General features: G+C 37.4%; 2 protein-coding genes across 5 annotated transcripts; one reads left to right on the forward strand and one right to left on the reverse strand.

Annotated features, from left to right (window-relative positions):
- LOC109819460 (plant intracellular Ras-group-related LRR protein 7) lies at positions 15188-33803 on the forward strand. Of its 4 annotated transcripts, none has more exons than XM_020385197.1 (9): positions 15188-15502; positions 19139-19208; positions 24528-24574; positions 24726-24834; positions 25080-25165; positions 32493-32583; positions 33053-33138; positions 33319-33405; positions 33525-33803. In XM_020385197.1, the coding sequence occupies exons 1-9, from the start codon at positions 15404-15406 to the stop codon at positions 33633-33635; spliced, it is 786 nt and encodes a 261-aa protein (XP_020240786.1). In that variant the 5' UTR covers positions 15188-15403; the 3' UTR covers positions 33636-33803. The 4 variants fall into 4 exon arrangements, with proteins under 4 accessions (XP_020240786.1, XP_020240788.1, XP_020240789.1 ...); XM_020385199.1 differs by having other exon boundaries at positions 25083-25165; XM_020385200.1 differs by lacking the exon at positions 24528-24574 and having other exon boundaries at positions 19139-19162.
- Positions 27296-28222, reverse strand: LOC109819461. Its single transcript, XM_020385202.1, has 2 exons — positions 27836-28222; positions 27296-27726 (listed from the first exon to the last, which is right to left on the reverse strand). Exons 1-2 carry the CDS (start codon positions 27905-27907, stop codon positions 27442-27444), a joined length of 357 nt encoding a protein of 118 aa, XP_020240791.1. The 5' UTR covers positions 27908-28222; the 3' UTR covers positions 27296-27441.

The raw sequence follows: 72089 nt of genomic DNA on the forward strand, positions 1-72089 counted from the left end.
TGATTCCTGATTAGGCAGTAAATCCGCTTCTGAGTTCGAGTCTGAAACTGATCTTGATTCGATCGTGATTCGTCCGAGTCCGCTCTTGTTTGAATGACTCGTTGATTTCCCGAACCGTTGGCTTGATTCTACGCTTGAATGGATGTATTCCGTTGCTTGCGTGCGATTCGTCGATCTCGTCGCCTCGTTGGTTCGTCTGTTTGTGCCGAGCTGTGTTCAGGGACCTATAGGCAGTTTTATACGCCTACAGATACCCCCTCCAAAGTATTTCAGCCTCGTTCTTTTATAGAAGAGTCTGGAATACTTTGGATATGATTGTCCCCACCTTCAGTGGGTGTAACGGGACCTCGGAATGACTTCTGTTCTGGATTCCTTCAATTCCTTCAGGCTATTCGGTGCTTTGTCGAATATCTGTAAGAGTTCCGGTGCTGCATTTATTGTCTGACCGTTGTTGGAATTTTAAACTTGAAGTCGATTCCTGATTTTCTAATCTTTAGCTGACCATCGATTGTTGGCGTTGAGTTTTTATTTGCGACGCGTTGTCCGGCGTTTGAGCTTCATTGTGACGCGTTGTCCGGCGTCCAAGCTTCATTGCGATGCATTATCCGGCGTCTGACACAGTTTATACTCATATGTTTATTGGAGTCTTAAGAAGCAGTTTATACTCGTATACTTTTCGGAGTATTGATTCTTTCATTGCAACGCATTGATCGGCGTTGACCTAGGGTTACGCGTTGACCGGCGTTGACCTAGGGTTTCGAACGTCGTACGTTTTAAGTTTGGTCGCAACGCATTGATTGGCCCGGTGTTGACCCTAGGGTTTCGAATGTCGTTGGATGCTCCGGTCACGAGACCAACTAATGAAGCTGATGCGTCAGTGACTCTCGTATTTATAGGATTTTTGGCAAATCCTCAGCCATCAACGGGTTTGATGAGCCTTTACCGACTACCGTTTGAGTCGGGCTAGCATGCAGATTGTTCAAGTCCGTTCCGCATGTGACGTTAAGCTAAAAGAGTTAACCCTTTTAGTGCTACGATATTGAATACGTAGACTTCGTCTTTCTCACGGGAATAGACTACCCGGCGACGCGTGTTAGGCGTTGACTTTAGGATTTTTGGCTAACCCCAAGCCTTTAACGGATTTGATTAGCCTTTACCGATTACCGTTTGAATCGGGCTAGCATGCGGATTGTCTAAATCCGTTCCGCATGTAACGTTGTGCTAAAGGAATGAACTCCCTTAGACTTGATGCTACGACTTCGAATACGTAGACTTCGCCATTGTTATGGGAATAGGCTGCCCAGCAATGTGTATTAGACGCTGACTTATCCCTACTTAGGCTTCGGGATAAAATACCCCAGACTGGTATTCTGGTGTCTTTTTCAATCGGTAAAAGACTAAACCGGCGACGCGTGTTAGGCGTCGGCATATCCTTTCTTAGGATTCAGGATGAAATTCCCCATGCGTGTAAGGCATGGATTTTGGTGTTATTAATAACAACCTGCCACAATGTTGAATATGTGGACGGATGTTCTTTTCAACGGTTAAGAACTAACCGGCAGCGCGGGTTAGGCGCAGACTTATCCTTGCTTAGGTTTCAGGATAGAATACCCCAGAATCGAACTCTGGTGTCTTTTTGTGCGGAAAAAGACTAAACCGGCAGCGCGTGTTAGGCGCAGACTTATCCCTGCTTAGGATTCGGGATAAACTTCCTAGTACCTGTGAGGCACAAATTTTGGGATTTGAAAAAGGTGGTGTCTTCTCTTGGGGCAAAGACGAACCCGAAATGGGGGAAGAATTTTTATATTCTATCTCCCGACAATGAAGAAGAAGAATTTTATATTCCATCTTCAACTGGAAAGGAGACTCGAGGTGGGATCTCCACCTCCAGAATCCGGAAAGGTGAAACTGAGAGTGGGATCTCCACTCCGAGAATCGAAAAGATTCGGATAACCCTAACTGTCGGAAGGTTTGATTACCGAACTAAAGATGAATTTCTCGTTTATCGAGAGTGAATTGCGGTTTTGGTCCTAACTGTAGGAAGGTTTGACCAAGCAGGAGTTTGAGATGACCCTAACTGTAGGAAGGTTTGATCACTCGATTTGAAAGTGGACCTCTCGTTCATTGGAGGAATCGAGAGGGGATTTTGACTGTGGTCCTAACTGTAAGAAGGTTTGACCAAGTGGGTGTTTTGAGACAATCCTAACTGTAGGAAGGTTTGATCGCTCAATTTGTGGACCTCTCGTTCATTGGGGGAATCGAGAGGGGATTTTGACTGTGGTCCTAACTGTAAGAAGGTTTGACCAAGTGGGTGTTTTGAGACAATCCTAACTGTAGGAAGGTTTGATCGCTCAATTTGTGGACCTCTCGTTCATTGGGGGAATCGAGAGGGGGTTTTGGTTTTGGTCCTAACTGTAGAAAGGTTTGACCAATTCTGAATATTATGTCCAGACTCTAGCAATGAGAGTGGTGAGAATTTGAATGAAAGTTTCTTATTCATTACCTTGCTGTGGTGACCGGGTTATCCCTAAGAATACACTATATGGATTTCTTTTGGGAACTTCCCGGACCAATTGGGAACTTTACGTCCAGACTCTAACAGAGAGAGTGTTGAGTGCATAGACATGGTGAGAATGGGAGTTCTTATTCATTACATTGCTGTGGTTTTGGGAACTTCCCGTTACATAAATCGTCCACCCCCAGTTTCCTCTGCGGAACTGGTTCGGACATTATTATCAGTTACCTAACCGGGTTATCCTTAAGAATATTAGCTTAATATTCTCCAGGAACTTCCCGTTAAAAGTGGGAAACAGTTTAGACTCATATACCTATTGGAGTATCAGGGAGTAGTTTAACCTCTTATACCGGTCGGAGGATTGAGAAACAGTTTATACTCGTATACTCTTTGGAGTCTTGCCGTTCTTATTTGGCTTATCTGAGCGATATGACGCCGGCTTCAACCAAGGTCTGAATGCTATTCTTGAGAGCAAAGCAATCCTTGGTGGGATGAACGACCCTCCTGTGGTATGCACAGTACTTTGGGTCCGTAGTGTTGTCAGCTTCCTCCTGATTTGTGATAGGTGGTAGCTTGATCCTGTTGCTTCCAAGGAGGGATTCGAAGATGGCTGCAACGTCTTCGTCTTTAAAAGAGTACTCTTTTTAGAGTCTCGGACCCGAAGCCTTTTGCTGCCTTCGGGATTGCTGTTGTGACGTTTGATTAGCATCATCAGCAGCTGCAGGTGCCTTGCCCTTACCACGAGAGGCGAAGTTTGAGTTGAGCGGATTAACTATCGGTCGGTTCCTCTCGGCCTTCTTCCTTCGGAGGAAGCGTTCGGCTTGTTCACCGCGCACCTTCAAGTCTTTCCAAGTGTCAGACGGTGCTGTTCCCATTGCTTCCAACACGTCCAGTGCAAGGTTGTTGTGGCAAGTCTGGAGAATGAACTCCTCAGTGATCGGGTCCCGACAGTTCATCGCCTTGTTCCGGAACCTTTTGACGAAAGTGTCGACTAACTCCCTGTCCTTCTGCTTCTCATCAAGCAATGATCCGATAGATACCTCGGTGTCGTCGTCGAAGAAATTGGTGAGGAACATGGTCTCCATATCGTCCCAGCTGTTCACGCTACCTGGCTTGAGGCGGCGATACCAATCGAAGGCGGCTCCGCGAAGAGTGCCGACGAATGACCGTACCATCAGAGGCTCATTGCCAGAGATTACCCCCAGGTGTGATTTGAAATAAATCACATGCTGAGTGGGCGAACCCTTCCCATCAAATGGCGTGAAGTTGATTAAGTTGAACTTCGCCGGATACGGGATTGATTCCTATTCTCTTGGGTAGGGACAAGGAATGCCAGTCTTCTTTATCTCTTGAGTGGAAATCAACGTATTGATTTTTCTCTCGAGATTTTTGATTTTCAGACTTTCACCCGAGTTTTTGTCAGCACGATTCTGAGGTGGAAGCGTGGTGTTGTGACTAGCATCCTCATTACCACCCCCTGCATTAACGGGAGGGTTATTGGCGTTGTGAGCTTCATTCATATCCTCGTCTTCCTGATGAACTTGGTTGCGACGACTTGGTTCGCCTTGCTGGTTCGTCAGTGCTTGAATTTGTTGCTCATGCATTTCTCTCATATTCTGCATAGCATTTCGAACCTGAAGCTCTCCTGTTGTTTAGCCATGGCTTCTTCGAGCATCTTGGCCACTTGTTCCGCGCTTATCATGAATGACTCGCGGGGTTGTCCATTGCTGGATACCGTGTTATCTGATGCGACGGCAGAGCAGGAATCCGATTCTTCATCTTCCGACGGTAACCTTGTCCGAACCCTACCATAAGTTCCTCGTATGATAGCTCTAGACTTCAGACGAGTTAGATACCGGGGTATTGGCGGAATTGACTCGGGATTATCCCGTGTCGATGCCCTTTTGCTGGTCATATTGGCGGTGACCTTCAGAAATTCTCCATCTTCAACCACCGTTCTTCTTTGCCGAAAATGCCTATGCCTTGGTTTTGGCGTTTCAGTATTAAGCCTTTCGAACACTGAAACTCTCTCAGGGACTGCCTTGATGCAGTTACACTCAGACAGTACCGCCCGAATGAGCTTTGAACAAGGGGCACTGATTTTAGCCTTCGAGGCACTCTCTTCTGCTTTGCTGCGACCCCATACATCGTACAGGCATCAGTCCTGTGTGCGCGGGGGCAGCGGCCGGCTGAGAGAGTTTGAAAGTCAAGCAAACATCGATGTTTGATGATTTCTCAGTATAACGCAATCACATCAACGACTAACCTTCTTCCTTCTAGGTGAACGTCCTTCTTTGGGCTCTCCGAGTCACGCCGCCTCCAACATGCTTTTTGGGCGTGTAATTCTTAAGGGCTCTTGACTTGCGACTGCGCAAATTAGTGGTGCATTGCCTTGATCTTCCTTCTTACGTGAAGGTGTACAGCGACCCCGCAGCGTGTGATGTTCGTTCATATGGTTGCTACTTCATCGGGCCCAAACGCTCTGTCACCCTGATTGCTCGCTCCTCGAAAATGGACCGAGACGCTCCAAACTGACGCTTTTCTGGGATTCTGTGAGATCTTCCCGAACAGTCTGTGGAAAATCATTCAGCGTTGGATTGATCGCCCGGAAGTTGAACTTCGACCGGCTTAGTTAAAACAACAACCACACCACACCCATAGCCCTTGGGGATCTGAACGCCGGCTTCAACTTGACTCTCAAACTTTGCTTTGATGCGCTTTCTTGTCACCACTCTTTGCCAACGCTACGCGCTTTTCACTTGTACCGTGCCGTTGCGCTGATAGTGGGCGGCATTCTTTCGAATGCGCTCCTCCAGCGTTGTCGCTTTGTTTGAATCGGAGCCATTCCATTGTGGCGCTTTAGAGAACCACATCTCATTGATTTGAGCCAGCGTGCCTCTTTTGTTCTTTCAGGATCCGCTTGTACGATCCCGTCAACGACTCATGGCTTGCAATGTGTTTGAGGCGTTGACATATTGGCATTGGCGGGCTCTCGAGAGACACCAGCGCCTCTGCGCAAGAAAGTTGGCCAGAGCACCTCGCCTGGGTTGGATTTGGGAGATCCTCGGCGCCGATCGCTTTGGCATCCAGCGGGCGAGATCCTTCGTGTATTTTCAACCGTCCTTCCTACACTGAGTTTCTCATCTGGAGGATAGCTCTGGACTTGCGGGGAGTTTGATCACGAGGACGACAGATGCTCTTCAACTTTGTTGGTCACAGCATACTCTTACCTGCCTCCTCGATGTCCGGGATCGAGAATCCGCCGCTGCGACTCAACGATCTCGGCACGAGATGGTGGCGTCCCAACTTGGTCGCCAGATTGTTCGCGGAAAAACGTGTCTTCTTCACTTATTGATCCATTGCTATTTTAAATAACAAACTTTTGAGTTACAAAGATCGGCTCATTTTAAAGACCGGTTACAATGACGAAAATAAAAAAAATAAAGAAAAGAGATTACAACTTTTTATCCTTGTTATCGAACAAGATCGCCGACTTCCCTGTTTGCGTCACTCGCACTTTGTGTTCTTCGCCTCGCGCGCGGGTTTCTTTACCTGGAACCACTCGCGCGAATCTAGATCCCGCGTCCGATCTACGCAATAACGACGATATTATTCACCAAGAAAAATCCGAGGTACTTTTCGCCAAGGAAAGAGCCTTTAATCTCGGGATTCAAGAGCCAAAGCTTTTGATCCGGAGTATCCTGCGTAACATCAGAGATCCGGTCCCCTCGAACTCATTGGCCTTATTTGGCGTTACCCGATCGCCGACACAACAGATCTGGATGAAGCAAGGTCCGGAAGTCGCTAAAGTTGAATCTTTTTTAGAGATCTGAGCTCAACCAGCGGCTCGCCTCCAAAAAATCGCAACCTTTACAAAATGAACACTCAAATGGCCGACTGTATAGGCCTCTCAGATTTGTGCCAGGAGCGACCAGATCTGGGCGGCCAGTCCATGGGTTGGCTTCGCTCTTTTGGGCGAGCCCACCTATGGGTGGCTCGGCCACCGAGCCACCTAGAGGTGGCTCGGTTTTGGCCGAGTTCCCTAGGTGTTGGGTTTTCTGTCTTTTCCCGTTTTCAGTTCAGTCCGTGATTCGGTTATGTGGTTGATTTATCCGGACTTGAATCGTTGACCTGATTTGGCAGTAAATCCATTTCTAAGTTCGAGTCCGAAACCGACCTTGATTCGATCGTGATTCGTCCGAGTCCGCTCTTGTTTGAATGACTCATTGATTCCCCGAACCGTTGGCATGATTCCACGCTCGAATGGATGTATTCCGTTGCTTGCGTGCGATTCGTCAACCCCGTCGCCTCGTTGGTTCGTCGGTTTGTGCCGAGCTATGCTAAGGGACTTATAAGCAATTTTATATGCCTACAACCTTGTATCTCAGATTGTAAATCCCTAAATACCAAACCCAAATTCTAATACAAGAACATTAATAAAAGAAGGCAAACTCATCTCAGACTTAATTACGGTGTCGTGTCATAACTCAAATAAGTGTCATGTCCAGTCTATACAAGTATAAGTGTCAACTCAAGGTCTAAACTGATGTCCAACACATGGACAAATAGGTAAATGTCCAACACGAGAACTGAAATGGATTATAGTCCAACACGAGGACTTCAATGGATTATAGTCCAACGCGAAGACTGAACAAACTGTACAAGTATCGATGAGATAGGTGGAAAGATATACCAATACGAAATTCCCATGTGCCTCGGTGTGTAAACTTTAACTCGTGTCCGCATGTCATCTCATATGTAAAGATACATATTAAATAATAATTTCTAATACCCATTATTCGAGGTGACTCCTCGTTCATATTAAAGCACGCAACAACATAAACAGTTTCAGTTAAACTGAAACAACCCAAACAGATCCAAAATCGAGGAAAAACTAGAAAATTCCTCATCAGTCGACTCATGAGTCAACTAGGATTGGTCGACTCATTGGTCGACAAGACAAAACACAGAACTGAAAATTTTTCCATCAGTTGACTCATTGGTCGACTCATCAGTCGACTCATGAGTCGACTCATTGGTCGACTAAGCAGAAAATTCCTAGTTTTTCTGCATACGATGATTATCTGCAAAAACGATGCAGAAAAACGTTAAACTAAAGTTCTTTTTCGTCATGAAAAGCAGCATATTTCTGATTCTAACACATGTGTATCAACATAAACGAGAGATTTGCATGTAATATCTTACATTAAAACCCTAAACATATTTATACATGTTTAAAAACGTATTGAAAACATTAAATCACATGAAACCCATGTTTAAGACTAATTCCAGATCTGGATCTATATTACAATAACGTTGGTGAGCTTTTTACTAACTGAAAAATATAGATCTTGCAGCTTAGAATGTAAAGCATCTATTTTTATGCATAAAAATACGTTTTAGGCTCAAAAATCCGAAATAAAAATTCAAAGAAACTATACGAACAGTGGGTGAAGGCTAGGCGAGATGTTACTCGCCTCTGATATGCTAGAACAACCCCTAAATCCGAGAGAGAAAGATCCCCTTCGCTGCACCTCGCCAAAACCCGCTGAAATCCTCCGAAAAATTCCCTAAAAATCACCAAAAACGAGCTAGGGTTTGAGAGGAGAGAGGGGCTAGGGTTTCTCTGATAACTGGTGGGTTTTCGGGTTGGTTTCGGGTAGGAGAGATTTTATATAAGCGGTCAAACACGAAACAAAACCAAACCAACCCGCAAATAAAAAGAAAAGCTGGAAATCAGCCCGTCAGTCGACTCATAGGTCGAATCATCAGTCGACTCATTGGTCGACTCATGAGTCGACTCATAAGTCGACTGAGCAGACATTATTCCAGATTTGTGTATGTTTTGTTATTCAGCCAAAACTAATGCACAAAACTCTATGAAACCACACTCATACATATCTAATAATTTGTTATCAAGTATATCCATGACCTCAAGTCATTTACCACAAATAGAATTAGTTATCACTAATAATTCACATATACTTCTGACAAAATACGAGGTTTTACAATTAGTCTGGAAATAAATGAGAATCTTGACATGCGTTTAATGGATGCTATTACAACCTACTTATATGGTCACTTGATAATGTTATCTATATAACAACTGATGCCAGAAGCATATAATTCAAATTCCCAAAAAATCTATTCAATTAAATTACACAGGTCTTTATATGGTTAAAACAATCTGCACATATATTGTATAACCATCTAAGAGAATATTTGTTGATAGAAGTTTATAAAAATGATCTTATATGTCCATGTGCTTTTATAAAGAAATCTAGATCGAATTGCATTATATGTAGATGACTCGAATATAAATGGAGCTCCTGAAGAGCTTCTAAAGGGAATATAATATTTGAAGAAAGAATTTGAGATGAAAAACCTTGGAAAAAAATTAAGTTTTTTCTTCACCTGCAGATCGAGCATTTAGTTAATAAAAATCTTGTTTCAATCAAGTTATACCCAAAAGGTCTCAAAATAATTATATGGATAGAGCACATACATTGAGTACTCTAATGGTTGTTTCAACACTTGATATGAATAAGGATTCTTTCCAACCTCGGAAGAGTAATAAAGAACTTCTTGATCCTGAAGTATCATATCATAGTACAATATCTTGTTAAGAACATGTGATTTAATTCATTGTAAAATTATTAACAAGATACGGTTTTTCTCCAATACGAAGACACTAAAACAGAGTTAAGCATATATTTTAGTATCTCCGAGAAACAATTGATATGGAATTATTTTATTCAAAAGAATCAATATAATAATTAATTGGTTTGGTAGATGCAGATTATTTATTAGATCCACACAAAACTCAATCCCAAAAGGGCTATCTATTTACGCATGGTGATACAACTATATCATGATGATCTAAAAAATAAGCTATATCTACTACTTCTTCAAATCATGTAGAGATAATTGAAATTCATCCCTAATAGTGAATTGTTATTACACAGAATCCGAGATGCTAGATGGTTTAGCAAATTTGATGCAAAATCTAAATTTTTGCAAATTAAAATTAAGGATGAAGAAAACAAAAGGCTAACGTCATTCAGCTGTCCTAATTGTGGGCATTATGAATGGAACGTTATGCCATTTGGTCTTAAAAATGATCCACAAATATTTTATAAATAGATGAATATCATTTTTGAGCATTTACTCTTTGTTGTTGTTTATATTGATGATATTCTTGTATTTTTAAAAACTAAAGAAGAGCATAAAGAACACTTGATAGCAGTAGTAAAACTATTGCTCAATCATGGTGTACTTTTATCCCCCAAAAAGATAACTCTAATGAAAGAGGATATCGAATTTTTGGGAAAAATAATTAACAGTGGTCATATTGTATTACAAGACCACATCATTACAAACATCAAAGAGTTCATAGATCACTTTGAAACTCTAAAGGATCTACAAAGCTTTCTTGGCTTATTAAATTATGGGAGAATGTATATACCCAATCTCTGAAAAAGTTTCCTCACTTAAGAACAAATTAACTGAAGAACAGAGGAAATACAAAAAATTAAATAATAAAGGTGTAACCCGTTGGGATGCGGAAAAAATTAAAATTACATTAAATGATGAGCAATTACAAGAAATTGCCAACATCAAAAAAGAAATAAAAGAATAAAAATCCCTTAAAAATATATTTATTATCATTCGAGTTCATCATTAAAACAGATAATCAAGTTGTTGCACAGTTTCTCAAGAAAAAGACAAATTATCTAATACAGAAAAATGTGCACAAAATTAGATGGTCCATGGAATTAGAAAACTATACTTATACGGTTCATTATATTCCTGGATTTACTAATATATGTGATGATTATCTCTCCAGCATGGCTTGTTCATCCAAGCAGCCGCCGAATAAAGATAAGGGCAAAATGCATGCACCTACTCCCCCTCAAATAGAGGTAAAGAAGAAAGGTAATGAAACTAAACTCTCACTACATCTAGAAATAGCTGAAGCCCTAAATGAAAATTTAGGACCAGAAATAAAAAGAAGGGATATTCTAATAATATCTCGATTTCTTACTAATCCTGGTAGCTTTGGAATTAAAGGATATGATGAAGCTATGAAATCTCTTTGCTCCATCATGAACTTTGACGAAGCTGCTAGTGGAAAAAGATACACTCATGAATTAGCTGAATTTATAAAGATGCTGAAAAATGCCACTCTCCCACTTTGAAAATCAACTTTTTAAAAGCCACTTTGAAAAAATAAAGTCGGCCTTTTTATAATATTACTTTGTAAGAAGAAAGTTGGCTACTTTATAAAGTTATGTAGAGTTACTTTGTAAAAATTGAGTCGGTTGTGAGTCTATAAGTAAGGAGGTCCAGAGTCATGTAAGATGATCGAAAATTAGAAAGCATTGGAAGTGTTCCTCTTGAAAATTAGTGTCTAGGTTGAAGTAGTATCAGAGCCAAGTGAGAGCCAAGTGCCCCCGATCGTCGTAAAGTCCTGTAATATATATTCTGTAAGTGTTTATCTTAAATAATATGAAGTTCCAATTTATTTCATTCTCCAATTTCTTTCTCAATTATGTAGTTCAAATTTTGTTATTCTGTTTTATGTTTATTCTACTTATCAAGCTACGCCTAGAGGTAGGAAACGAAACTAGGTTGTGCTCTCTCTCTCTCTCTCTCTCTCTCTCTCTCTCTCTCTCTCTCTCTCTCTCTCTGAAGCATCATGCTAGGATTGTGTCATAAGGTTGTGGTAGAAACAACACCTAGGTTGCTAGGTTCGAGTCCTTACTCTAGAGAGAAAGCCACCTCCAGGGGGTATGTGTTGAGCTGGAGAGAAAAGGGTCAAAACCTTGATAAGTAAAATAAATAATAAACATATATAATAGAAGGAGAATCCCATAATAGGAGATAGAAAAAGGAGAAGGAAAAATAAAAAGAAAATTTTGTCTAGAACAATTTTAGAATCCTGCAAGCTAAGAACTGAGCCCAAAAGCTACAAGCACTTATTACATATGCCCAAAGACTCTACCGAGTCACATACTATGCAGGATTTAACGTCTATGTTAAATTCTGAAATAGATATGGTGTATCCTATAGAGGAAATAAACACAAATATTCTTAATCTTCAAAAACAAATTGAAGAACTAAAACCAAAGAATAAAAGTCCAGAACCTAGTGAGAGACCATTTAGGAAATTCCACTGGACTAGCAATTTAAATATGATGATGAAAACGAAGGGTCTGTCAGATATCCTTCAACCCTAAACACTAGATTCCTCAAATAAAGTTGTGTTGAGACAACAAATACAAACTTTAACACAACAAGTTAGGAATCTCCAAATAGAATTTGCTGCTTTACAGTAAGCAAACGAACTGTTAGAAAATAATATTTCCTTATTAAACTATTATTCTAATGAAAGTCAAGAAGACTCAACATCAGAATTGAGTGAACATGAAGATTCTTTAATCATAAAAATGGCAACAGAAACAGAACCATTGACTCTTACAAATATATAATAGTGTTTATGGAGGAATTTGGTATTAAAAATACTTGTTTTTTATAAACATCATGCCGATGAGGTTTGGGAATGACCATTTTTAGCCATTCTATATCCTCATCAAAAATAGAGAATCTCACTTCTTGGAGGTCATGTATATCAGTCTCAGAAGACTCTATGTCTTCTCCTGATATACTGGAAGATTCTTTATTCATCATATATATTTGAGGAAAATCAATTTCCTCATCACTTTCTGATTTTGTAACTAATTCATAATATGAATTGTCAGAATCAAACTGAAGTTGACTTATTTCTATAAGATCTAAATCAAATTCATTTATGTCCTCTATAATTATTTCATTGGTTTGCTTTTTCTTAGGACATTCATTTGCATAATGGGCAACTTCTTGGCATATAAAATATTTGCATGTCTTTTTTGACGCTCGGGTTTTACTATGTATTTTTTCTTTTTTACAATTTCCCCATTTTTAGACCAATTATGTCGTTTGGAAAATTTTATTTTCCTAAACTTATATGGTCTCTGAAACTTCTTTTTATAAGGTTTTCGCTTTCTATATGGTTTGGAACAACCATATTCTAACGGATGTCCTTGGATCTTATCACAGCAGGCTTGTCCAAAGGCACTATCCTTTAATTGGCTTTTAGTTTGCTTAAAAGCTTTGGATAAATGACAATACTGGTCTAATTGTCTTATTATGAAAATTTGAACAACACCACTCAACCTCTTTTCTTGAGGGACTTTCTTTAGATAAGATTCTTCTAAAAGAACATCCTATGGTCTAGATAATTTTTTGAAGATATTTTCTGTCCATCAATTCATTCTTTGCTTGGTTTCAAGCCTATAAACTAGTTTAAAGTAGTCAATTAGAAATTTTTCTACATAACAGATCTGACATAGTCTCATTTGTAGGAGTTTTCTCTCTATATCAGGATCTATTCAATCCATAATAATGGGGAAATGGTAATTAAAGATTTTACTATCCTTTATCTCCCACGCTTGGTGTTCAAGGAACGAGAGCTGCAAGAAAAGTTCGAAGAAGAAATGACCTTGGTCCGTGATCTACAAAACATGCTATATCTACTACTTCTTCAAATCATGTAGAGATAATTGCAATTCATGAGGCAATTCAAGAATGTGTTTGGATAAGATTGATGACTTAACACATTCAAGAATCATGTGCCTCAACTTCCGAGAAAGAAACTCCAACAATGCTCTATGAAGATAACATTGCAATGCATACTTGAGCTAAAAAGTGAATACATCAAAGGAGGTAGAATGAAATACATATCACCAAAGTTTTTTTTCACATATGATCTTTAGAAAAATGGTGATATTTATGTTTAACAAATCTGTTTAAGCGATAATCTAACATATTTATTCACCAACATGTTACGTATTGCAACATTTGAGAAGTTGGTGCACAATATTGGAATGGCTCAGCTAAGGGATCTTTAAATGGTGTTTCTATTAGGAGAAATTGTTACAAGATGATGGATTATTTTTTCTTCAAAAGGATTTTTTTCCTCAATGAGTTCTTTTCCTAGTAAGGTTTTAACGAGACATATTCCTTGTTGAATGTACATTCAAGGGGAAGTGTTATGAAATGAATGTCCATAGACTCATATAGCGACATATCAATTTAATATTTGTCACTATATATTGATTGACCCTAAAATTACTCATGGCAATTTGCACATGGTTTTTTAACCATGAATTGATTATCTAATTAATTCCTTGATTATTGTCATACATGGATACCTTATTTGGAAATTCAAGTTGTATACAAACAGAGTACAATAAATGACACAAGAAAATAAGAGAAAATCTCTCTCTAATTTCATATCTCAAATCTCTTGGCTCTCTGGTTTTGCTCTTTTGTTAGTTATTTTACAATACAGCTTTAATAATTCAGCCTTTGAATTATGGGGTCAACTTTAATAGGAGAATTTTTTTAAAAAGACTATTTTTGAAACTTTATCAGCAAAATCGATATATTTTTGATATAATTAGCAAAATCGATTCTTTTTGGCCAAAAAGAGATTGATTTTGCAAAAATGAAGTTTTACAATACACGGGACTACTCGTCCCGTGTATTAAGTGGTGCTTAATTACACCCTAATAAAGTTTAATTAGTCTCATGTATTTTTTAAGTTTAATTAGCATGTGATTAGCCAACACTAATTACACGAAACTACTAGTCCATTGTATTGTAAAAACTATATTTTACAAAATCAACAAAAGAGGTCGATTTTGCTAATTAAATCCACAAAAGGTTGATTTTGCTGACAAAGTTTTAAGAACGGTCTGTTTTAAGGGGCTGTTTGGTTCGTTTCCTTGATATAGGGAAATGCAATTCCATATAAAGAAATATAAGTTTTGAGTTTTCCAAACTTTTCCAAGAAATAGATTGTTTTGCTTTGGTTCGCACATAAAAAATGGTGAGAAACCAATGTATTTATTTTTCTTGTGTTTGGTTCGCATAGAAAAAAAAGGAAAACTTTTGTAAACAAAGCAAAGAAGGAAAAAAAATCTGACGTGACAGAGTTTTCATCAATTTCACTCGGTTGGGGAAGGAAATCGGAGAGGGAAAAAAAATCTGAGCTGGCGGCGATTTCAGCAGAGTTTTCCCTTTTCCATCCGAGCGAACCAAAGCGGCACAAAGAAATGGATGGAAACAAAAAAACTGACGTGGAGGGCTAAAAATCTGACGTGGAGGGGTTTTCTGAGTTTTCCACCCCTTATAATAGCGAACCAAACAGCCCCTAAAAAAATCCACTTTATTACTTTCTGATGTAGAATGGACAAAAATATGAGGTCAATTTCATGTGGAATAGCCCAATAACCAACAAAAATATGGACAAATTTTCAAAACAGATCTGTATTGAATTTTATTTCCAAAAACAGACATGTTTCTAACTTAATTTAAAAAACCGACCCAGTTGATTAAAACTAGATCGGTTTTTGAAAAAAAAAATTCACAAACTTCACGGGAGTTTAACTCCCTTGAAGTTTTGTTAGAGTTCAACTCCCATGAAGTTTGTGAACTTTTCTTTTTCAAAAAACGATCTAGTTTCAGTCAGCTAGGTCGGTTTTTAAAATTAAGTTAGAAACATATTTTTAGGAATAAATTTCAAATATATGTTCAGAAGCTATCGATGTCCTTCGTCTTTGTTCAGCAAAAATTAACAACGGACCGAACAAAAATTCCCCTTTTTGCTCTTCGCCGATTCAGCCTAAAAGAAAAGAAAAGAAAAAAAAAATCATTAAGCTTTTTATTATTCAAATCGATTCTCAATACCTCTTATGGATCTTATCCCAGCTGTCATCTGTTTGTAATTACTTTCTGACATCGCCCATTTTCTCCCCCAAATTTTGTTATCGTTTGAATCTTCGAATGGGGTGTTGTAGTAGCACGAATGGTGATTCTAGAGCTGCTCGTGTCGCTCGATGGAGATCCACCGGCATCGTTGCCCTCAGAGATTTTAAGTTGAAGGTATCATCAATTTATTTTCCTGGTTCCCAACTTGAAATTAGGATTGCCGATTTTAATTTTCATTTGATGCTTATTTGATATCAACTTATGTGGTCATTAGAAGTCAGTAGCAACTATAGGGATTCCATGTTGATTGGACTCGTGGCGTGGATTGCCGGCTGGCTTCTCTAATTTGGTCAACGTTCATTTGTTGAAACAAGAATATCAAGGGATGCAGGAAATTGGAAATGGTTTATCGTAATAAGATCGAATTCACTTCACTAAAACTCCGAAGTTGTGATGAGGGCTGAGGATAACAGAGGAGGGTTGTAGGTCTATAGTCTAACAGGGTAGTTTCTTATTTTGAATTGAAATTCATATTCATAGAATGGCTAAAAGGCCAATTTGGTCCTCATACTGGGGCTAACCCCTCATACTGGGGCCAATTTGGTCCTCATACTGGGGCCAGTTTGGTCCTCATACTGGGGCTAATCCTCTTGGATAGCTTGAGTGGTCTCATGTGGATTTACATTCTAAGGTGTTCTTGACTCCAAATTTACCAAAGCAGAGGTTAAAGTGGCAGTGAAGAAAAGACCCCTCTTTTACGTTTAGTTAGTTTGTGTATCTTGTATGCAATGACTAAAATAATTTCAATTGTGCTAATTGTATATCATAATGCTAGTCGTGTCAGCATCAATATGCTTCTAATGTTCTATATGCTTGTGCTGAGAGTATTCTGGACATGAAGCATAATACATCACACCATCTGAAGGAATTCGCCAATATTTAGCTTTTAACTGCAAGATCATATCCACTGTTATAAATAGCGGTAAATAGCCCCGCAATAGCGGTGCTAATAGCATTAGCGGTCCCTTCCCGCTACGTTATCGCGCAATAGGGGTGACATATTGGGGAATATGCGCTTTTTGTTTGCAAAAGCGGTCAATAGTGTACTATAACGGTAAATAGTGGGCGATTGCATGCGAAATCCACTTTTTGACTGCTATTTAAAAGCGGTTTGTGGTTTATTTTTTTTAAATTAAATCCGACCCTTGACCATTGCATTCCACCGTCTCCTGTGATTTTCAGCATATTCCTGCCACCTCTCTTAGATTCTGGCACCTACCTCAATACTTTCTCTCACCTCCTTCACCGTGCGCTCCTCTTAGGCCAGTCCTCTCACCGCTCAGCTCTTCTTCTCGAAGACGACGACTCTTTGACTCTTCCAGTCGTCTTCGGTATTACGTGATGGTTACATGTCTATTTCATGTTTAGGATCTCTTTAAATCATCAAATATGTACTTTTAAATTTTTTAAGATTTTTTAATCTTTTTTTTAGTATTTATACATATCTAAATTAGACCGCTATTTGACTTTGCGTTTTTTACCACTATTTTGTCGCAATAGTCCCAAATAGCCTTAGTGATGCCTCGTCGCTACGCGACGCTATCCGCTATCGATAACCTTGATCACATCACACAACTCATAAACAGTTGCAGAAGAATCAAGAATGATGCCAACATTAAGTTCAACAAAATCAGAGCAAAAATAAATACTTTTTCCCATTAGGCTGCCTGGAAGAACAAGTTGCACTGAGAGAAATTGTTGACAAATTCTGCAACAATGCTACATGGGAGCACCTTATCCCTTAAAATAATTTGGTGGTACTATTGAAATCCAGTATGGTTGTTTGTGTGACGACTTCATCAAATGTACTTGCAAGCAGTAGAAAAATAGTGTCAATGAAATGTACCTATGAAGGTAAGAAATCAAAATATGCTGCCGGTCGTAAGGACAAAATATAGTGTTGACTATATAATATCATAGAAATATCAGTAGCGAGAATCAACCTAGTTTCGTTTGACAGCGTTGATATTTTTTATCGAGTTCAGAAAAAATAACTGCAATGGTGAATGGTTGTTTTTGCAAGAAGAGAAGGTCAGCACTCAAAATCATAATGCACTAATTCTTGCTAGGAATAAATACAGCCATCTTTTTAATGGCATAATTGTAGTTAGTTTGAATTGTTACGGACATGTACGCTGAGCAAAATGACGCTCGAAATCACAATGTACTAGTTCTTGCTAGGAATAAATACAGCCATCTTTTTAATGGCATACTTGTAGCTAGTTTGAATCGTCATGGACATGTACACTGAGCAAAATGACCATGAATAGGTCAGTTGTATTTTCTTTTCTTTCTACAACTTCTTATAAGCCTTGCTTTAATTCAGTTTGTTGAGCCAACACATAACTTTAAACGGGTCTTAAGTTCTTTTCACCATTAGGATTCTTTAATATTTACTGATAAATACAGAATGTCCTTTTTTTTTCTTTTGTTGGTGTGTGACCAAGCATTCCAGTGTATACCTGAAACTGATCCCCCCTCTGCACTACCTGAGCACCTCAAGGGAAAGAATTCTGACTTCCTAAAGCCCCATGCAAAGAATTATGCTCTCTTTAATTTCATTGAGGTTTAATACGGTCATAAATAAAAAATTAACACCCAACTTTTAACGGACATTAAAAAAAGTCTTAATTTGTAACCGAGGTGTGGTATGGGGACTACGTTGAGAAAAAAGATAATACAAAGATCAGTTTGTGAATGAAGCTTCAGTACAGGTACCAAATTGGCCTTTTTAACCTTATAAATTCTGTTTGGTTTCAATTAAAGTTCATATTTTTTGGATGCCCAAAATCATGTTTCTCTTTACATATTCTTCATATTTTTTGTCAAAGTGAACATAGTTTAATTGCAAGTTTGTTTCCTGTATGCACTTAGTTCTGTGCTATACAAAATTCATCTCCTAATAATTTATTAATCGGGCCTTCTCTATTTCCTTTGTCTATTTCCTTCGTGATATATGACTTGAATCTGGTTTAGAAAAGGTAAAAAACATCCTTACAGGATAATACTATCCACTTTGTCCACTAGTTGCATGTAGTTTGCTAAGAACCAGGTAACAGGATCATTGGAAAAGTACTCTCTCAAAACATTGATTTTCTGCACTACTAAACTTACCACACAACAAAAACCCTCACTTCATTTATTATTTTTAGTTCAAGTATTGCTTCTAATATGGAATGTTTTATTGTTTTCATTGCCATTGTTTTAAATATCGGCCGATAATCGATATTATCGGCCGAGTTATCGGATTTGGGAGCTCTCCGCTAGGATAAATTGGATTTTTAATCGGTTATAGTTTTTCTAGGTTTATCGGTGATTTATCGGCGTTATCGGCACTTATCGGCCGATAAGTAAGACTTTTTTATCGGGATTATCGGGATTATCGGCCCATTTTAACTAACATTATATTTTTTTTCAAGGCTATGATGCAAGTTTCGCTTTCTACAATTGGTTAATGATTCTAAACATGATGATTTACATTTTGGTATGTTTATATTTTATTAAGCATGATTAGATTACATTTTTTAATTGTTATATTATATATACACATCATCCAGTATATCACTCCGATAAATACTACTTATCCCCGATATATCCCCGATTTCCGCTATCCGATAAGGATTTTGGCCGTCCGATAAATCCCTGATAACCGATATTTAAAACCTTGTTCATTGCTCATTGATTCCCTTGTTGTGAGATAAAAAGAACAAACAATGCTCAGCTTCTTTTGATTTTGTGTTGCATGAGCAGGTGCTACCAGGTGAAATTTTTGAGGTGGGTAGTTCTGTGCGTACACTTGATTTAACCAACAATAAAATAGGTAAGTTGTAAATCTCTGTAAATTTTGAATTCTGATTTTTTTACTGTAATTATAATTTTTTGGTAAAAATCAACAAAAAACTTTGTTCTTATACCTTATAACAGTAGCAACTTACTAGAAATTTATTACAATATAACTGATGATTATTTCAAAAATTTTTAATCATGTTTAGTTTAGTAAGTAACTTCATGAGTAATATGTTGCATTGCTCTTGTGCGATAAACGAACATAAAAATCACTATAAGATAGACAGGGTCGATGTATTGAACATATGAGTTAGAACTTACTATCAATTTGACAAGTTTGACCCCTAGCTGCTAACTGCCTTCAAATATCAAAATCAGTAAGTTTCATATTTTTATGTGATTTTTTATTGGTAAAATGTGTGTGGGGCTTGGCAGAACAACTTGGGAATTTATTTTCATTAAATTCTGTGGGTGTATACTATGGCACAGAGGCATGGAATCCCTATAGCAGAACTTATCATCCTGATCCTCCATTCTCTAGTAACACTATCAGTATATGCCACTATCCATGTCATGTAAGATAAATTGCACGAATAGGATCGCCTTCTTTCCAAGCAGTCTTCATGTTTCTAAAGTGAGCCCTCACCTGTAAATAGTTTTCTCAGCCAAAAGTTTGGTGCCTGACTCAGTTTTCTCTCCTGTTATGAATCTCTCTCATTGGGGGCTTTTAGATGACTCAATAACCAACATGATTTTCAAGGGGAAACTTTTAGATGAGAATGACACTGACAATGACAGTGATTCGTCCACATATCATGATCAGGTTGTTTTGACTTAGTTCAGAATGTGAAGTGATTAATTACATACATTTGAATACGCTTTAAACCTTAATATATTTGTATGTAAGGTTTAATTTCTTTTACTTTTTGAGTAATCATTTTGTTTAGGGAGCAAATTTAGAAGTATTACTGGCATTTCAATGACATTCATGCTTGCAAAGACCTACCAGTGTTGATTAATGACAAACCTGGTTACTTGGCAAATGTTAGATGTTTTCTCAAATAGGTGAAGAGTATGATAAGGTGAGTTACACAGATACGAGTATGGGTGCTGATGCGTGTACGCGTATGGGACATGGCAAATTTGTGAAAAATAAGGTATGAGGACACAACCACACAAACATGTGTATGTAATAATAATTAGCTTGGAAAAGGTATGGACGAGATGGATAAATGGATAATCAGATAGAATGCCGATCATCCTAAGGATATAATGCTAATCATTCTAAGGATACAAATATCACCACCTTAGAATAAAAGATGGATAATGAGGTTAGCCAACCGATCTCGAGATATAGATATCACCACTTTGGATAGAAACAATGAATCACCACTCCAAGGACCCTAGCTTAGAGATATAGATAAGTATTTCATCACTATAGGATACAGGAAGCTCCATTACCTAGAGATAGAGAACAAATGAAAACTCACCACTCTAAAAAATCCACCACGGGTATACAGAGTTAAATAGATAACAAGCAAGCTAAAAGCTTAAACTTAGAATTCATATATCATCAAAAGCTGTTGATTACAATTTGAGTCTAGGTACTTATGATCTAGCATGGAAAACCCTCCAAGCATATGAGCAATAAAAGAAAAGCTAAATTCATCATTTTTGACTGCTCTAACAACAAGTGTCTAGAAAGACTAGATATTAAATGCAATTTTCGATTTTGAAGAGGTTGCATGTATCTAGATACAAGAGAGCATTAATTTTGTTTAGAAACCCTTAAAATCCACTTTCTCCTATGCATGGAAACTTCTATTCATTAATTTGCCTAAGGATCATCAATTGCTGCCATTGACTTGCAATAACTCACCATTTGCACTTTAAATTCTACAACATCATAATTCTGATTATATCTCAAGCAAGTATCCATGAAGGCTTGGAACATGTAACTTGGGCTGGGCTTTTGTCTTTATCTACATTAACTCCTCTGTCAATTTCCCCCAGGTGATAAAGAGTTCTCAAGTCTGATCCATCATCATCTTTGTGATATGGTGAAAAATCAACAATATTAAATGTTGTGGAAACACTATAATCATTTAGAAGTTCAATATTATATGTATACAAGTTGTTTTGAGTCAGCACTTCAGAAACTTGACTAGTATGTCTCATATGTTTCTTATGGTCTCTAATATAGATGAGAATAGTAGTCAAATTTGGAGAATGTGTTGCATAATGCATTTGCTCATCAACTTGTTGCAGCAACTCCTCTCGTTCATTGAAACTAATGTGATAGGTGAGATAATTTTGAAAAACATCGCATACAAGATTAGTAGAATGTTATATATCTTTAATAAGTGGAATGTGGATGAGAATCTCCTTTGAGAAATCTTGGATATCTTGAATCAGAGATTTCATCACCAGCGAAACTTCATTGTCTTCTCCATTCCCCTCCACAACCATCACTACAAAGGCCTGAGTGTGTTCCTCTAATTCTCATTCAAACTCATATTTCAAAAGAAATGCATTTCTCAAAGCATAATAGGAGCTTCACTATGATCTTCGCAAATCATATCTTTTGTTGGATCTTCATCAAAGATATGCAGTGAGTCATCGTCAAAGATGGGCCCTCTAGGATTTCATAAATGATATTTTCTGCGTGATCTTCATAAAAAAGGGATGGCGATTCATGATCAAACAGAGATCGTGAGTCATCATCAAAGATCGGTGGCTCGCCATGATCGTCATAAAAGATATCATTTATTTGATCCTCATCAAAGATGAAAGGTAACTCCTTAGGTGAATCCTGAAAGCCCTCTTGCTCTTATTGTTTGAGTTGTTTATCCTTTTGTTGGAGCTTCTGAAATTATTGTTTGAGAATCTAGTGTTGGCGGCGCGTTTCTTCAAGAAAAAAAACACTTCGTTCACGTGGAGTCATTGTGAAGAAGAAATTTGAGATTTAGCTCTGATACCAAATTATGCGGAAAATATATATAGCAGTCAAATTTAGAGAATGTGTTGCACATTGCATATGCACATCAACTTGTTGTAGCAACTGCTTGTTCCTTGAAACTAATGTGATAGGTGAGATAATTTTGAAAAACAATATCGCATTTAAGATTTGTAGAATGTTGTATCTTTTTAATAAATGGAATGCCAACTAGAATCTCTTTTGTGACATCTTGGATATTTTGAACAAGAGACTTCATCACTAGCAGAATTTCATTGTATTCTCTATTTTCCTTAACAACCATGAATGCAAAGATTTGAGTGTGTTCCTCTACTTCTCGTTCAAACTCGTATTTCTAAAGAAACCCATTGAAACTTTCATGCATAGTAGGAGCTTTACCATGATGTTTGCAAATTATATTTTTTGTTGGATCTTTATCAAAGATAGGCAGTGAATCGTTATCAAAGATGGGTGCCCCTCTAGAATCTTTATAAATGATATTTTCTACATGATCTTCATCAAAAATGGATGGTGAGTTATGATTAAACAGAGGTTGTGAGTCATCATCAAAGATCGGTGGCTCGCCATTATCAATATAAAAGATATCATCTATTGGGTCCTTATCAGAGATGAGAGGTAACTTCTCAGTTGAATCTTGAGAATGAGAGGCTGGTTGAAATCCATCTTGCTCCTCTTGTTGTTTGAGTTGTTTATCCTTTCGTTTGATCTTCTGAGATTGTTGTTGGGTTTCTAGAGTTGGCAGAACATATCTTGTATCTTAAGAAAATAAACACCTCATTCGCGTGGAGGCATTATCAAGAAGAAATTTGAGTCTGAGCTCAAAGCTCGTTTCCGCAACAAGTCGATGAGCATATGAGACTTGCAATAGATTCTCCAAATTTGACTATTCTCATCTATATCAGAGACCATGAGAAACATGAGGCATACTTGCTAAGTTTCTGAAGTACTGCCTCAAAACAGCGAGTATGCATAGAGTATCAAACTTTTAAATTGTTATAGTGTTTCCACAACCTTTAATATCACTGATCATTCACTATATCATAAAGATGCGGATGAATTAGACTTGAGGACAAGTCTTCATCAATTGGGGGAGACTGACATAGGGGCTAATGTAGACCAAGACAAAAGCCCAACCCAAGTTACAGCCCCGATCCAAACGTTTGTGGATAGTTGCTCGAAGCATAATTAAAATTATGGTGTTGTAGAATTTAAAATACAAATGGTGACTTATTGCAAGTCAATGGCAGCAATTAGAGATTCCTATGCTAAGTAATAAATAGAAGTTTCTGTGCATTGGAAGAGGTAGATTTTGACGGTTTTCAAACATAATTAATACTATCTTGTGTCTAGGCACATACAGCCTCTTCAGATTCTGAAATTGTATTTAATATCTAATCTTTCTAGTCTCTTGTTGTTATTGTAGTAAAAAAAACGTATTTAGCTTTTATTTTACTTTTCCTATGTCTAAAGGGTTGTTCCAAGTAAGAGTATAAGCACCTAAACTCCAATTGTAATCAGTAGCTTTTGATATATGAATTTTGAGTTTAAGTTTTTAGCTTGCTTGTTATCTCTTTAACTCTATATTTCATCATTTCTATCTAGGATGGTGATATATCTAGATTGGTCGGCTAACCCTGTTATCATCATTTATTCTAAGGTGGTGATAGTTGTATCCTTAGAGTGATTAGCATTCTATCCGGTGATCCATTCATCCATCTTGTCCATACCTTTTCCGCATAATAATAATAATAATAGTAATAATAAGAACAGTAGTAGTAGTAATAATAATAGTAATAATAACAACAGTAATTATAGTAGTAGTTGTAATACTAATAATACCAATAGTAATCATAATACTAATGATGATGATGATGATAAGCACCCTTGCAACATAGATGAATTAGAAAATTGCTTGTTTGATATTCTTAATATTCAAAAGACCAGTTACAATCATTGTTTCAGATGGGGTATAGGCTGAAATGAACCCAACTTATGTCCAACAAGTTTCAAGAATTGCATGAGAAGTGTAAAATATAAGTCCAAGAAGTATATGATGAGTATTTTAAACTTGAATATGTGTTATATAATTGAGTACACATTGGTACCAGTGTATGCAAATATCCAAGGAGTGTCCACCAAAGTTTTGGTGTTGTGTTGGGTATGGATACGGCTTCCAATAGAAGTACCCATGCAACATAGATGATAAGTAATATTTATCTTAGCATTCTTTCTAAAGATTATGATGTATTTGATAAGTTATGAAAGCTTACTTTGTTACAGTGGATGTATCAGTTGCTTGCCATATTCGCTTGGCACAACGATGCAGTGTAATGTCGAAGTAGGAAAATTTTCTATCAATGACTTTTTTTTTGGCAGTTGAAATACCTTCAGATATTGGAAAACTAGTTAGCGCACAGCGTCTGGTGAGTCTTGCTTTGTTCAGGTTTTGTCAATCTATTTTGTTCATGTCCTTTTGTAAATTCTGTTAGTGTTTATTTATATTATCATGTTCTCTAACCATGACAAAGACTCCTAGAAGAGTCTCCTAACTTACTAGTCATTTTTCATATTCAGGTTTTGGCCAGTAATCTAATTGAGAGGCTGCCGAATAACCTTGGGAATCTTCGGTCATTAAAGGTCCTCACACTTGATGGAAATCGGCTTAGAAACTTACCTGATGAATGTAATGTCTTTCTTATGGTGCATAAAATACTTACTATATACATTTATTTCGTCTTTGATTTCAACTTGAAACATCTTACTGATTGCACGATCTGCTTCCTCTGATGCAGACTAACTAACAACTAAATAGGACTGTTTTATATCAATTTGACCATTGTCTGAGCATAAGATTTAGTCCTGTTGTTTGCGCTGGGATATCTAGCTCAGGTGTTCTCCTTATCATGTTTTTTTCTTCTCTTTGTCCAGTAGGTGCCCTTTCCAGACTGGAGCAATTGTCTATCACCAACAATATTTTGATATGCTTGCCCAATACAGTTGGGCATCTGCATAATGTGAGTATTTCACGAATAAACTAGTTGATCTTAGAGTAACCTTACATTATTAAAGTTTTCTGAACACTTATCTTTAGAAATTACCTCTTTTTTCATGAGCATTCTATTTAGAGCTATTTAGGAAGGTTTTTCAGTTTTTCTTTTTTCTGATTCTGGATTTTGGGCATGTTTGGTTACTTGAATGCTGATGACCAGTTTGACTCCTACTTTAGCAGACATTTTAATACTTCTATAGTGTTAGTATTCTCATGGCATATTTAGGATAAATGATCTGTTATTATTGATTTATCTGTGCTTAATCATGCAAGGGGTTAGAGTTGACATAGTTACTTTCCATAGGTGTGCATGTGCACATGTGTAATCTTTTCAATAAGATTGTTTACGAAATTATCTGTCAAGATTTAACTAGACCAACATTTCTTTACTGTTGATTAGATTTACCTTTTCATTCTTCATGTGTCGGAACATTTTAGAGTTTGTAGCAGATTTTTGCTTGATTTTATAACAATCACTATGAAAATGTTCTCAAATAGCAACATTTTTAATTTCATATATCAACAATTTTAAGGCCTTGCTATATGGGCAACCAACATTTGCAAGAACGTTGGTATCGGAAGCGTGGATACCATGTGCCCACATTTTCTTGCAAACAATGGCATGATGCCAACATTTGCAACAAGATGTGGGCATTTGCCTGCACTCTGACAAACGTTGGCATCTGGTGCCAACGTTTGCAGCAAAACATATGCATTTTCTCAGGTTCTTTTGCAAATGTTGCACCGGATGCCAATGGCTACAGAGGTTTTTTGCTAACTGCCACTCTACTAGCAGCTTTTTCTTTTTACACTCAAAATAATATATAACGCAAATATAGAAATAGTTAACAAAACATATTTTTTCTCTTTTCACAAATTATACACAACTATTATGTTCCATACAAATATCTCAGTTCGAAGTCAAAGATGATAAATATTCCCAACTAAACATTGAATAGCAGATATATACTAAGTCAAACTAAAATTCTGATCAAATTCATTGAATAGCTAACCATATCAGGGCAAATGATTGTTAGCTTGACTCATTTTAACTTGTGACCAAATCAACCTCATTATCTCAACAACATAATTTTTGTTGAGAGAACATCATATAGTCGTCGAGGTCGGAGTTGATCTGAATCTGCAAGCTCAGTTTAGGGAGGCTAGCTAGGATCTTGTCGGCTTCTAGAGAATCCACATTTCTAGAAGTAAACTTCAATTGGATCTGGGTAATTCAAAGTAGAGATGCTACATTTCTAGAGAATCTAGATGAAGAGGAACAAGTTCAAGAGGAACAAGTTCAAGAGGAAATAGAACCTCAAACCGTAATAGACGGTGATTATTATAGTGATTTTCCCAGTAATGGTCCAGATGGTATTCTCTCAACGAAAACCATGTTGTTGAGATAATTGGGTTGATTTGGTTACAAATTTGAGTAAGTCAAACTAATAGTTATCCAGGTGCATCTTTTTGGCTCTCATCCCTCACATGACTTCTCTGTTTGTTCCTCTCCCTCTGCTATTCTCGTGAAGTATCTGTAGCCTACAGCCATTTTACATGAATTAGGAGTAGCTGAAGCCATCATCTAAGCACAACACTACAAAAAAAAGAAGAGTTAGGGGCAATTATTTTCGTCACTTTTAATTCAATTAGAGGCAAATAAATGGAATTATCTGCCTCTAATTATATGAGTGGAAAATCTCGTATCCGCACCTAAATGTGGTGTTGCTAATAGTTAATAGGGGCAATATTGCACAAACTTCCACCCCAAATACTCAATGCGCCACCTCAGCAGTTTTATTTGAAAAAGTATTAGAGGCAAATATAATCGCCTCTAATAACTTATTAGGTGCAGATGTAAATGCCCCAAATAGTTAGAATTAAAATAAATGTATTAATTTAAGGTACAAATATAATTGCCTCTAATAACTTAAATTTGATATTAATATTTTTATTTTTTAATAAATCTGGAAAAAATAATTAATTTTTAATTCATATAATTAAATTGAAAAACAAACATAAAATAATTGAAACATGAATAATTTTGATTAATAAGAAGTCAATCCAATTTGATTACATAATAATGTACCAAAATTGCTTTAAAAGCGTGTGACAAATAGTACTTAACAATAACTTAAAATAACCAACAAAGTTGACCTTCAACATGAATGTAAAAATATCTAACTTTTATCCCCGCCATTCCTATCATTTAGTGGCATCATCTGCTGCATAAAATCTGAATCATTGAGCATTGCTGTAAACTCTCCAGGTGGGTGTGGCACTGGGCGGTACAAAGGTGGCTGGTATGGATGAGGGTAGTAGAACTGCGAAGATGATGTATACGGATACGGTGGAAGATGGTGATATGGAGGATATGGGTACGATGTCGGAGTGTGCTGGGAAGGTGAGTGTTGTTGGGAAGGAGATCGCGAACGACGATGCTGCTACATAAGCTTGTTGCATTAGTTCTGATGTTTCCTCGCCATGGGTTTCAACCAAACTCATTAATTCCCGTGAGATCTTAACCTGAAAAAAAGAATTCACTTCAACAGCCAAAATGGACACAGTATGAAGTAAAGCAATTTTTTTACATGTATTACTTGTCTAAATACAAATGATTAAATTTCAAACTCACCGCCAATTCCTCCGATGCATCATCTATCCAACTTTTGTTTTCATCTCGCCATTTGTGCACTATATAAAACATCTCAATAGGATCGGGTTTGCGACCATGTTTTTGCTCCTATTTGTAAAACACAGAAAAACAATCTGCAAAGGATTGGATAATACCATGACAAACTGCAAAGCAACTTTTTATCGGTGAACGGTAAAAGAGACATTTTTAAAGTTTGAAAGAGTTAGAACATTTAATTCAAGTCAAATTTTACCACTCAAACTATAACACTGACCTCGGTCATACCATAGCGTTCCAAAAGGCGGTGACCTGTTACAGCTTCCCGTTGCTTCAGAACAGGATATGGAAGTGCAGATGACCCACCCATCTAGGGAGAAGCAATTAGGAATTCAATGATAATACTATAAAATATGGGTCTAAATATTCAAGATTAACATAAATTAAGAAAGTCTTCTGCAATATGTAATCATTATAGAAGTATTAAAGTGCTTGAAATTCAGTAAACAAATCGGGAAAAAATGCATCACGGCATAAATTGCATGGATACTTCATTCCAGGACATTACCTACATCTGGTGCATATGTGATGCTGAGACAGTGAGATGCATAATGGATTCTCCTAGACATCCTAAAATTCATAATGTGAATCTGAATTTTAAGCGGAAGATTGTAATTCAAATGGCCTTATAGTGGCATGTTGATTAAACAAAAGATAAGGCATAACAAATACCAGTTGAAACAGTATGACAGGAAAGTAACTTACTTTTGCCTCTCTTCATATCATGTTTGGGGAACAATGTTTTTTACCCTTCTTGTTCCCCACTCACCACCAAATTGATAACAATCTTTTCCATTAACAAACAGCCACAGATAGTCAGTTGTTAGACATCCAAACTAGTTGTTTCGCTAAGAACCAACACGAACCACAAAACAATAAGTTTCAAGTATATGGATCAGCATGCAGATATCAATACACATAGGGTACCTTGGGAATATCGGATATGCCTTTAATTTAATACTCTGCATAAAAAGTCCCTGATTTTTTTTATATGCCTTTAGTTTAACACTCTGCACCAACCATGAAATCTTCTACAAGTGTATTCATTGGAATCATGAAGAACCTCTCTAGAATCCTAGAAGAACCTTTGTGGAGGAGAAGAAATGATATTTGAAGGTTACATGGTTGAATTCAAGTATTGACCCCAGGCAAAGAAACATACTATTAACTTTCAGCCAACCAGAGTAAAAGTTCAATCTATTACAACTACTATGATTCCAAAATTTTAATTTATATTCTAGAGGAACTAACATGATCCTCCTTCAAAAGTTATTGCTAGAACTTTCTACCAATTTTGAAAGAAAACCATGGCAAGTTCAAATGATTCTAATTGATGTGGAAACCTTCAAAGGTATTCAACCTAACCATCCGTCGAGGTGATCAGTTAGCAAAGACATTTTGACATAATTGGGAAACTCATAAGTTTATTTAAAAAAGGTCATGGTAAATAATAATTCAAGCTCATAACCACAATTAACATTATGACAACAGCCATCACTATCATGAGTTGATAAGAACTACTGCATTGACATACAACCCAACATTAGGCTAATCAAAATATAAATTCAATTACAAAGTGCAAAAGGAAACTATCCAAGTGAGCTAGTTACAAATCCTAGAAGCCTTGTTGGCTAATAGGAAGATGGTACCTTATTAGGCATGGAGTTTAAGCTCAAGCATCAATAGAGCAGCACTTGAAATTTGAAAAATCTCCTAGAGTAAGAATCTATAACAAGGGGAAAGAAATGGATCTGCCATAGCTAATTGCATACAACTCCAAAGCACAACACAAATTGAATAAAATCAATTGCCACAACAGAAATCTCTATCTCAAGTAACCCTATTTCATATTTTCTCCAACCTTAAAAGTCAAATTCATCCCATGCATGTCTGATCTCTGTTCATGTACTAGAAGAAACAAAAATATATATATAGAAACAAACTCTGTTATTTTATCCAAGCCATTCCTAGTGCATAAGTTCACTTCCTTCAGAAATACCCAATATGTAATAACAGAGCTAAGTCACCACCTTCCTTCCAACCAAAGCAACATATATTGTCCAATGATCCTATACAAATTTCCCAAGCAGTCCAGTTTACCGAAATCTCTCATATGACACTTTAATAGGATTTGTAATGTCCTTTAGGAACCCAGGGTACAATGTTATCTGTCTCAGCTTAAATTAAACATGGAAATAAGCTGGTTGCTGACACTGAAAGATTTTGAAGAACAAAATGAGATAAATGTGGTTACCACAATGTTTCTCCCATCAAGTACAATCCTAGCACCACTTTCAATGCCACTTTGTATCAAACTGCAAATGCGATCTTTTGCCTGTTAATTCAAGGCAGGCGACAAAAGAAGTTTGCAGAAGTATACGTTAGTAAGGAATTGCATAAGGAGAACTGAAACAAAAAACTAGTATTCTGCAGCTTCACCTGTTTGCTAATAACTGGACCAAGGTCTGTCCCAGGCTCAACACCAGCATTTACTTTCAGGGCACTGGCACGTTTAGTTAATTCTTCCTCCCTAAAAACCAGACATTTTCAGAAGACTCACTAAGGCGTTCGATAAAATCCCAAAATCGATTCAATTACAAAATTTAAAGGGAGAAACGACAGAGCAGCACCTGAAAGATTGAGATGGCGGCGGTGAACTCTGACGGAGATGTTGTCGATGAGATGGCGGCGGTGAGATGACGGCGAACTCCGATGAGATGTTGCCGATAAGGTCCCGACTCCCAAAATCGCTGCTTTGAATCGTGGAGAAGAGAGAGGAACAAGACAGAGATGTTATCGATGACATGGCGGCGGTGAACTCCGACGACAGCGGTGAACTCCGACGGCACGGGGTTTGGGGGAGAGAGAGAGAACGGGGGATTTGGGGATTTCTGATGAGAGAGAGAACGGGGTATTTGGGGATTTCTTTAGAGAGAGAGCGCTTTCTTTAGAGCACGGCATTTATTTCCTCTTTTTCGCGAAAATAAACGGGGGAAATTTCCCTCCCAAACATTTCGGCGACACAGATGAACAAAAGCGGCGTCAAATTACATTAGGAGCGGATATATATATGCCACTATTTAGTTCAAATTACTTAGTTTGACGCCTCTATTATTTTCAATTCACGCCAAACTTGTAAGGGTATTATAAATCGCCCCAAATAATAGTAATAGGCACATATTCAACATCTGCACCTAATTCATAATTAATAGGGGCAAACCACTATTTCTGCCCCTAATAGATCGCCCCAAATACTCACTTTTTTTGTAGTGCAACAAAATCATCTTTAGACAAATAAAGCCAATGTACCAACTAAAGATAATGTCAACTTGATGCTACACCAAAGAACAGATGCAAGACAACATAATCTCTAACTGTGACAAACTAAAAAGCAATACAAAGTTGAAGCTAACTGATGGTTACATTTCTCCATCAAACATGGACGGAAGCTAAACAGCCACATTTTATAAATATTGAGATAGCTTCACATATCAAACAAGCAATTATCTGAAAAAAAATTAGGAGGGTATCAGCTTGCTGAAAGAAAAATGCTCAGTTGGAAATCAATTCCAATTTCAAAGATAAGTACTCTTCGATATCATAGTTCCAAAAAATTATTACACTGAAATATATAACGATAAAAATACAAGAAATATTTTTTTATACCTCTCTTTGTAGAAATATTTCAACCAAATAATAAGATGACCCTAGATCACCTCTCTATTCTAAGTAGGTAAAGACTTTGATTTTGCAACCTAGCGTTGAATGCAAATTCTTCTATGAAATTGATAACTTCATCCTTCTAGGCCTTTCATTTTACAAGATAACTTTTATCTGCTACTTGTCTATAGGAGCTCAACTGCAAGATCACTAGAAAAGCTTTTTTTTCCTGCCAGGCTGCCAATACCAACTAGTCCTAAGATTTTCATGGGAGCCTCTCTTCAATATTTATCTTTACCCTAGTCCCTGGAATTTGACACCGATATATAGGGTCCACATAAAGTTGAGAACCAGCCATAAACGTTTTCGATATCTCCATGTAGCCTGTGCTTCTAGCCAACCAAATCACCGTAACAATCTTAAATGTTGGACTTTTGTTCTTGTACTATTATCTTTTTGATGATACTGATTACACATATTACAGCTCCTTTCCACATATGGCTTCCGTAACCATGTAAAGTAAAAGGTAATATGAGCAAATGAAGCGGCCATTGTAGAATAAGAGTGCTTTTTTTTTCTTGCTTTAGTTCGTTGGATGTTGAATTTTATGAGGGAAAATTGTTGAATTAAGGGGCTAAAAGAAATGGTTTTCTTCCATTTATGGGAGATTTCTTGAAACTGCTATATATTTTTATTTTACCATTATGACATCAGGAAAGTCCACAGTTTTTTTTAAATTTTATTATGATGACATATTTAATCGATCTCATACTTTTTATTATTAAGATAGATTTTATTTTATACAAGGTTCCCGAACATTTAAGATGGTCATCAGTTCGTTATGGAGTTCCATTTTCGTGTCCAAATTTTCAAACTCATTAGTATCTGATGTGGTTCAGCTACTGTGCATCTCATGCTAAATTTCTTTATCTTGCTGCAGCTGCTGATATTAAATGTGTCCAGTAACAAGTTAAAGTCACTTCCAGAGTCAATTGGGGGTTGCACCTCCTTGGAAGAATTTCAGGCGAATGGTAAAACACTCCTCTTTAAACTTTTCCTATACTTTACCTGCGGCTTTATAGCTTGAGAACTGAACCCATTCCCTTTTTCTTTGTAAGGTAAAATTGATTTTAATACCTGATATAACCTTGAAAGTATGACTTAAGGGCCCTTAATCTGCACTGTTCATAATAATATGATTCTACAGGGTTTTCAATTTCAAAACTTGAGACTTTGTTTTGATGAAGTTAAAACTTGTTTCTTTGTTGACTGTGTTTTTCTGCATTGCAATTAAAACTTCTCTCTCATAATTCAGTCTTTAAACTCTGGAAAAGTGTTTATAATCTTCACTGTTCCCTAGTATATTCTTGTTCATTTTAGGAATGCTATACTTTTATCTTAGTTTAAAAAAAAGAATTTAAATACTTCTATCTTAGTGTGTTATTGTGTCATGCGCTTGCCTTTTTCACCATGATTTTTTATATTAAATTTTTCCTGCAGACAACTTAATAGAGGAACTACCCCTATCAATTTGCAATCTCATTCATCTGAAATCCCTCTTTTTGAACAAGAATAACATGCATCAGGTATGTGATTTATGATTGATTTAGTCTCTAGCCATTTTGCAAGCAAGACTTCACTTCGCTCTGATACTATCTTCTTCCATGGGTCATATATTGCATAGCTTAGCGTGAAACATATTGAAAAATTCTAAAATCTAATATGAACAGGTTCAGTATATTGATTTTTTTTTAAATGTTCTTCAGTTGCCCCAGAATCTGCTGAGAGGCTGTAAAGCCCTGCAGAATCTCTCTCTTCATGACAATCCCATTGCCATGGAGCAGTTCCAGCAGGTTAGCCCTTTTCCATTTTTCTTTACCTCCCCTACTTTATTGTTATTTTTTATGTGGAGGGCTCTGAAATCCTTACCAAGCTCTTTGATCTAAAGATTTGGCTTGTTATATGCTTGTAGATGGATGGTTTCCTGGAGTTTGAAGCACGGAGAAAGAAGAAATTTGACAAGCAAATTGATTCCAATGTTATGATGAGCTCCACTGCATTGGATGAGGGACTTGATCTATGAGGCATTCCACCATTTTTCATTGCATTATTCATGACATGCGTTTCACTCGTAATATAGATGTCATTCTCGTAAAAAGTGAAGTTTCCATGTATAAATAATTATTTGCAAATTCAGTGTTTGTAGCACCCATCTCCTCATCGATAAATACTTATATGCAAATTCAGTGTTCATAGCACTCATATCATCCCAGAGCTAGCCTTGTAGTGACAAATATGGGAAGTAACCACTTTTGAGCCTGATATACCGGTATTTTCTTCAGTAACTTGAGTGTTAATCTCATGTCATTAAGCTTTTCAACTGATATTTACTATTTACGAACACTAGTTTGAGTATCAAAGAGTCTATCTCATGTCATTAAGCTTTTCAACTGATATTTTACTATTTACGAGCGGAGCGGGTGTCGGGGTGGCTGGGAGTTGCAGTATGCCTGTGTTGTGGGAGTTAGTGGTGCGCGCGGTGTTGTATTTCAGGCTCGCCGAAGAAGTGATTTCGTAGGCAGGAGGACACTAGTTCTGGAGGTATAGATTCTGGTACAATGATTATCGTTGGCCAACACACCGGACCACCCCTATTCATAGTTGCCCCGGCACGCCATGGAACTGCAAGGGAGTAATGCGGGCTCCACCTATCCCAACTCCCCCCCCCCGGGACCACCCCCCCCACACCCCCGCCAAACACCACATAGCCTACACGGCCAACCAACCAAAAAAAACTTACTAACGTTATTACGTGATGCAATTTGCTTATCACCGTAGTAGACCGACTTCTAGTAAAGTACCTTGTTCCTTATAATGCCATCAATCTCGTCATCGTCAAGCTCTAATTTATGCTGCTTGGATCTTATTACATCTTTATGAGACGAGCTCTTTTTCCCCCTTGTTTTTCTTGTAACAAGAGATGGGAGAGCCACTTATCGGGAACATGCTATCTGCCTGTGAGTTCATTTTCAAGAAATATAGGAAACCGCGATTTCCTAGTGAAAAACTTTCCATATATCCATAGGTTTCTTAGATAATTAAGTGTTTTTTTAATTTGTTTCATGCTAGGTTCAGATGTGGAAACATGTTGAGCTTGAATCTTCAGTTTGGGTTAAACCTCCAGAATAGAAAATCAACATTTGGAAAAGGAGAGAGAATCCCTTTTTAGGTTGTCATCAGTGTCTCAATATATGCCATATTTGGTAAAGAGTTAAAGGAAGAGAGATTAAAAAGAAGGATTAACGTAGTTAGCCCATTCAATAACCCGAAATACTAAATTATTAACCCATTAAATAAGTTTTATTTTAGCCTTTGTAATCATTTTTAGTGTTTGGGAAGAACGAGGATTTTGATTATTTTCTTTATAAATAGAGGGCTCAACAATTAATCCTTCTAAATAGAAGTATTAGTAAACCCCTTATTTTGAGAGGTTAACTCATCTTAATCCCTCCAGCTTAACTCTTCTATATTTTTCGCATTTGGCAAATTATAGAGGTTGACTCATTTTAAACATTGTATAGATTTTTTTTTGTTTAGCGGGTTAAGAAGGATTTAAGGACACTTAACCCCTCACGTGACCCATTGCCAAACGGCACATAAGTGTCTTAATAAACAACAACTTTCCAGCTTATTTCCGAGCAAATAGCGTTTCCTAACAAATAAAGAGCTAAACACGTCATCAGGAAACTGTTTTTGCCAAATCTTTTTTTACAGTTGGTGTGTTAAGAGGGGCTTCCACACATTTTCTGAGGTTTCCAGGTAGTGTAAGAAAAATTCCTCAAGGACCCAAAATATGGGACCAATAGAGGGGACAAGTGAGGTGTCCCCCTCCTATTGGATAATGAGTTGGCCATCATTAATGATGGCCAACTCATTATCCAATAAGAAGGGGACACCTCACTTGTCCCTTTTATTGGTCCCATATTTTGGGTCCCCGTAGCAAAACTCGGTAGTGTAATTAGCTCCTAATCAGCAGCACTTTCAATAACCTATGATTGCCGCTAGGGCAAATTCATCCCATGTATACGCTTATCCGTAGATATGTACATATCTACATCCATATCATGATAAATATAAATATTAAATATGTCTAGCCGGATATAGTAATGAACATATAAGCAAAATATTTGTGTTCATATTTGAATATCTGAATACATGTATCGACAAGAAAATCGAAATTATTTTGATCTTTATTAGATTAATATAACTTGAGGCCATTTTTTATGATTCAAAACTGTAAACGTAGCTATTGAGATAAGTCAAACATATCAATGGACTCTTATTTAAGAAATTTACTATATTTTATAACGTCTTTAACACTAGCTATATATTTTTGAGTTTCATCTAAATCTCCTTGTATACGTTTTATATCTGTATATGTTTTTCCGCTGTTCTGTATCGTTGTCCAAATTTGGCGGATGTGAACAAAGAGTTTACTTTATTGAACCCTATTCATATTTGTATGTTTTTTGTACTTGCAACGCTATTTGTATTCGTATTCATTTATGTGATTATTAGTTTTGGCAGAAAAGAATAGAGAGTTTACTTTATTGAACCCTATTTATACTTGTGTGTTTTTTGTAGTTGTCACGCTATTTGTATTCGTATTCATTTATATATGTGCTTATTAGAATATTAGTTACTTGGATTAATCCCCCCCTCCCCCGATTTTGGAGGGTGCTGCACATTACCCCTCTTAATTTCATTTGTCTCATGTAACTCCCCTAATCTTTTGAGTGTCTCACAACACTCTCATGAACTTTAATCTTCTCTCACGGTACCGGACATCCTATATGCAATGAACAAATAATTAAGATTTTTTTTGAAAAGATAATCTAAAAATTAGGAGAGGGATATGTGATAGATCTTATAAAAAAACTTGAGATCTAAACCATAAAGCCATGATTAATTCAAAGAGATTTACAAGAATCAAAAGAAAAGAGCGGAAGCTTATACCTGAATCCATAGATTAAACTTGAGATGAGTTTTGGATCTTCTAACCTTAGGGTTTCTCTAGCCAAATTTCTCTCTAGATGGGGGTGAAGAGAATTAGAGAATGCAACCCTAGATTAGGGACCATAACCCCTAATTTATAGATGTTGTATATTTACAATTTGGCCCCTCATCAAATCACAATTACAACCTGGTATCTGCACATATAACCCCATGATTATATTTAAATACTCATTAACCCAAATTGATTGATCACTTTAGTGGGTTATCCTGAAGGATAGCAATACACACAGATTAATCATATGTGCCCACAAATAGATTTAATTAGATTTAAATCCAACAATATGTTGTATGTAAGTGAGTAATCAGAAAGTTCAAAATTTTTCTTTCAATAGCATTTTAGTTATTTGAAAATTTCGCATAAGAGGGACAGGCGAGATATGTCAAAGTTCGGGGATGTTTCATGGGACACCCCAAAGTTCAGCGGGATTATGTAATATAAACAAAATTCATAAAGGTTAAGTGCAACACCCTCCAAAGTTTAGGGGGTCATGTGACATTAACGAAAGAAGGTTAAAAAACTTATTAGTAGTAAGTGCTTGTCCACTAGCCGATCACACCTAGAGGGTGACAATTTATGATCCTAATCCGCTGACCCGACCCAATTTGACCCGTTATAAATAGGTATAGGTAACTTTATATTGATCAGGTTACAAACAGATTGTCTCAAAGAACCCATTTATTAATCGGGTCATAAACAGATCAACCCACTGACCTGTTTACCCTAAATAAAAAAAAAAGTTTTCACCAAAGCTAAAAAGCCAAATGAAAATTTCTTTACCTTTGTTTTGTTTACCCTAAATAAAAAAAAATTAGAAACAATTTGCTTAAGGCATCTACTTATAGATTGTTTTTATTTTTTAAGGTTGTATTTGTATTTAATTAGAAGGAATCACCAAAGTAAAATTGAGCATTTTGATTTTGGCACACACCTGAAAATATTTTTAAGGCAAAAAAATCAAATCGAGATAAGCCGAATGATTTCATCACCCTTTCCTTGGCCCAAAAATCACTTAATTTTTCGCTACACAAATCCAAGCCTTAAAATTCATTAGATGTTGACCCCTAAGGATTTGAGCTCAATAGAAAATAAAGATTTTGTGAGAGGTGAATCTATTCTAGTCTCAATTTATTTAGTTAGAACCCAAGGAAAGAGGTTAGAGTGGCAAAAGTGCTTGCAATAAAAGATGTCACTTAATTGGCACCCGAGTCATGCTCAGGAAGTGCCCCTCTGGACTTATTCTTACATGGTTAACTGATTAAGTGAACTAAGAATTGGTATGGCCTAAACGAGTCTTTGATTAGGTGGTGGTCTAGTGGAGTTTAGGCTTAACCCTAGAAATTAGGAGCGATTAATAGAGTAGTTCATCTTTTGATTTATTTAATTATGTTTTTTCTTCCTCCTTTTTCTTTTTCAAACTCTTTTAGATCATTTTAGCTTTTTCCTAAAAAAAGAATAAAAAGAGAAAAAAGTTCTTTTTCGGTCTTTTTCTTAGGCTTTATTAAAATACATAAAAAGGTTTTCATTAGTGTATGTAAGTTTAGATTTGGAATAATACAAAATGTTTAGTCCAGATAAAGTTAAATTAAAAGATATGGTTAATCCTAATCCACCCGTATTTTAGAATATGTTCTATCCTACTAGGAACACAATCCCATCTTTGATTAGACTTTCAGATATTAATGGTGTTAATTATGAGCTTTGACCTCACTTAATAAATATATTTTCCAAATATTTAGGAAATGAGTCTGAAGATGCTTATATTTTTTATCTAAGTTTGAGGAAAGTTGACCTATAATAAAAATTAGAGAGTTATTTGAGGTTGCAATTAAGCTTAGATTTGTCCCATTTGCGATGAAGGATAAGGATAAGAAATGATTGCTTAGCTTAGCTACAAATTTTATCTCCACTTGGAGTGGCTTTGTTATCTTTTTTATGAAAAATTCTTCCTGATTTATAAGACGACAAGACTTAGGAACAAAATTCAGACTTGTAAAAAAATTCTTAGGGGAACCATTCTGAAAGTAATTTGATAGATTTAAGAATCCTTTTATCCAATGTTCTCATCTTGGTTTAGAAAAGTGATGTTTATACAAAATTATCTATGAAGGATTGTATTATTTTTCAAAGACATCCTTAAAATCTATATGTTAAGGGCATTTCATGAAGAAAAATACTGATAATGCCTAGAAATTTTTAGTAAAACTTATCTAAGACAATAATATAATGAGAACACAGTAATGACAAAGCAACTTCATTAGTTCTCTTAACTAAATCTAGTAGAATATCCTTTAAATAAAAAATAGCTTCCGAAGCTAAGACAACTACAATCCTGCATTCATTAGAAGGCTTAGAAACCAAAGATCGAGTTCCTACATATAACAACCAATTTTTGGCGCATGATGTCATAATTACTTGTCTCGTACTTATGTTTTAGAAGAATGATATCTTTTAGGAAACATCCAACTGCTCGAATACAATGACTATTTTCTCCAACTTAAAATCTGGATTGGAGAAATCATCTCAAGTTTTCATGAATTTAGGGAAATTTCTTAGAAAATCAAAATTTCAATCTCTCTTCAGCTCCACAAGTTCCTAGGGGAAATAGGGGTCCATTTAGCACTCAACAATTTTTATAATCCATAACACAGTCTTTCATACCAAAATTAGCCTCCTCATGATCAACGTACCAATTTTGTTTCATCGACTTCTGACCATGAGAAACAATTCAGTGTCTTAGAGAAGTGTCTAGAAGATATGATAAAAGTATCTATACAGACCATCAACATGTTGACTTAATCATCCAACACTATGAATTCTTTCATGCAAACGACAAAGCCAATTGTTGAATTCTAACTCTCGAGCCATAGCCAGACTGGAAATTCAATTGGGAAAACTAGCTAGTGCTGTGAGTGAGAGAGAAATCTCGAGCCATAGCCAGACTGGAAATTCAATTGGGAAAACTAGCTAGTGCTGTGAGTGAGAGAGAAAATAATTTTTTTTCAAGTCAACTAGTTATAAATCCTAAAGACACTAGAATAAGTACACCCAATCCAGCTCAAGTAAATATAGTCCACACAGTAAGGTCAGGCAAACATGTTAATAACCAAGTTAGAATGCCTCTTGACCAAGCTTCTTCTTCTTCTCCTCCGATTGGATTTGCAGAACCTGAACAATCCTCTTTCCTTCTAATAATTCTGTACAACAGTCATCCTCTTCTGATGAGCAAGAACGTAAAATTGAACCTGAGCTCAAGCTAGATAGGTATAAGCCTGTTGCGCTCTTTCCAAATAGATAGATCTAGGACGTCAAATGGAGAAGATCTTAGAAACATTCAAATAGGTATATGGATCTGTCTATTCATCTCTACGGAATATAGATTTGTCAATTCATTTGCAAAGAGGGTCCCAAAAAGAATTCTTTTGGATCGAGTAAAAAAATGTGACACACAATTGCTCAGTACTTAACTAGGCCAGAGGAATGAACCTTAACCTTATCTTACAAAATCAAAGAAATGAAGTAAGACATCTTTTCTTATATATCTATCTATTCTATGGGATATTAGATCTCTATTGCGAATCACTAAATCATTACCTAAATTGAATTACTAATCAAATTTGTAGAAACCTTATCTATTTTTATTTATTTAATTATTTATTTAATATATTATATATTTTTAATATATTTTTTATTTTAAATTATATTATTTTGCTATTATTATCATTACTATATTATAATTATATTATATTATTAATGAATAAATTATATTATTAGGAATAAAATATAATTTAATTATATAATTACTCTTTCTTAGATATCATTCAACAAATCCCATCTTATGTAAAATTCTTGAAAGATTTGTATGCTAAGAAAAGAAAAATCAATGTTACCAATAAAATCTTTTTAGCTGCTAATATCAGTGACATTTTTTCAAATTCCGTGCACATGAAATATAAGAATCTAGATTGTCCTACTATTTAACGTGTTATAGGAATTACCTTCATTAATGAGATACTTCTAGACTTAGGAGCTAGCATTAATCTTCTTCCTTCTTCAGTCTATCAATAGTTAGGGGTAGGAAAACTAAAACCAACTAGATACACTCTCTAATTGGTTGATATCTATGTGAAGATATCCAAGTGAGAGTGAGAGGATGTTTTTATTAAGGTTGAGAAGTTCATGTTTTTGATTAATTTCATAGTTGTGGAAACGCAGTCTATTTCCAATCTTAAGGGTTAGATCCCGATCATCTTATAAAGATCGTTCTTGCCACTTTAAATACTCTGATCAACTGTAGAAATAATCAAATAAAGCTACCCTTGGAGAACATGACTATGGATCTCAATACTTTCAATCTAGGAAAATAACCGAGTAATTCATTAGATCAACCCCTAGAAGAGAACTTCATTTACGAAATGTCTAGCGAACAGTTAGAAGGAAAGTTTGTGTCAGATCTTAGTTTATCTTATTTTGAGTTTTAGCAAGATCTTTGATGAAGAAATCAAGCTGTTAGAAGAGTTAGATTAGCAGGTTGATCATGTATTTGAACTGAGATAGAAACATGAACCTTTAGATATAGAACCCCAAGTCCAACTTCATCCATCTATATAGGAAATGCTTAGGCTAAATCTTAAACCAATAATAAGACCTTACCAGTCATTGTTGCTTCTGATTTGATACCCCGTCAAAAAAAGCCTTCTTAGATGTCTTGAGAGAAAAAAAGAAAAGTTATTGGATGGACCATAGCTGATATAAAATGGATTAATCCAACAATTATTCATAGAATCCATTTAATAGATGATGTCAAACCTATTAGAGATCCCCAACGTAGGTTAAACCCTGTGATGTAAAAATTTGTCAGGAAAGATATTCTGAAATGTATTGATAATGGGATTATTTATCCCATTTGTTATGGTTGTTGAGTGAGTCCAATCCAAGTTGTTCGTAATAAGTCTAGGATCACGGTGATACAAAATGAGATAATGAGTTAGTTCCTACTTGAATCCAAACCAAATGGTGAATCTATATCAATTATAGAAAACTCAACTCAGGCACAGAAATTGCACTTTCCTCTTTCTTTCATAGATCAGATGTTAGAACGTTTAAGAGGACACAAGTTCTATTGTTTCTTAGATGGATATTTAGGTTACAACCATATACCCATTACTCCTAAAGAACATGAGAAAAGCAATTTCACATGCCTGTATGGAGTCTTTGCTAACCAACGCATGCCTTTGGGCTATATAATGCTCCCGTGGTCCCTCTACATTCCAACGGCGTATGATCATGATTTTTTCTGACATAGCTAAGCGCTTCCTAAAAATTTTCATGCATGACTTTTCAATCTTTGGCAACACATTTTCTAAGTGCTTGCATCATCTCAAACTTGTCCTAGCATGATGTAGAGAGAAAATCTGACTCTTAATCGAGAGAAATGTTACTTTGTTGTTAAACATAGATTGTTTTAGGGCATGTAGTTTCTAATAAGGTAATAGAAGTTGACAAAACTAACTCATGTCTAACCTTCTCTCTCTCAAAAATATTAAAGATATCAAATCATTCCTTGGTCATGCTAGTTTTTACAGACAATTCATTAATGACTTTGGCAAAATTGCTAGGCCTCTGACCAATCATCTAGCTAAGAATACACCCTATGAATTCTCCCCTAAAGGCCTTATGACATTTGATCACTTCAAGAAGGAGCTAACCATAGCTCCTATCATTCATGCACCTAATTGAACCCTATCCTTTGAGTTAATGTATGATGCATATGATTTTGTATTGGTGTTATCTTAGGATAATGGATAGCAAGAAAGCCTTATGTGATTTACTATGCAAGTAGGACACTGAATAATGCATAGCAAAACTATTCCATTACTAAGAAGGAGTTTTCACCTGTTATTTTTACCTTAGAGAAATTCAAGTCCTATCTTATTAGGTCCCTTATCAAGATTTTCAATGGTCATGCCGCTCTAAAGTATCTTTTGACCAAGAAAGATACTAAAGCATGGCTCATTAGATAAATAATCTTACTCCAAAAGTTTGATTTACAAATTTTTAGCAGAATAGGAGTGAATAACCCTATAGCAGATCATTTATCTAGGCTCCCTAGCTCAACAACACCCAAAGTTTCGATAAATGCTTTTTTCTGATAAGCAACTCTTACAAGTCTAGTATGTACTATGGTTCGCAGATATCATGAACTATTTGGTTACAAAAGAGCTTCCTTCGTATTAATCTAAGCAGGATAATCTCATTTTATTTCTCAAATGAAATACTTATATTAGGATGATACCTACCTATTCAAGTATTGTCCTAATTAGACTTTAGAGTGTGTATTCCAAACAAGGAAACTAGAAGTGTTCTTTCTTTCTGTCATGAGCTAACGTCCAAGAGAAACCATTTTAAGAAAGTTCTTCAACGTGGGCTATATTGGCTCAATCTGTTCAAACATGCATATAAATTCTGTAAAGCTTGTAAGTGTTGTTAGCTTTAAGGAAAAAAATGACTAGAAAAATATGATGCACTTACAACCAATTCTCATTGTTGATATTTTTGATGTATGGGGTAAAACTCTTTTAAAATTTTGTACATTCTGATGGCCGTAGAATACATGCCAGAATAGGCTAAAGCGTTGACTTGCAAAACCAATAACAACAAGTTCTTGTCAAATTTCTCAAGGAAAATATCATTTCCCAAATTGGATTTCCCCGAGCTGTCATTAGTGATAACAGTACATATTTTTGTAACTGTTTATCTAAGAATTTAATGAGAAAATATTTAATAACTCATAAATTGTTAACCCCTTATCATCTCGAACCAATGATCAAGTAGAGGTCACATATAGACAGATCAAACAAATCTTAGAAAAAACCATTAATCATAATAAAAAAGATTATCTGTTAAGTTATGTGATGATTTGTAGGCTTATTGGATAGCATTTAAAACAAATTTGGACATGTGATGTGTCCAAATTATAAGCGCTGCAAGTGCATAACATATACGTGTATCATGCAAGTGTTGATCCCATGAGAATAAGAAAGATCCTAGAGTAATTCTTGAAACGTAGTAGAAAAGAGAGAACAAATGTTGATTTGAATGTTGATTTGATGCAAATAAAAGGGTAAAATAAGAAAGAGAGTAAAATCAAGAGAGGAAAACAAAGAAAAGAGTTAAAGAAAATCTAGTTATGAAACTAGGAATCTAGAATCTAGCTGATTAGGGTAAAAATATATAAGTTACAAGACTATAACTATCATGTATAATATTTGAGATATCGAATCCACAAGGAAGGTATGTGTTTCGAAATTCTAAATTTGATCCTAGAAAACTATGAACAAAAAGGAGTGAAATAAAATTGTGAAGAGATGTAGAGAGGGAATTGTCACAAAATTAAAAATTTAGAACAAGAGGGAAAAAGAGAGGAGGAGAAAAAAGAAAAAATAGAGGAAAATAAAAAGAAAATACAAAAATATAAAAATAAGAAAAGAGAAGGAATTAGGAAGAATAGAAAATTAAACAATATAAAATCAAGAAGAGGAGAATTAAGAGAGAGACTAATTAAATCAAGAAAGATTGAGGAAAAACAAGTCGAGAAGTTAGGAATCTAGAACTGAATCTATTAGTTAATTTCAATTAGGATTTATGAACTACTCTCCCTTTGTTATATTTTACTTTAAATTTACTAAGTGTAGATTATCAAAGCACTTAAAGAAAGCATAATCTCTCAAATTATCATTGAAGCAAAAAATTCTCATTCATGAAAAGAAAAAATAGCTAGATAAAAATCCTAAGAATAAATAAGCATAACCCATCAAACCACTCAAGATAAGTATAGATTGTCAAACTCTAAGTGTGATCAATTTAAGCATAAAAAGAGCAATTCATAAATCATAAGAGAAATTAAACTAGTATCATGCAACTCTAGATTTCCTAAAGAGATTAGTTACTCAGTTTGCAAAATAAAAATAAGAAAATAAAATCTCCACTAATAAGCATAAAATAACAGGAAATAAATTTAAACTACAAGAAATAAAAGAAAGAAATAGAAAACCAACATAATAATGAGAAATAAAATAAATCTATTCTATGAAGCATGAAGAAAAATTATACAACAAGAATAAAATAAATCTAATCTACCAATCATGAAATAAAAATAAGAAAATAAAATTCTAAAATATGTAACTTTAAAATAAGAAAATAAATGAGAAAGATAAATTGCAAGGGGATGGCCATTTGAAAGTAAATCTTCATCTTCATCATCAAAGAAGAAGAAAAATTTTAAATGGATAAAAAAAATTATTTATTATAAAACAAAAAATTTATAATTTTTAGAAGGTTTTCTCAATTAACAGTAATCCTCCTCTCCAAAATAGAGCTTTTTTTATAAAAAATTTTACATTCTCTTAGCCTCACTCTACCCCTATATTTATACATAAGAAGAATCTCTCATAACCCTTAGATTTTCCTTGGCCCTAAGTAACTCTCACAACTATAGGATTTAGCTTAGGCCCTAAATAACCTTCATAATCATACCATCTCTCACAATAATCTACACCCTTAATTCATACTTGTATTTAATTTATTTAAGACTCTTGGGCTTCTTTTGAATGCTTTCAAGCTTCTTAGGATTTAGCTTGCCTTTCAAATAATTGAATATATATAAATTAAACTTAGATTTCTATCATAACCTATTACTACTAATGTAATTTCTAGAATATGCTATTTTGAATGACTCTGTCTTATCGAGATAGGTAATTTTATATATATTATGTTAAATTCTACTTTCTGTTATGTCTCGTATTTTGATGATGATTTACAAACCCTGTTATTAGTACTAATTGCTTGTCAAGTGATCCTACGCAGGATATATTTATATCAAGCAACATAGTGTCATACTAAAGGAGGATGGATGAATTTTCACTTCAACGATGGTATTCATGGAGGTGGAGGCAAGTTGAAGTGCTCAAAGATAGACTCAAGCATATATCAACTTAAGAAGTACGTTCAAATATATATTCAAGAAGAGCTTCATCAACAAATCTTAGCAAATGTCAATGTTCAAGCTTTGTATATAATCGTAAGCGATATTTGTATTTTACTTCTCTCTAGATCATAATGTAGGCAAAAAATAAAGTTGATAACTTTTGAAGCATTAGAAGATTACACACATACATTTCTAAATTCATATTTTTGTCGGTTTTTGCAAAATAATGAGTTTTTACAAATGAAAAATGCTATTCGAGAAATTCCTCTTCTAAAATATTTATTTTCATATTTATAAACCTTTTCCCAAGTTTTACTATTTTTGGAGTTGTTTTAATACTTTAAAATAAATTTAGAAAATCAACTTTTTAGCAAAAATTCAAGTATCTGCTGTGCATGTTTTTTGTTCGACCGAACAATCGAACAGGTCGATCGACCAGTAGAAGTTTTTTTAGCTTTTCATTTTACAGTCTATCAGTCAATCGATATATAAAGTTAGTCAACCAACACAGTGTTTTGAGTCAACCGATATTTTTGACCAGTCGACCGATAGTGTTAACATCAGCCTGTAAGTTTTTCAATCGTACTGGTGTAGGTAATACAAATTACCTTTATCCCTGCACAACAACTTAGAACATGCAAAAGAGCTCAAGGGTCCATCTGAGTGAAGTCATGCCCAACTAAGCAAAGTCAGGCCCGCCTGAAAGTCAAGTTCGCCTGAACGATTAACTTCACGAAACTAACGAAAATGCAGATATCTCTCAAACCGGAGGGAATTTGGAAAAACGGACGGTGGCAAACTAAACTTTAGTTGGTTTAGTTGGCCCTGTCTCATTGAGGTAGTTGATTTTTATATATAATTTGTCCAGTTCCTACTTATGGTTTGAAAGTTACGACCTATTCTTCGTAGCATGTTTTGGAGCTCGCCTGAAGAGCAAGTTCGCTTGCAAAGGAGCTTAGCTCGTCTGAAGAGCAAGCTTGCCTGAAGGTTTGAAGCTCTCTTGCATGCTTAAAGCTCGCTTGCATAAGGCAAGCTCGCCCACAAGCTCACCTGAAGGCTCGAAGATCACCTCAAAGTTTGAAGCTCACCTGCATAAGGCAAGCTCGTTCGCATAGCCTCGTTTATGAGGCTCGCCCGCACAGCCTTGCCTGCATGACCCAGGCTCGCCTGAAGCCTAAGCTTGTCTGATGGCTTGATGCTCGCCAGCATGGCCTCGCCTACGAGGCTTGCCTGCACCGCCTCGCCTATGAGGTTCGCCCGTAGTGCAAGCTCACCTATTCGCATACTCATCTGCAGTGCCAACTCGCCTATTCGCATACTGGCGTGCATGCTTGACTCACCCGCATGAGTCAAGCTGTAAAATCCCGTAATACTAAATGTTATGAGATATAATAATAAACATTTTATATTATGATAAATAATGTTTATTGATATTTGAGTATGATAGGAATTGATTTGAGATCAATCCGATACATATATATGAATATATGAGTGCAAATGCACAAAACATGCACGAGAAAAAATCTGGGAAAATTGACCAGTTAAGAGTTTATAGATTTTACACAATGATGCACTTAGAATCTGGGAAAACTCAAAATATAAAAGTTGTAGATCTTTTCAAGGGATTTCTAACAAATCTTATATAACCTCATTCCAAGGTCAGACGCGAATGTTATTACCAAAATAGCAAAGGTTGTTTTCCTAGTCACACTAGGTTTCCTGGTTCAGGTCAAACATGTTTGTTTCGGGTTTGCCTCTATAAATACCTATATTTTTCATAAAAATTCCCTTCTTTTATCATATCAATTAACCCTAGCAGCTACCCTCTACCCTCAAAAACCCTAGATCTTATTCTTATAAGTTTTGAGAGCTTTGTGAAGCAAATATCAACAAAAGGGCGAGATCATCGACGTGTGACGAGGGAGAACGGGTGGTTTGTGCTCATGGATTGCTTGCTATTTATTTTAGAGGCTTGCACATGATATTAAGGCAATATTATCTTCATCCCAACCTATCCCTATAATTAAATATCTAGTGTAGATGATTAATATGATGTTGAATATGAGTTTTCATGCTTTAATCTTAACCTAATGTGTTAAAAGTCAGATTTTTTTTTTGATAGTAAACCTTAAAAAAATGCTAGATTAATAATATTTTCTTACTATTTATGATAGTATCATGATCATGATCATTAGGGTTTTTCATAATTTTATTCATATATGAGAAATTTAAGTGATGTACTATATATATGTTTTTCTGCAGAAAATTGCAGCACTTATATAATCTTTAATTGAGAGTTTAAGATAACAAATAAAGTCCAAATTTACTCAAACTAGTTTTATATGAAATATATATGTATCTAGTTTCTAAAACAGAAAACCTTTCTTAAAAAGACTTTGTATAGAGAAAGATATGTTATGTTTACTAACAATATGTCCTGCAGAAAAATGGCTGCACATATATAATGTTTAACTGGAGATTTGGGATAACAAATAAACTCCAAACTAAACCAAACTTATGTCATTTGAAAGAAAGATATACTTATTTTACTAACAGATGTCACGTCTATTTTTCCTGCTCGTTTTGTGGAGCTGTGTTGCGCTGTTTTGAGCTGTGTTCGCGGAGTTTTGAGCCGCTTGATATTATACGTATAGTCATGAATATGTTATGTTATATATTTAGGAATCTCAAGGGGATTATGATGAATTTTGATTTAATCATATTTGAATTAGATATAGTTCATATACATGTTGGATGTCGTTGATGAGCACAACTTAGTACTATATGAATAGTGCGTTGACACACCAGATATACACAGTTTATACATGAGGTGGATATCGTTGATGAGCTTAGTTCAGTATTACATGAGGTAGTGCGTCGATATTCCACATGTACAGGCCATTGAGTCGGACTTTAGGAGGCTTGATCTAGCCGTCCGTCCCATACTAGGGTGCGATGAGGCTCGTGAGCCGTATTTCTAGGATGCCTATTTGGTAATCCGTCCCACTCATCTTTAGATTATTTTGCTCGACGTACTACGTCTTGTGTTGTAGGTTTCTAAATATTAATCCTACTTAGATACGGGAAAAATGAATCTAGGTAGATTTTGCTTAATAGATAGAGCCTTCACTCCATATAGTAGCCCTTTCCCTGGGGGCGGATGGAGGTAATCTTGCTGTAGCGCTCTGACGCTTTTGTTGTTGTTTCTTTTTCTTTTAAAAATATATTTTTAGGTAGTTCGGAGTTTCGGACAGCCGCAGGGTGACGGAGTTCTGGCATAGCCGCCGTCACGTATTTTTACTTGTAGAGACTCCACTGTAGTTTTGAGTTTTATCCAGACATTAGAGTTTCACGTCACGTATTTTTACTTGTAGAGACTCCACTGTAGTTTTGAGTTTTATCCAGACATTAGAGTTTCATAATCATATTGTAAAGGCAGTGTGCCTTAGTACGATTCTTAGTTGATTCATGTTGAGACATTTTTATTATTTAGATATCAGATGTATTATAGTTGAGACATGATTCTTTTCATTTATAAGATATCTCTTCTATATCATGTCTATTACATTTATTCCCTTTATTTTGTCTGTTTGTACCTACACTTCTATTTGGTTCTACTAGAGGATATTACTTTGATTGGTGAAACATGTTTATGCACAGTGTGGGTGTATGGAAGGTTTGACATCTCTGGTTTCACCTTGGACTGTAGCCTTGTGTGAACCCAGGGGCGTCATAGTTAATATCAGAGCTCTAGTTCCAGTATCATTAGGATCATCCTGTGTCGAGTCGTGGAGCAAGTATTGAGTTTCCTAGGATTCATATATAGAGCCCGCTAGGAATTCCTAGAATGAGTGAGGACGTTATATACGTATATTCGAAAATTTACAGAAATTTTTTGGTGACAACTACCTTACTTTGATTGAAAAGTAAATGCATGAATGATAAGTGATACGATTTTTCCTATTGGTATATGTTATGTTAATATATATATATATTGATGTTTGAATATGATAAGAATTGATTTGAGATCAATTCAATGTATATTTGTGAAAATATGAGTGTAAATGCATGAAACACGCACAAAGGCCAAAAGAGTGAAAATCTGGGAATAATGATTAGTTATGAGTTTTTATATTTTTCACACTGATGTAGTTAGAATTTGGAAAAGTGTAAAAGACCAAAGTTATAGGTCTCTTCAACATCTTTCCAACAAGTCTTAGATCACCTCATTCCGAGGTCATATGAGAAAGTTACAGCCAAAATACATAAAGTTAGTTTTTCTAGTCAGACTAGGTTTCCTGGTTCGGGTCAAACATGTTTGTTTCGATTTTGCCTCTATAAATACCTATATTTTTCATGAAAATTCCTTTATTTTATTATATCTAAGAACCCTAATAGCCACCAAACCCCCATAAACCCTATTTTGAATTCTTGGAGAAGATTGGAGGCTTTCAAGTTGGGTTTTTGTTGATTTTTGGCTTTTGGAGTGGAGATCTCCTTCGACGTTGCTTCTAACAAGTTTTCCTACAACCCCAGGTAAGTATCATCTCTACTAATCCCCCTCCTAGTTTTTAAAATTTTTTTAAAGGGATTTAAACATGTTTTGTAGAGCCAAAACGAATAGATTTCGTATAAAAGACAACTCTTTTGTATTATATGTATAAAGATTAGGTCTTTCCATGCTAAAAAGGTTGAGAATATTTTTACAGATGTGATTAAGATCTGATAATGAGTTTTAAACATGGTTAATCTAAAGAAAGAAGTTTAATTTGTTGTTTTGAGCTTTTATGCATGTTTTAGGGTTTTGAATACAAATCTAATACATAAAATCATGTTTATAGTTGTTAAATTGTTTCCAGATGTCCATATCTGTTGTAGCATGTTTGCATACAAGTTTTATGAAGATTTAATCATGTTTGAATCATAAAAACACGACGTGAACACGACATATACAAAGAATATGAGAAACTGGAAATTGGGTTCACGGTCGATCGCCACAGTCGACCGCGTGCAGGACAGAGACATGGGTTGTCTCTGGAGCTCGTCGCGGTCAACCGCCATGATTGACCACCGGTTTGTTTTGGCTGTGCATGTTGTTGAGGGTTGGTTTTGTTTTGTCGATCAAATTTATCGACCTTATGATGATAGGCTACAATGTTATTTGACTGTTAAACACCTGGGATGATGGTAAATTTTAGAGGTGGACACGCACACTGAGATTGATGCATGTATGCTAAATTGTGTTAGAATTACACACTTCTGACATGAGTTAAATTGATAAACACATATGAATAATGATGTTCTATACGTATCCATAAATAGGAAGATGAAACCTATTTACCGCAGAACGATTGAGTAAGAGTATTACAATAGTATCGTTATTACATGTACCCGGAATAGGAAAATAATAAACCCTATTGCCGCAAAACGATTGAGTAAGAATATTACAACAGTATCGTTATTATATGTATCCGGAATAGAAAAATAATAAACCCTATTGCTGCAGAGCGATTGAGTAACGAGCATTACAAAAGTATCGCTATAGTACAAGATAATGCACACATAGATATTTGATCAGTTGTAGGCTTTACTTCCATGATAAATTGCCCGCGAGTAGGGTTTTTCCTTTGAGATTTTGATGCACCCGTTATGAACAGCAGATATATTTTGTTTTAGCAATTGTTAATATCCTCTTATAATAGAGCAGGTCACTCGGACGTAGTTCGAGATGAGATGATTATTCTTTATATTGGAGATTGGGGTATTTATCATTTGATTATTTGTTTTTTATACATAGAGAGTTATATGAATGATTTGATATATGTATGTACTGACTCTATTTTCTTATATACTCCTACCCCTTCCCCTGGGGAGAGATAGTGATGATCTCGCTAGCGCTTTGACGCTCGTTGTTTTCCCCCCTTTCAGGCAGCGAGTTTGGCGCATGGAGAGTCGCAGGTTGATGGGACTTCTTAGTTATCAATTTAGTTACTTATCATATTTTGTAGTTATTGTAGAACTCCACATGTAGTTGATTATTTTCTGAATCTAGATTGGTATTTTGTTTCATAGAGTTGAGAGCTATTATGAGACTTTGTTTATGTGACTCATTGTATTTGAGATTCAGTTCAGTCTCAGAGATATGTCTATTTTATTTTAGTTGGGCTCATCATTGATTTTTCATATGCTTCTTCTGTGTACATTCGGTGTTGTTCTATTTCTATTTTTGTTTGTCTGTACCTTCACCTATTTATTGTTTCCTCTAGAGAGATAGTGATTGTGATGGTGAAACATGTCGTAGCATGGTGTTTGGTGCTTGACAGGTTTGACAATCCGGGTTTTACCTGGGACTGCAGCCTTGTGTGAACCCTGGGGCGTCACATATTTATGATTGGGATCTCACTTACTGTGTCAAATAAGCTCTCCTCTTGGTATTATAAACATTGGAACGAGGATGTGGTCGAGGTAAAGCTTGTACCCGGAGAGCTGGGCAAGTAGAGCCCGAGTCGCAGTAGGCTCCAAAGTATCTGATTGACTTGGTAATACCGATTACAGAAGCAGAAACTAGCAACACTCGAGGAGTGAGTAACAAGCCAAATTTTACTCTCTGAAGTTCTACCACCAATTGTACCAGCCGTACCTATTGAAGAGGTAATACCAAAGGTCTCACCATCGACACATCCAGCTATTAATAGAGTCGCATAATAGGAAGTTTGGCTCGGAAAGATTGAGGAAGATATTAGAAGTTGGGAGCACAAAAATTTTAGGGCACATCGGATTCAGTTACAACCTATAAATAGAGGAAATGTGTGGGAAATACTTTTAGATTTACTTAACGTCGACTCAGTGCAGAAGCAGAGGCTGGCAGCTTTTAGCCTGAAGGGTGATGCAGGAGGATGGTATAGGCTTTAGTTCACTCCGGATCATCGGATGGCCCTCACTTGGGAGGATTTCGTGTATTTCTTCGACGAGCAGTACATCTTTTCCGTGGCACGGGCCGGAAAAGAGCTAGAGTTGTCTAAGCTAGAGCAAGGAGATATGTCTATGGTTGACTATGAGAGCCGATTTATGAGTCTTCTACGTTTCACGGGCATGTGGATGTCAGGAGAGCGCCAGGCGCAGATGTTTCTTATGGGACTTCGCCCAAGTCTTCGTCGTTACCTAGTTTCCAGAAGATTCCGTTTAGTCCGAGAGGTCACAGATACAACTATATCGCAGGAGACAGAGACTGCGATGTTCCAAAAGAACAAGGAGTACAACAACAAGTCTGGACAGCAAAATGATAAGGGCAAGGGCAAGAGACCTTTTGCCAGCCTAGGAGGACCCCAGCAGTGGGGTAAGGACTTTCATCGCCATTAGCAGGACAAGTTCAAGAAGGGAGCACAACATGACTCGGGAGCACCACCACAGTGCAAGATTCACGGTGCATGCTATAACTACAACAAGATCGGGCATAAGGCCAAGGACTATCGCAATGCGCCAGCAGGAGGCCAGTAGGGCAGAGGTCAGGGCCAGCAGCAGAATCGAGGACACGGTCAGCAGCAGAACCGTGGTCAGGGTCAGCATCAGCAGGGCCGTGGTTACGGCCAACAGCCGCAGCAGAGGATTGAGGCACCGTCAGCTATTCCTAGGATTGAGGGGCCAGTAGGCCTGATTCACGTGATTCAGGAGATTCTTGAGGGACAGATAGTCCCGTATATTCCACCATCGTCAGTTCAGCAGTCGCCAGTCACTAGCAGAGTCTATGCAGTCGTACCGCGTGATCACAGTGTAAGCGGAGCTATAGTAGAATGTACTTTCTTAGTAAACTCTTTTCCAGCTCGGATCCTGTTCGATTCCGGAGCTTCCCATTCTTTTATATCTCATGCCTTCATGGATAGGCTCCAGTTAGTCGCACATCCTTTAGATGTTCCGTTGTATGTCTCTACTCCCTTTGGAGAGGTATCCCTATTAGAGAACGTCTGTAGGAGATGTGTCATCAGCTTAGATGAGTCCGAGTTTATCATAGATTTGATCATCTTGCGGATGTCGAATTTCAACGTCATTCTTGGTATGGATTGGTTATCATCCTACCATGTTAGCATTGACTGTTTTGCGAAAATAGTCAGTTTGCGAGTGTTCAATGGGTCTGAGTTTATCATAGAGACCTTACATGGCAACCAGTTTGCAGAGTCATTTCTAGCTTATATCAAGGAGATGATGCTGAGAGATCAGAGTGCTGATTTGTGTGAGACTAGGGTTGTCTCAGATTTTCAGGATGTCTTTCAGAACATACCGGGGCTACCTCCTGTGAGAGAGGTTGGGTTCTGCATCGAGTTGCAGTCAGGCACAGTACCGATATCTCGAGCTCCCTATCGTATGGCACCTGTTGAGATGAGGGAGGTACAGACTCAGCTGGACGAGTTGTTGTCTCAGGGTTTTATTCGTCGGAGTCATTCTCCATGGGGGGCACCAGTCCTTTCCGTGAAGAAGAAGGATGGCAGTATGCGTCTTTGTATAGATTATCGGGAGTTGAACAAGGTCACTATCCAGAACAGGTATCCATTACCGAGGATTGATGATTTGTTCGATCAGCTAGAGGGAGCACAACACTTCTCGAAGATTGATCTTTGTTCTGGCTATCATCAGTTGCGGGTTCGGGAGATGGAAATTCCTAAGACCTCCTTTCTGACTCGTTATGGGTCCTTCGAGTTTCTTGTCATGCCATTTGGGCTAACCAATGCACCTACGGTATTCATGGATTTGATGAATCAGGTTTTTCATCCATACTTGGACAAGTTCGTGATAACATTCATCGACGACATTCTAATCTATTCGAGGTCGTAGGCAGAGCACGAGCAGCACCTTCAATTAGCATTGCAGACTTTCCGGGAGCACCGGCTATATGCCAAATTCAGCAAGTACGAGTTTTGGCTATCCGAGGTTAGATTTTTAGGCCACGTCATCAGCAGAGAGGGCATTGTAGTGGATCCAGCTAAGGTTACGGCAGTACTTGATTGGGAGCCACCGACGATAGTTACCAAGATCCGTAACTTTTTGGGTTTGGCTAGCTATTACAGGAAGTTCATTCAGGACTTCTCAAAAATAGCTACACCACTTACACGCCTTACGAAAAATGGTATACCTTTTGTTTGGAGCACGGAGTGTCAGGAGGCCTTTGAGACTTTGAAGACTAAGTTGACTACAATGCCAGTTTTGACCATTCCTAGCAGTGATAAGACCTTCGTAGTCTACACAGATGCGTCATTAGCGGGTCTAGGAGGTGTTTTGATGCAGACCCAGAGGGTAGTAGCATACATTTCACGTCAGTTGAGAACGCATGAACATAACTATCCCATACATGACTTGGAGCTAGCAGCAGTAGTCTTTGCATTGAAGACATGGAGACACTACCTGTACGGGGTACAATTTGAGCTATTCACAAATCATCAGAGCTTGAAGTACCTCTTCTCTCAGAAGGAACTAAATCAGAGACAGCGACGATGGGTTGGGTTCATTAAGGATTATGAGTTCGCGATTCAGTATTACCCGGGGAAGGCGAATGTCGTAGCAGACGCATTGAGTAGGAAGCATCGTCACAGGATTGCAGCTTTGAGATGCTCGTTATATCGAGATCTCCACACACGTAGCCAGTTCGACTTTAGACCGGAGATTGGCGGAGATGCTCGTTATATCGAGATCTCCACACACGTAGCCAGTTCGACTTTAGACCGGAGATTGGCGGGAGTAGCGCATTTTTGGGAGCTTTATCCGTATAGCCATCTTGGAGTGACAGAGTAGTCAGAGCTCAGTTGGACGACTCTTGGATTCAAGCCCGAAAGGGAGAGATTTCCAAAGAGCCAGAGGCTGATTGGACCATTGGAGCAGATGGAGAACTTCGGATGAAGGGCCGATTAGTAATACCAGCTAATGCTCAGCTGAGGAAGGATTTATTCGACAAAGCGCATCGTACCAGGTATATAGTGCATCCAGGCACAACGAAGATATACAAGGATCTGAAGAGACATTTTTGGTGGAGCTGCATGCGTAGAGAGATTGCAGAATATGTAGCTAAGTGCTTTACCTACCAGCAAGTGAAGGCAGAACATCAGAGACCGGCAGGAACCCTACAGCCTTTACCCATTCCGGAGTGGAAGTGGACAGATATTTCTATGGACTTCATTGTAGGATTGCCGAGATCGAAGAAAGGGAATGATTTAGTTTGGGTGGTAGTAGATCGGCTGACAAAGTCAGCAAATTTCATACCAGTAAAGACGACATACACGGCAGAGACGTATGCACGGATATTTATTCAGGAGATCGTGAGATTACATGGAGTTCCAGAGACGATTGTGTCAGATCGAGGCTCGATTTTCACTTTATATTTTTGGAGAAGCTTCCAGAACTCTTTCGACAGCAGATTATCTTATTCTAGTGTGTTTCACCCACAGACGGATGGGAAAACGGAGAAAGTGAACCAAATATTGGAGGACATGTTGCGGGCATGTGTCATTGATTTCCAGGGTAGCTGGGAGGACCATATCCCATTAATCGAATTCGCTTATAATAATATCTACCAAGCGACTATTGGGATGGCACCGTACGAAGCATTGTACGAGAGGTCTTGTAGATCACCTATTTGTTAGGCAGAACCAGAGGACAACCTATTGCTTGGATCAGAGCTTATGAGGCAAACTACGGAGAAGGTAGCAATCATTCGAGAGCGCATTCTTGTAGCGCAGAGTCGTCAGAAGAGTTATGCAGATCATAGGCGACGACCGTTAGAGTTCCAAATTGGGGACTACCATCTCAGATGCTCGCGAATCTGCAGGCGGCTTATGGGCTAGTCTCTTCCGCCTATCAGCACGAACAGCAGTCGAAGGTCTTGCCCGGGCAAAAGGACGGATTTCCTCTTCACTGTTGGTCGCTGTCCTTGAAATATCAGATAGTGGTCAGGACTAGCAATTCGGAAATGCAGAAAGAAAAGATGGGTGACTAACCTCTCAGTGTTTTGGCAGACGAGGAAAACTTGCCCCGAGGTATATTGGACCATTCCTGATTATTGAGCGCATTGGAGCTATTTCATATCGGCTAGGCCTACCAGCATCCATGTCGAGCATACATGATGTTTTTCATGTTTCGATGCTTAAGAAGCACCTACGCGATGAGGAGGAGCAGCGAGTATTAAACACACTAGAGATTGAGATTCAGGAGGATCTGACTACTATTGAGATTCCTGTATGTATTCTTGCCAAGGAGGACAAGAAGTTGAGAAACAAGGTGATACTTTTAGTTAAAGTTCAGTGGAATCGGAGAGGAGCTAAGGAGGCTTCTTGGGAACGTGAAGAGGATATACGTCGTGACTACCCACACCTGTTTGATCAGGTAAATTAAATTTAGTATGACTTGTTTATGATTTGTGGCTACCTATATGGTAATGTTTATACTTAACGCTAAAATGATGGTATTAACACTTAACTCCTAAGTACTCAGAACATATGATATATATATGAGGGGTTCCTTGTTTGGATTTTTTGCTCGATGTACTTGTTCCATTTAGTTAGGGGTTAAGTGAGGGTATTTTCATTTTAGACTGTTAAGTATAGACATTGAGGATGATTCTCAGGAGCGTGAAGATGTTATGCATCGCGACTACCTACACCTATTGAGAAGGTAGGTTGATTTATGTATGTGATTATTTGTATGGTTATATTTACATTTAACGCTAGAATGGAGGTATTGACACTTAACTTCTAATCATTCGGAACACATGGTATATATATGGGGGGTTCCTTGTTTGGATTTTCGCCCGACGTACTAGTTCCGTTTAGTTAGGGATTAAGTGGAAATATTGGCATCTTAGATTGTTAAATGTAGATATTGCTATGTTCATATCTGGAGACTAATAATGTGAGATGTGTATGTGAGGGTTTTCTTGTCTAGATTATTCCCTCAACATGCTTTTCTGGCATTATTAATCTCTAAGATACGAATGCGGAATTTCGGGGACGAAATTCTTTTAAGGGGGGAAGAATGTAAAACCCCGTAATATTGAATATTGTGAAATATAATAATAAACATGTTATATTGTGATAAATAACATTTATTGATATTTGATTATGATAGAAATTGATTTGAGATCAATCCGATACATATATATATGAATATATGAGTGCAAATGCACAAAACATGCACGAGAAAAAATCTGGGAAAAATGACCAGTTAAGAGTTTATAGATTTTACACACAAAACATGCACGAGAAAAAATCTGGGAAAAATGACCAGTTAAGAGTTTATAGATTTTACACAATAATACACTTAGAATCTGGGAAAACTCAAAATACCAAAGTTGTAGGTCTTTTCAAGGGATTTCCAACAAATCTTATATCACCTCATTCCGAGGTCGAAGGCGAAGGTTATTACCAAAATACCGAAGGTTGTTTTCCTAGTTAGACTAGGTTTTCTGGTTCGGGTCAAACCGGTTTGTTTCGGGTTTGCCTCTATAAATACCTATGTTTTTCATGAAAATTCCATTCTTTTATCATAACTATGAACGCTAGCAACCACCCTATCTACTCAAAAACCCTAGATCTTATTCTTATGAGTTTTGAGAGCTTTGTGAAGCAAAAATCGACAAAAGGGCGAGATCATCGACGTGTGATGAGGGAGAACAGGTGGTTTGTGTTCATGGATTGCTTGCTGTTTATTTCAGAGGCTTGCACATGAGATTAAGGTAAGATTATCTTCATCACAACCTATCCTTATAGTTAAATATCTAGTGTAGATGATTAATATGATATTGAATATGTGTTTTCATGATTTAATCTTAACCAGAGGTGTTAAAAGTTAGATTTTTTTGATAGTAAACCTTAAAACAAATGCTAGATTAATAATCTTTTCTTACTATTTATGATAGTATCATAATTATGATCATTAGGGTTTTTTATAATTTTATTCATATATAAGAAATTTAAGTGATGTACTATATATATGTTTTTCTGTAGAAAATTACAGCACTTATATAATCTTTAATTGAGAGTTTAAGATAGCAAATAAAGTCCAAATTTATCCAAACTAGTTTTATATGAAATATATATGTATCTAGTTTCTAAAACAGAAAACCTTTCTTAAAAAGAATTTGTATAGAGAAAGATATGTTATGTTTACTAACAATATGTCCTGTAGAAAAATGGCTGCACATATATAATGTTTAACTAGAGATTTGGGATTAAAAATAAACTCCAAACTGAACCAAACTTATGTCATTTGAAATATGTGTGAATCTAGTTTTCAAAATAGAAATCATTTGTAAAAATAATTTTTCTAGAGAAAGATATGCTTGTTTTACTAACAGATGTCACGTCTATTTTTCTTGCTCGTTTTGTAGAGCTGTGTTGCGCTGTTTTGAGGTGCGTTCGCGGAGTTTTGAGCCGCTTGATATTATACGTATAGTCATGAATATGTTATGTTATACATTTAAGAATCCCAAGGGGATTATGTTGGATTTTAATTTGATCATATTTGAATTAGATATAGTTCATATACATGTTGGATGTCGTTGATGAGCACAGCTTAGTACTATATGGGATAGTGCATCGACACACCAGATATACATAGTTTATACATGAGGTGAATATCGTTGATGAGCTCAGTTCAGTACTACATGAGATAGTGTGTCGATATTCCACATGTACAGGCCATTGAGTCGGATTTTAGGAGGCTTGATCTAGCCGTCCGTCCCGCACTAGGGTGCGATGAGGCTCGTGAGCCATATTTCTAGGATGTCTATTTGGTAATCTGTCCCACACTCATGTTATGCACTAAGATCACGATGAGACTAATGAGCCGTGTACACAGTTTAGGATACCTACAGGGTAGTCCGTTGCACTGAGATAATTACTTGGTAGCCTAAGAATGACAGATGCCGATTATGAATACGACCTATCATTGAACTATATAACTGAGATACGTTACTTTTAAAAGTATACAAAATTATGTGTTGGTATTTTTTTCTATCTCCCCAGTGATAGTGGAAGATAATATAAATACGATGTGTTGATATCTTATTTCTTTTACTGTCTTTTTTTTACTTCTTAGTTGGGATCAATGATTAGAGATTCACAATTTGAGACTTATGGTATATACATGAGGGTTTCCTTGTTTGGATTATTTTGCTCGACGTACCTGTCTCGTGTTATGGTTTCTAATTATTGGTTTCATTAGATTGTCTTTTCTTAGTTCGGTATTAATGTTTAGATATCTACAATTTGTCTTAGTTCGGTATTAATGTTTAGATATCTACAATTTGAGGCTTATGGTATATACATGAGGGTTTCCTTGTTTGGATTATTTCCTACAATTTGAGGCTTATGGTATATACATGAGGGTTTCCTTGTTTGGATTATTTCGCTCGACGTACTACATCTCGTGTTATATGTTTCTAAATGTTAATCCTACTTAGATACGGGAAAAATAAATCTAGGTAGACTATGCTTAATAGATAGAGTCTTCACTCCATCTAGTAGCCCTTTCCCTGGGGACGGATGGAGGTAATCTTGCTGTAGCGCTCTGACGCTCTTGTTATTGTTTCTTTTTCTTTTAAAAATATCTTTTCAGGTAGTTCGGAGTTTCGAAAGCTGTAGGGTGACGGAGTTCTGGCATAGTCGCCATCGCGTATTTTTACTTGTAGAGACTCCACTATAGTTTTGAGTTTTATCCAGACATTAGAGTTTTATATTCATATTGTAAAGGCAGTGTGCCTTAGTACGATTCTTAGTTGATTCATGTTGAGACATTTTCATTATTCTGATATCAGATGTATTATAGTTGAAACATGATTCTTTTCATTTATGAGATATCTCTTCTATATGATGTCTATTACATTTATTCCCTTTATTTTTCATGTTTGTACCTACACTTCTATTTGGTTCTACTAGAGGATATTACTGTGATTGGTGAAACATGTTTATGCACAGTGTGGTTGCATGGTAGGTTTGACATCTCTGGTTTTATCTTAGACTGCAGCCTTGTGTGAACCCAGGGGCATCACACAAGCTCACTTGAGCATTCAGCCCACGTATGAGCTCGCCTACAAGCTCACCGAACTTGCCAGCTCGCCTGCAAGTGCGAGCTTGCTGAGACCGCCCACTTGCAGCATGGGAATAGTCACTTTCCTTGATTTAAGGGATTGGTTATCCTCACGACCATACCCAACATGGGAATAATAACTCCCACAGTTTAAGGGAGTTGGTACACCCACTATCCCATGATTAAAGGGAGTGGCCTTGACTCTCCTGGGCTATTTATAAGCCACTTTGGGCTACATGAGACAGGTCCTTAGACCAAAAGTTGACTTCTTCTTTTGAGAAGAGCTTGGCATCTTCAATCTCTAGTGGTGGGCTCTCTCTTAGCCTGGCTACTAGAGGCTCTTCTTTGGTCCTGCACGAAGAAGAGACAACACCAGGGGCGGCCTGACTTTGGCTTTCAAGAGAACCGAGCCCAAGCATTGCTTGGGGAGTCAGTCCTTGATCTTCTCTTGCTCTTGGCATCATCCACCTCGGGGGCTTGCTGGCTGATAGAAAAAGGCTGGACATTTTTCGCGTCTCCATCTTGGCATTCTTAGAACTCTTGAGGGAGATTGAAGTGAATCGAACCCAAGCAGTTCTTGGGCAGTCGGTCATTGATTCTTGGCTCGGGTAGTCAACTCAGATCAAGCTTCTACCATGCGATGAAGCTCATTGGCGGTCTCATTCGACTCCTCAAGAGAAGAAGACCGAACCTTGAGATCTTGGCATTTTAAACCTACAAGCATAAGTCCTTGTTTGGCCTCAATTGATCGAACTCAATCACACAAGAGCTTCTACTATGTACTGAAGCTCAACCGCAACTTCGTTCGGATTGTCCAAGGGAAACAAACTCGATGCAAGTATTTGAGAGAGGCATCCTATCGCTACCGAAGAACCCAGATTAAACAAGAAGAGCTTCTCTTCACTTTTGTTGTAATTTGATTCTTAATTTGTAATAAGCCATTCTTATCAGTACAAATCCTCAGAGAACCATTTTATGCCCCACAGAAGATAGCGACTCTACTGGGGATAACCGTTCCTTCAGATGATTTGGTGGTGGCACAGTTCGACGAAGTTACTGAAGGGACCATTGTTGAGTCCCTCCTCATCGAGTTCGATCAAGCACAGTATGAAGAATACTTGTCTTTGGCTTCTTCTTGTGGCAAAACGTCACGCAAGTGCCGCAAAGTCTTGCGAACGACTCAGCCACAATCCAACATGCCCAAGAGCTTTACCCGAGTAATCGTCAGGGGTTCCATTCCTCCCAAGGCGATTGATGCCGACCAAAAGGCCAAGAACGAACACCAAGTTCCCAATTCTAGTGAACCGCGTCAACCATGCGAGCCCACCTACTCAGGTGGGCTTCGCTCCATTAGAAAAATTGCCAAAATTCATGAACTCAGTGTTTCAGCCGAGCCTAGCAATTCAGGAGAGCCCCATTCTATGAGCAAGGTTTTTAATTTCTGGCGAACTGTGCCAATCAGGTGAGCCCACCTACTCATGCAGGCTTCACTCCATTGGCGATATTCCCAAATTTAGTGAGCTGCCCAAATCAGGTGGGTTGCCAAAATCAGGCGAGCCCTATAATTCAGGCATGCTTCACCCTCAAGCTTCAAATACTGGCGAACTTTACCTTTCAGGCGAAGACCATCAGACAGGTGAACTTCACCTAAAAGGGCCACAACTAGCACCCTGCTTGCAAGCAGTGGTAGTTCACCATATAGCTGAACCTCGATAACACATGCAAGTTCGCCAAGCAGTCGAACTTAGCCAACAGGCCCAAGCTCGCCTGTCTCGCCAACAAGGTGAAGTTCGTCCAAGTAGACAAGCTTTGCCTGACAATAAAGTTTGCCAGACAAATGAACTTCGTCAACTACGCCAGGTTCACCATACAGCTGAACTTCGCCAACACATGCAAGTTTGCCAAGTAGCTGAACTTAGCCAACAGGACCAAGCTCGTCTGTCGTGCCAACAGGCTTAAGTTCACCAAGTAGCTGAACTTCACCAACAGACCCAAGCTCGCCTGTCAAAATGAACTTGCTAGTGCACTCTTGAGCCTTCTTTTTACAAGCACTCAACCATTCCATCAGATGCTGGGGTTGTCATCATCAACGTATGGTGTACCTCAGAGAGTGCTTGACTCATAGATGTACTATTCACGAGGCAATTCCTTAGTGTCACTACGTGAGGCTTATTGTGGCGGTACTCGCTGACTGTCGGTGTGTTGAATGGTCAAAACCATCAGTTCTCGAGAGGCTCTCTCAACAACTAGCAGAGATAAGACCTCTTCGACAAAGGTGCAATCGTCAGAGGATACAAGCTTCGGATGACTTGGATCTCCCAATGGCAACTGTCAACACAACATGTAAGTCCAAGGCGAAAGATTCAGAATTCTCACTGGGACTGAAAAGCCTCCCTATCGATCATGAAGGTGTTTACTAGAACACCCGTGCTAAAAAGGGAGTTGTCATGCCGCATTACTACATACGCTTAGCTCCCGTCTCTGACGACGACGATGATGATTGCTCGGCAGTGACAACATCTAAAGCTTGAAGCTCTATTCAGGGTGAAAGCATAGAAGTGCACATGACTGACATCCCTGATGAGATATCTAGGAGACTCGACGAGCAACAAGCAACCATCAACTCTATGAAGGAGATGTTAGATCAGCTTCTGAGCGAGAAGAAGAAGAAGAAAGAGAGGACTTCACAGGCTTCGCGGAAATTCTTGAAGCACAAAGAGCGGGTGCCTACTCCTTCTCACTCCTTATCCGAGTCATCTGGAGGAGCATCATCTTAGGGTCATAATCCAAGAGACAAAAGACTCAACAATTTCCAAAGTCAACTCGATGCATTGAAGCTCCAGACGAATAGGAACGAGCTGCGGGTGGTCAGACCATATCTAGTTGAATAGGATATGGTTTCCTACCTGATAAAGTTCAAGCCACTAGACCTCTTACAGTTCGATGGCAAGGGTTCTCCTACCCAACATGTTTACTACTTCCAGGCACAAACGGGATACATAGTGGAAAACGATCCCATTATGACTTGACTTTTCATTGGTACCCTTAAGGGGTTGCTTTTGAATGGTACCACAGATTGGAACCTTGGTCCAACAGATTGAAACCTTGGAAAGGCTCTTCATGGCCAGATTCTTTGATGATGACACAGAAGTATCTATGGCTACCCTGCTAGCTGTAAAGAAGAAGAAGACAGAGTCTGTAAGCAGCTTTGTCAAGAGATTCAAGAACCGATCACTTCATACACGTGATCAAGTTTCCGAGGATACCCTCATCGGGATGTGCTGGAACAATCTCTCCATCGACATACTCTCTAATATGAGCGCTGTTGAAGCCCGCTCATGGAAAGACTTGATCTTCCAAGGAGAACAAGTCGAAAGCATGCTCAAGCGAATGGATGCTGAAGAGCCATATAAATTTCAAGGGAGTGATGACCAAGGCAACTTCACCTTGCTAGTAGAAACCACTTCCTCATCGAAACCCTCTTCAAAACAAAGGGGAAAGGCTTCTAAGCCTATGCTGGCATCTACAAGGCCCACCAGCTTGTACCTAAACTGCATGATTGACTATGAAGGCTTGGCTATCATTGGCCAAGAATGATCAGTGACGTCGTTGCCTATGCCAAATAATTTTGTACCAACGGTCGGAGGAACTGCATCCGACGATAACTTCATACCTATTCGGAGTGGAGGCGGTCTACTCGAATGGAGCCCAGTGCCTTATCAATCAAAACAACGACAAGAGCGAAGGCCAACCAACATCAAATTTCTAAAGAAGTACTTATGCATAGGCTTCTGAAGGAAACTGTGCGAAAGACCATCAAGCAATGTGTTGGCACAAAAGAGGAGTTCAACCTCTACCTCCCACGAGGGCAACCAAGGTAGAGATTTCATTCCTTCCTATACTCTGACAAGTATATGAGTATAAACTACTCCTTCATACCCTCCCACTAGTGCATGAGGCTAAACTACTCCTTACCTACGATTGGTATACAAGGTTAAACTGCTCCCTACACTTCCACTTCGGTCAAACCTTCCTATAGTTAGGACCAAAGCTAAAATCCCCTCTCGATTCATTTCACGAATGAGAGGTCCACCAAATGGAATGATCAAACCTTTAAGTAGTTAGGATCATCTTAAACCCCCACTTGGCCAATCCTTCAGATAGTTCAGACCAAAGCCAAAGTCCCTCGCCAATCCTCTCCAATAGGATGGCAGGTCCCTAAAACTATCATGTTAACAATTATCTCTGATAGTCCCCTCCAAATCTCTCCTACCGATCCTCTCTAATAGGATGACGGGCCCACTCCTATTATCACGTTAACAGTCACCTATGACAAATCAACTTACCAATCCTCCTCAATAGGATAGTAAGTTCTTAAAGTCGTTCTAATCGCGATAATCCTGTCATGTTAACATTACACCTCTGATAATTAACTTACCATTCCTCTTCAATAAGATGGTAAGTCCTCAAAGTCACTCCGATCATGATAATCCAATCAACTTACCAATCCTCGTTAATAGGATGGTAAGTCCTCAAAGTCGCTCCGATCGTGATAATCCAATCAACTTACCAATCCAATCAACTTACCAATCCTCGTCAATAGGATGGCAAGTCCTTAAAGTCGCTTCAATCATGTCAATCCTTTCATATTAACACTACATCTCTGATAATCCACTTATCAATCCTCTTTAATAGGATAATAAGTCCACAAAGTCGCTCCGATCATGACAATCATGTAATGTTAATACTACACATCTAACAAATTAACTTACCAATCCTCTTCAATAGGATGGTAAGTCCTCAAAGTCGCTCTAATCGCGACAATCTTATCAACTTACCAATCATCTTCAATAGTATGGTAAGTCCTCAAAGTCGCTCTGATTGTGATAATCCTGTCACGTTAATATTATACCTCTGACAAATTAACTTACCAATCCTCTTCAATAGGATGGTAAGTCCTTAAAGTCGCTCTGATCGCAACAATCTTATCACGTTAACACTAAACCTCTAACAAAATCCCCTACCAATCCTCTAATAGGATGGTGAGCCCATAAAACTATCATGTTAACGATCATCGCTGATGGTCGACTACATCATTCCCGCAAATGGAGTTGTCTGATCAGTCATCACACTCATACATCCCTGAATGACCTGGTCCATTCTGAGCATTCTAACATTTTTTTTTAGAACAATCATGGGTAGTAGCCTACCACGTGATGGCTACCATATAGATCAATCTGTTAGACCCTAGAGGGGGGGGGGGGGGTTAGGGTCTTATGCTAATCTAATCTGATTAAATGTCAATTAAAATTAATTAACAAGTTATCCTAGCAAGTATGAAATACCACAAGATATATGAGCTAGGATAAGCAATGTAAACAATGAGATATATCCTATATGATGAATTATATATGCAAGGATATATAAACTAATACAAGGGTAAACAATATGAACTAGATAGTGGATCATATAAATAATGAGCTAATGACAATGGCGACAAGAATTATAAACACAAGTATAAATAAACGCCAAAGCACACTCAAACAAAAGATATGATCACGGAGTTCGGACCTTCCGTCCTACGTCTCCTCTCCCCACTCCCGGGGAGAAATCCACTATCACAACCGGGTTTTCTACGTTCACCCGAATAACGTTTACACCTCACAGTATCGGTTTTCAACGCTCACCGATCAACGTCACTCCTCACAATCGGTTTTCTAGTTCACCGAAAACTTCACAACACACTCTCGGTTTTCTAGCTCACCGAAAACCTTACAACACTCATAATGTAACAAATATAAATTTGTTCTCTACAATAGATGAGAACTCAATTAAGCACAACTCAGTGTTACAATCTCTCACAACCCTAATATACTATGTATGCAAATACAATAAGCTCAAAGTGGGTGTGTGTAACAATGAGTGAAATCAAAATCAAACTAAACTCAAATATAAAATCTAGCTTAAGAACAATGATAATCAAACAAGTATGTAAGTGATAATCAACAAATAATTATAGATAAAAGCTAGAGTTGAGTTTAGAAAAACTTCTCTAGATCAAGATGGAGAGATGGAGATATGAGCCCAAAACAAGAAGATAATCTCCTCCACTTGTGAAAACCAAAACAGCTTAAACCAAACCCTTAAACAAGCTTAAACCCTTTTTCAAACCCTTGTTTAAAAACTTCTTTGCTTTGTTTTTAAAACATTTTTTTTGAAAAGAGATCAGCAATTGGGTATTTATACCCACTCAAGATCTCAACAAAAACCCCAAACCAAAATGACAAAACAGCCCCAGACAAATCAGCTCAGAAATAGCTGTTTATGTGAGACAACGCTCTATTGTCGTCGACCGGTAAATCCAAGCGGTCGACCGAATGGAGCTATCGAATCGAACCGGACGTCCGACCGATCGCACGACTCTCGTCGCATGCTGATGAAAATAATAATGAATGCGGTCGACCGTGGCGGTCGAGACGAGAAATCTGACAACATGAAAAACCTGATTGCTGATTTTAAAACGCTGTTTAAAAATATCAATAAATTCGCAAAAGAATGTAAAATTTGGGGAATCGAATTGTAGACATGATAATAAACATGCTACAGGCAACTGGTTATTCAAGAAAGGACCGTCCCAAATAAACAATATCACATTTCAAATAGTCGCAAAACCATGAAAATATGAGATACGCTTGAATTTTGGATGTTTTTTGACTAACCAAACCTTTTTGAAACTTTGTGGAAATGTTCTATATAGGGACTTAGTAAACATGTATAAACTGAATATTGAAGTCTATAAACTAATCAAACAATATTTTCATAAATTGCATATTCTATTGGGCAATGTTTTCGAAAAAAGCACATAGTAAATTATGAAATATGTGATTTTCATATTATAAACGATAAAACCAAAAACTATGTATGTATATATATAACTATATATATGCCATAAGAAACGCAAAACTTATGTATATATATATATATATATATATATTATAAATATATATATATATATATATATATATATATATATATATATATATATATATATATACGAAGAAACCAATAAATGTGTGTGTATAGATATTGAGCTTAGAGTATATAACACACATAATATAAAATCTAAAACTACATTACCCAAGCAATCTTGATCTTCAATTAAGCTTGACTTGGTACACTTGCGGATGAAGCTTGAACTTGATCTTTAACTTGAATTGTATAGGCTTCAACCCGACATTCCGCCATCCTCCTTTGGATATCATCGTTGAAGCGCAATCCATCCAACCTCCAACAACGTTGTTTGTCTACAATACATAGGAAAACACAAACACTAGACAAATAACATTATTAGTAAATTGTTTGTAAATCATCATTAAAACAAGAAGGCCAACACAATCATCATACTCCTACGTCCCTGAATCATTTGATTACCCCAACACCGTCATTCCTACAAATGATGTTGTTCATCGATATCGATCTACCAAGTGATGTTCCCTATCGACCCCCTATTTCGAACAGCGATCCACCAAGCAGCGAATCGTTATTTGGACCCTATCTTGGTCACACACGTAGATGATTGTTCAGGTTGGGTCAAGTTGTTAATATTTAACGGCATAACCTAACCTAGTTACGACTTAACGGTCATAATTAACCCAACCCTACGCCTCAAACGGCTAAGGATAGAAAAAAAATCTTAGCATTACGTCTAAGAGAAACTTTTCAATAACTCATCATACTGAGGGGAATAGTATAGCTAGCCCGATTCAAACGATAATCGGTAAAGGTAAATCAAACCCGTTGATAGCTGAAGGCTTGCTAAAAATCCTAGATGGTGATCATTAGCTGCGAATGAAGAGTTCAATTTCACCGAGCTTATTGGAAGGCCCCTCATTTTATCTGAATGATGGACATGTTGCAAGTCTTAAGATCTAAAGTATTCCAGACCCCATGCAACCTGATTCAGGTCTGAAAGTTTTAGAGGGGGTTTTATAGGTAATAAAAATTATCTTTATCCCTACACAGTAACTTGGAATAAGCAAAAGAGCTTAAGGGTCCATCTGAGTGAAGTCATGCCCACCTGAGCAAAGTTAGGCCCACATGAAAGTCAAGCGCTTGAACGCTTGACTTCATGAGACTAACAAAAATACGGATATCTCTCAAACTGGAGGGAATTTGGTAAAACATATAGTAGAAAACCAAACTTTGGGTTGTTTGGTTGGCCCCGTCTTATCGAGATAGTCGATTTTTATATATAATTCATCTAATTCTGAATTACGGTTTGAAAGTTACAACCTGTTCTTCATAGCATGTTCTGAAGCTCGCCTGAAGAGCAAGTTTGCCTACAAAGGAGCTTAGCTCACCTTAAGAGCAAGCTCGCCTGAAGGTTTGAAGCTCGCATGCATGCTTAAAGCTTGCCTGCATAAGGCAAGCTCGCCCACAAGTTCACCTGAAGGCTCAAAGCTCGCCTGAAAGTTTGAAGCTCGTCTGCATGCTTGAAGCTCACCTGCATAAAGCAAGCTCACCTGTAAGCTCGCCTGCATAGCCTCTCCTACGAGGCTCACCTATAGTCCAAGCTCGCCTGCACAGCCTTACCTATGAGGATTGCCCATACAGCCTCTCCTACATGACCTAGGCTTGCCTGAAGGCCAAGCTCGTCTGATAGCTTGAAGCTCGCCTGCATGGCCTCACCTTTGAGGCTCGCCATCGCCCGCAGTGCCAGCTCACCTGTTCGCATACTCGCCTACAATGCCAGCTCACCTATTCACCTGCTCACCTGCATGCTTGACTCGTCCGCATGAGTCAAGTTCACCTAAGCATTCAGCCCGCGTATGAGCTCTCCTGCAAGCTCACCTAACTTGCCAACTCACTTACAAGTGCCAGCTTGCCAAGACCGCCCACGTGAGACATGGGAACAGTCACTTTCCTTGATTTAAGGGATTGGTTATCCTAATAACCATACCCAGCATGGGAATAGTCACTTCCCACAATTTAAGGGAGTGGGTACACCCACTCCCCCATGATTAAAGGGAGTGGCCATGAGTCTCCTGGGCTATTTATAAGCCACTTTGGGCTACATGAGAGAGGTCCTTGGACCAGAAGCTAGCCTTCTTCTTTTGATCTTGCACGAAGAACAGACAACACTAGGGACAACCTGACTTTGACTTTCAAGAGAACTGAGCCCAAGCATTGCTTGGGTAGTTGGTCCTTGATCTTCTCTTGCTCTTAGCATCTTCCACCTCGGGGTCTTGCTGGATGATAGGAAAAGGCTGGACATTTTCCGCCTCTCCATCTTGGCATTCTTGGAACGCTTGAGGGAGATTCAAGAGAACCGAACCTAATCACTTCTTGGATAGTCGGTCATTAATTCTTGGCTCGGGTACTCAACTCTGATCAAGCTTCTACCACGCGACAAAGCTCATTAGCGGTCTCGTTTGACTCCTTAGGAGAAGAAGGCCGAACCTCGAGATCTTGGCATTTTCGTCCTACAAGCACAAGCCCTTGTTTGGCCTCGGTTGATCGAACTCAATCACACAAGAGATTCTACTATGCACTAAAGCTCAACCACAACTTTGTTCAGATCATCCAAGGGAAGCAAACTCGACGCAAGCATTCAAGAGAGGCATCCTATTGCTACCGAAGAACCCAGATTAAACAAGAAGAGCATTCTCTTTGCTTCTGTTATAATTTAATTCTTGATTTATAATAAGCCATTCTTATCAGTATAAATCCTCGGAGAACCATTTTACGCCCCACAACTGGACTGCCTGAAGGGAAAACAAAAATAAAAAGAACAACAACAAAAGTGTCATAGCACTAAAGTAAGATTACCTCCATCTGCCTCTAAGGGAAGGGCTACTACATGTAGTGGAGGCTCCATCTATTAAGTATAGTCAACCTAGAAATCTTTTTTCCCTAGAACAAATGAATAAAAACTCAATAATGACTGAAGTAGAAACACGTAGGTATAACATCATACTCAACATCAGAGTAATAGATATGTCTCGTATACTAACAAGGTGAGTCTCTCAGATGTAAAACTACTCAAGCATGAGTTATATCACATTTAGTGTCCACCAAACATATTGGGCTATCAAGTCTTATAAGTTATATTTTCTTATTCTTCTCATCTAATAAGATCCCTGTGCATGACAACTATTAAACATTTCAACATCTGCGCATAACTATGCAAAAATGAAGATATGGTTTCCTTTGCCTCTGCACACACTCGTGTGGATACAAACAATATAGATTCCTTGACCCCTACGCACTCTAGTGTGGATACGATAACAAAGGTTCTCCAACCTCAGTGCACTCTAGTGCGGATACTATAACATATATATATACGAAGAAACCAATAAATGTGTGTGTATAGATATTGAGCTTAGAGTATATAACACACATAATATAAAATCTAAAACTACATTACCCAAGCAATCTTGATCTTCAATTAAGCTTGACTTGGTACACTTGCGGATGAAGCTTGAACTTGATCTTTAACTTGAATTGTATAGGCTTCAACCCGACATTCCGCCATCCTCCTTTGGATATCATCGTTGAAGCGCAATCCATCCAACCTCCAACAACGTTGTTTGTCTACAATACATAGGAAAACACAAACACTAGACAAATAACATTATTAGTAAATTGTTTGTAAATCATCATTAAAACAAGAAGGCCAACACAATCATCATACTCCTACGTCCCTGAATCATTTGATTACCCCAACACCGTCATTCCTACAAATGATGTTGTTCATCGATATCGATCTACCAAGTGATGTTCCCTATCGACCCCCTATTTCGAACAGCGATCCACCAAGCAGCGAATCGTTATTTGGACCCTATCTTGGTCACACACGTAGATGATTGTTCAGGTTGGGTCAAGTTGTTAATATTTAACGGCATAACCTAACCTAGTTACGACTTAACGGTCATAATTAACCCAACCCTACGCCTCAAACGGCTAAGGATAGAAAAAAAATCTTAGCATTACGTCTAAGAGAAACTTTTCAATAACTCATCATACTGAGGGGAATAGTATAGCTAGCCCGATTCAAACGATAATCGGTAAAGGTAAATCAAACCCGTTGATAGCTGAAGGCTTGCTAAAAATCCTAGATGGTGATCATTAGCTGCGAATGAAGAGTTCAATTTCACCGAGCTTATTGGAAGGCCCCTCATTTTATCTGAATGATGGACATGTTGCAAGTCTTAAGATCTAAAGTATTCCAGACCCCATGCAACCTGATTCAGGTCTGAAAGTTTTAGAGGGGGTTTTATAGGTAATAAAAATTATCTTTATCCCTACACAGTAACTTGGAATAAGCAAAAGAGCTTAAGGGTCCATCTGAGTGAAGTCATGCCCACCTGAGCAAAGTTAGGCCCACATGAAAGTCAAGCGCTTGAACGCTT

The sequence above is a fragment of the Asparagus officinalis genome, chromosome 8 (assembly GCF_001876935.1).
Source record: "Asparagus officinalis chromosome 8, Aspof.V1, whole genome shotgun sequence".
Lineage (NCBI taxonomy): Eukaryota > Viridiplantae > Streptophyta > Magnoliopsida > Asparagales > Asparagaceae > Asparagus > Asparagus officinalis.

Coding starts and splice junctions, on each gene's coding strand:
- LOC109819461 (XM_020385202.1), bottom strand. CDS start 27,907: ATGTTTTATATAGTGCACAAATGGCGAGATGAAAACAAAAGTTGGATA. Junction 27,727..27,835: donor ATGCATCGGAGGAATTGGCG/GTGAGTTTGAAA, acceptor TCTTTTTTTCAG/GTTAAGATCTCACGGGAATT.
- LOC109819460 (XM_020385197.1), top strand. CDS start 15,404: ATGGGGTGTTGTAGTAGCACGAATGGTGATTCTAGAGCTGCTCGTGTC. Junction 15,503..19,138: donor TCAGAGATTTTAAGTTGAAG/GTATCATCAATT, acceptor TTGCATGAGCAG/GTGCTACCAGGTGAAATTTT. Junction 24,575..24,725: donor TAGTTAGCGCACAGCGTCTG/GTGAGTCTTGCT, acceptor TTTCATATTCAG/GTTTTGGCCAGTAATCTAAT.